Source organism: Prunus avium, chromosome 7, assembly GCF_965620075.1.
Source record: "Prunus avium chromosome 7, drPruAviu1.hap1.1, whole genome shotgun sequence".
NCBI lineage: Eukaryota > Viridiplantae > Streptophyta > Magnoliopsida > Rosales > Rosaceae > Prunus > Prunus avium.
In genome coordinates this window covers 22543340-22614776 of record NC_142290.1, presented here as the reverse complement: position 1 = coordinate 22614776, position 71437 = coordinate 22543340, and the positions used below count along the sequence as shown (strand labels likewise).

Sequence of the window (71437 nt, the reverse complement as noted above, 5' to 3'; positions counted from 1 at the left end):
TGCAGTAAATCATCCCAGTTCATAATGAACTTCTCTTCAATCAACTGAGCCTCAATTCTGGCTTCTAACGGCTTTAAATTCCTATAAAGATTCTTATGAAGTTTTACAAACTAACTCCTGTACAACCACTTGTCAGTGCACATACCATGTTCCCTCATAAAGTCAAATACCTCCATCACTCTCTCAAAGTAGCCACCATGAAGACAGTTCAGTAGCAAGTACTCATGTAGATCTCTGCTTACCACCAAATTTCCACTCTCCATATTCCTCTTAATGTTCCCCCACAAGATCGCATATAACAGATAGGTAAGTGTTTGCTCAGTGGGTTGAACTTTCATCTCTTGCATTCTTCTGTACATCTTCAATGCATCATCCATCATTTGGGCCTTGCAGAAAAAGTTGATGGAAGAATTGAACTGGTAAACAACAGAAGGGATTTCCTTCTTCTCATCCACTGAAAAATTCATAAAGTCTGAATGAGAGAGTTGACTGAAATACATTAATCTGTAACCATTATGATCAGTTTTCAATATTCACTTGTTCATAGAAGGCAATCTCTTTGAGACAGAGGGTATGCTTTATGTTCCAATTATGCAGTAATTAATAAAAATCAGCTAGTTTATCAATCAATATGTTCTCAGAAAGTTAAATGTTTCTGGGAACAGGCAAATTATTGTACGACTTAACAAGATTGAGCAAATTTCACATTACCAAATACCACAAGAAAGAAGCACGGGTGACCAAAAGTTTCGCAAAGCTATACGATTCTCAGTGAACAAAAGTTAGAAGTAATCCTTGACAAGCCAAAAGAAAAACCATTAGACCTCTAATTATGGCCTAAAATTTTGAGAGAAGAATTATTATTGGAAAGGGTAAATGATTGGCAATAATTCCTAAAAAAATGTCAAGATAAGAGCACAGCACAGGAAACAATTACAACATTTCCATAGGTCACGCTAAGAACACAATACGTACCTTGTCACAATGCAACAATCAAGTTATCCCTTGCAGTTGAAAAGGGACTATCCACCGCCAGGCTAGGAAAATATCGATAAACAGCCACCAACTCTAGGAAGCTGAAAAAGGAGGATGATTTGTTTTGTCAGAGTAAAGGGCCAAAATCATCATAAACAGACACATCCGGAGAAAAATATCAAAACAAATAGCTGATGATCCTTTGGAGCATGCAAGATCACCCCAGTAGATCAAACATCGGTGGCATCATCTTCATTTCAGTATCCTTGTCCATAACAATTCTATTTTCAGAATCCTCAGAGAATTACCCCAGAGGCCAGAGGGAGCCCATACTTTGCTCTCATCTTCACTATCAAATCATGATAAAATCCAGTTGCCTCGGAAAGGAATGTTTTAAACTGCAATCTTATTTTTGTAATCCGATCAGGCCGAGCAGGGCCCTTCACAGCCTGAGATAAGTTTGAACCTGCATCGATAAAAATATGAAACTATCAAGGAGAGGATGAAGAACATAAAAAAAAAAACGAAGAAACAAAGTTGTCCCACATCAATAAAAATCGCTCCTCCTTATAAGTGTGAGTCTACCACGCTAGTTTGTCCCATTGGAAAAGGAAAAAGATAGTTTTCCCTGTCCCTTCTGAACATGAAAAAGTATCCCTTCGAAAAGAAAAAAAATGGATGTCGTGAATCCATCTCGATAATTGGGAGGGCAAATTTGACAGAAATGAACAAAATTGCATGAGGGGGGGTCCCTTAAGGTTGTCAAATTGACTCCGGATTTCATGCCTCATGGATATCAAATCGAATCAAATGTAGGAAAGGAAAAGAGATGGATAAAAACCCCACCGGATCAAATGTGGAAAGGAAAAGAGATAAAATAGATATAAAAAGTCATCTTCTAATAAAATCCAAATCCGCAAAATTATAACTCACAAAAATACACTATAATATAACCATAACCTATTTGTGATATCTAAGAGTTTCCTGACTTTACATCTGCAACTAAAACAAAAATCATGACGGATATCCATTCAGAAAATTGAACACTCTTCATACGATTTTTATGCAGAAAATAGTGATAATCCATAGGCTAATGAATGATAAATACTCTGTTCAATCATAAAAATTGTAAGCTGTTATATTTATGAGTACCTTAATTCTGAGATATATTTGTGCATAGAAACTTGCTACTACAAATAAACAAACCATCATGATGATTATCATGTTACAATTCTACATATGAGGCTTTGACCAAGCTGATTTAGTTAACTTGACTATCCAATTATCACAATCTGAACTCAACTCTAAGTTGTAAGTTTGCAACTAGCAACCAGTACCTTGGGTGGGGGACTCATCATCACATTAGGGGTGATAATCAAATCAAATCATATCTTATGAATTGTAGACTAAGATTAAGATCTTCTAGTTTCTAAACCTGTACCAAACTTAGGAGGTCAAGGCACAGAAGGTAGACGACGAGGACCACTTTGACTTTGAGTGTAAACTGTAAAGTGCAGAAACATTCACTTGGTTGATATTCTTGCACTATCAACCTGAATTTAAAAATAAAATAAGTCCCTCCATCTTATCCATGACCTCCACTCATCTGCAAATATACATGGCTCAGAATCAAGGGGAAAAAAGTGCAGATATTGATTTAAGTTGCAAGAACAAAATTTAAAAAATCTACAGTATGCTCAATAATAGAAAACACTGCAACAATAACATTTTTAACTTAATTTGTCAGAGAAACGGAAGACAAAAAAGAACCAATTATGAATGCCCCATCTCATTCAAAAAACAATTACCACTATAGATCCTGAGCATCTTGCATTCTGATTTCATGAAAGATGAAAACAAACAATCAAAAGCATGCCGCCAAATCTTTATTACACTAAATTGACTTAATGCTGACATCAATATATTTGGAGCAGGAACATCTAAAAGACAGATAATTCGCAGAAGAGAACCAATTCCTCCCAAAATAAAGGGCATGCCCAGCACAAGAATAGACTTAAAGGGACTGTCCTAAATAGTCTAGCATGCCTTGCAATTGATTTTTTGAAAAAGTATTTAACTTCAATGATAGCAATGAGTTTGCCGCAATCATTGCAGTCATCCTTTGAAGTTCCGAAGAAAAAGGCAAATTGCCAAAAGGTAGATGGGATTCAAATGAGGTTGCTAATGTGCACGTAATTGATGGCTACCTAATTGTGCCTTATCATTACTATGGGTGAATAAAAAAACTGTTTTGTTTATTGTGACACACTAAATAGAAGAAATCATGGCCAGTGACAATCTCACATTGAATGGTAGCCAGATACTTTGGATTTCTTCTGTACAAAACTTTGCCTGCTTTCTGAAGAGATCATGTTTGTAGGAAATGTCAACAGAATTTCACAATTCTACATATCTCCAATAGTAAAACAATATTGTCAGTGAATTTTAATGAACTTTCTCAAACTGATACAAGTCCCTTGGTAACCTATTAAAGACAACAGGAAACTCACAACAACAACGAAAAATCAATATGAACATATTTCCAGAATTGAGCTTGATTTTGAAGCTGGGCCTCACTACTTCCTCTTGTAGGCTACTTTTTATAGTTCAGTCTTACCTTTGGCGTAAGTTTTATTATGAATCATAATCAACAAAGAACAACTAATCTCAGAAGATACTAGCAATCAAGAATATCCTATCTGTCTTCAATAAGTTTCTCACATTCGCCTCTCGTCTTCTATGGAAAACCAGCAGTCCACACAAACTTATGCCTCAAGATCTTTAACTCAATGAGCATTCAGAAACAAAAAAGAAACCACTGTGACTTACCTCACTTCACTTGATGTAACCAGTGCGCCCCAAATCATACAATTCAAAAGCATCTGCCATTCAAATGTATCCATTTTAGAGTGTGCATTTGAGTTGAAAAGCAACGCAGCAGAAGATTCTGTGCAAGACATGCTACTACTGCCAATTGAAAATCTAAAAATTCCAAACACATGGGAGATGGCCAAAGTAGGATTTACTATCATAGTATCATGACTATATTACTTACAAGTAATTTTGATTGCATCAGGGATTTTTGGGTGGAAAACACTCAATGTCTGCACAAACTCTGCAAACTCGATATATCCATTGTTGTTGTCATTGAAAAGATCAAATATCTACATAAGCATGGCAGAACAAAGAAAAAATTGAGGAATGAGATTCCTAATTAATGAAATTAAAGGAAATTTTCAGTCTAGACTTGCTCTATGCGGAGCTAGATCCAATATGTGGTTTTGCACATATAAATAAAAAAGATTAGGATGATAGCCACCAACCATGTAAACCACACACAATTATGCAGTTGTCAGGAGGAATTCTTTGAATTTCTTGCTTGGCTTGTTTGAGGGGTTGTGTTTATAAGCAAGAAGCTGCTAGGAAATGAAAAATCTATGAGCTGCAATATGCAATGAAGCAACCAACAAATTCATGTGAGACTCCTCATAGAGTCAAGGCTGTCTCTATGTTAGCCCAACCCAGTTTTTGTAACATCCTACCTCTGCCTTTGGTATCAAATAACACCAGCCAAGATAGGAAAAAGAGAAAGAACTTGACATATAATAGTTTCAGAGATTTTCTTGAATTGGTATGTAACTAGTGGGAGTTAAAAAATCACATTCTTTTGCAGATAAGCCATCCAGTGCTTTTCATTTTCTATGCTTACAATTCAAGTTCTGGCATTACTTTCACACAAGCAAGTCAGATAAAGTGATCTAGGTATAATTTATTTGAAAGGAAAATTATGACTAATGATCCTCTTTCTAGAGCATCAAGAGAATTACTACACAGATCAATTCATACACTTATTCAAGGTTAAAGTATTATACTAATCTATGACTCAACAAATAAAATGCCAAAGGGTATGGACTATACCATGAACGGAAGATTCATTCACAGTCCAGAACATAAGAATATGGACTTATAACAATTTAGCATAAAAATAAAGAAAGGAAACAAACAAATAGCAACTGGGGTTTCGTGAAAAACCTTGGCGAATTTGATGGGTCTGAGAGAGTGAGAGGAGATGCCAACGAAAGAGAGAGAAGTGAGCGAACTCGTCGTGGATAATTAATCACTTTTCTAATAGTGCCTTTTGAACTATCTGCTAATCGAGAATCTATGTTCATGAAAAATCATCATCTACTGTCAGATCATCATAAGGTATATAACCAATCTTCTTCATTCTTTCATGTAGATTGCAAAGTAAAGAATATATAAGTTCGGACTGATAATGAGACTTATCACCAACCACAAACACATGCACCTTATTTCCAACTTCTATCCAACTGCAACCAGGCTGCTTCTTCAACCCTTTCTCTTTCATTTTCATCCTTATCTTTGCAGCTTCTCTCCATTTCCCAGATGAAGCATATATGTTACACAACAACAAGTAAGTGCCTGCTTTCTCTGGCTCCTCCTCTAAAAGCTTCTCTGCAGCCAGCTTCCCAATATCCATGTTGCCATGAACATTACATCCAGCAAGAAGAGCCCCCCAAACAGATGCTGATATCTTAGTCCCCAGCTTCTCAAGGACATTAAAAGCTTCTTTGAGCCTCCCTGCCCGACCACAGAGATCAACCAAGCATGTGTAATGATCTTCTCTCACTTGTATTGACCCTTCTCTAAGAAGCTCATTAAAATACTTTAGCCCCTCCTCCACCAAACCAGCATGGCTGCATGCAGAAAGCAGCCCCACATAAGTAACATCATCAGGTTTGCACCCTAATTTCCGCATTTCATTAAACAAGTTAATTGCCTCAATACCACATCCATGATGTGCATAGGCTGCAATCATACCATTCCAGGAGACCATATCCCTATGGATTGTCAATCCATCTTCAAACTTCTTCCTAGCAGTGACTAACTCCCCACATTTTGAATACATGTTTATGAGTGCTGATACCAAGAATGCACATTCCTGATGGACTGTTTTACTTATCATCTGATGTATTTGTTGTCCCTCACTGAAACCAGCTAAGTTACTACAAGCACTTAGAACACTCACAAAAGTTCCCTGATTTGGTTTCACCCCATTATCCACCAGCATTTTTGAAAAAAACATCAATGCTTTTTCATTTTGCCCATCTTGTACATACCCTGTGATCATCGTAGTCCAAGAGATGACATTCTTTTGCGGCATTCGAATAAACAATTCCTGCGCCCGCTTTAAATCCCCATTCTGAATGAAACCAGTAATCATTGTATTCCATGATGGCATGTCCCTCCCTGGCATCCTCTCAAACAATTCAAGAGCCTCATCCAATCTCATATTCTGGGTGTAGCCTGTAATCATTGCATTCCACGAAACCACATTCCTTTTAGGCATCCTATCAAAAAATTCTCGAGCTTCATCAATCATGCCATTTCTTGAAAATCCTGCAACCATTGCTGTCCATGAAATAACATCCCTTTCCGGCATCAAATCAAAACGCATCCTTGCCTCTTCAATTCTGCCACAGTGTGCCAAAGCCGTTAAAACTGTATTCCAAGATACCACATTCTTCTCTGGCATCCTCTCAAACAACTCCAAAGCCATATCAACCTGACAATTCCGTGCATACCCATCAATCATGGTGTTCCAAGAAACCACATTCTTCACCGGCATCTGATAAAACAACCTCTCTGCTTCCTTAATTTGTTTCAGCCTTATATACCCACTGACCAACGCAGTCCAAGTGATCACATCCTTCTTAGCATCCACTCTGTCAAACAGCCTCCTAGCCTCCTCCATCATCCCACATCTGATATAACCCGTGATCACTGTTGTCCATGTGACAACGTCTTTGTCAGGCATTTCATCGAACACTTGGCGTGCTTCTCTAACTTTCCCATCTTTGCTAAGCCTGGTAATCAGCCAGTTGGATTGTGCCACATTAAAACTGGCACTAAAATCTCTATCAGGCGATGTGATTCTAGGTGTCATCGTGTAGTTCATGGAGTTGTATAGAAACTTGAGACTGCACAGCATGGGAAGAAGAGCCTGAGAGAAACCCATGAGAGGTAATCCAGCTCTGTTGCTAAGATGCATCATGGTAATTGGTAAACGTAACAGAGCTAACATTTGGAGCTATGTTTGGCTCGCCAGAATCAAATGGAAAACTTGCCTCAATTCTCATGCACACCGGTAACCATCAACTCAAAGTTTCAGACAGTTTCTGTATCTAACACCTTTTAGTGGGCAAGGCAACATTTGTTTTTTTGTTTCACTAGATTTTAAATAATTTGATAAAATGGTCCAGAATAAGTTGTGATGAATTTCATGTCCACTTCAAGACCGGCGACGTTAACGCTTTCAGCCGCCTGCTTCTCCTCCTCTGACGAGTCTCGCACTCGTCTTCAGCCCTGCCAAGTTATTAGAGCATTTCCAGCAATGCAGCCAAGGGGAGGGCTGGGGGGGGAAGCCCAAAATCATGTTTCCAGCAACAAAACCCAGCCCGGGCAAGCAGTGGGACCCAGCGAACTGGGCTGGCCCGAGCGCCAAAACTTGTTTTGGGATGACGTCAGCGGGGAGGGCTGGGGGGGACCAAGCCCAAAATCATGTTTCCAGCAACAAAACCCAGCCCGGACAAGCAGTGGGATCCAGCGAACTGGGCTGGCCCGAGCGCCAAAACTCGTTTTGGGATGACGTCAGCCATGGCACGTTAAAAAAAAATTGACGCGCCTCGCTACAGTCCCCCAACGGCTCTCTTCCACGTGGCTTGCGCTGGGCTCTCCGATCCAATTTTTTCCAGCAATCCAATGGCGATGATTTTTTGTGCAATAAAAAATTGAAAAAAAATCGAAATTTTTTTAAAAAAACACACACAAAAATACTGAATTTGTTTTCTATAAATACCAACAAATACTCTTCACTTTTAACACCAAATCCTCATACATTTTCTTCTCCTTCTACTCAATATTTTTTTTCACTTTCAAGTTGTATTTTTCTCTATTATATTATGGGTTCTTCTAATGAAACCGGAGGGCCATGGAGCGCGATGGAAGATGTTTTGTTGTGTGAGTGTTGGGTCCAAATTAGTCATTGTCCCGTAATGGGCAATGAGATGAAATTCTGTCATATGTGGAAAAAAATTCATCGGGAATTTTGTAAAAGAGCAATGGGTTCGACCCGTACGGAAATGACATTATCTAGTAGGTGGAAAATTCTTAATAAAGAGTTGGCGAAATGGAGAGATGCCTTGGCAAAAGCGATGAACAACCATAGAAGTGGGGAAAACCTTAGCAATGAGGTAAATAATTTGTAATTTTCGTTTTATTAATTTCTATGTCATATTAATTTTTATTTAAATGTTTCTTGCAATTTATATATTTTATTAATATTTCTTGTATTTCCAATATTTATTTAAATGTTTCTTGCAATATTTATATTTTGTTAATATTTATTGCATTTCTAATAAATTGTTAAAATTTCTTGCATTTCCAATTTTTTTTTATTTTTTTTTATACATGTTGCATTGACAATATTTTTTAAAGTTTGTTGCATTTCCATTATTTTTTTTATAGATTATGCAAGCACAAATGTGGTTTGGTGCTACTGGGCAAGGCAAAAAAAGCTTCAATCATACCCAATGTTGGGAGGCAGTGAAGAATTGAAAGAGATTCCAAATTATTCTAACGGGTCCAGAGGTGGTGTTGAACGAAACGCCACTCCATGAGACACCGACATCGGATTCACCTATGGATTCCCTGATGAGTCAAGACTCACCTATCGAAAGGGAGCCTAGGCCTATTGGGAGGAAAGCGGCGAAGGTGAAGAGAGGGAGTAATTCCACCAAGAATGCATCTAAATTTTTGGAGGACATTTCAAAGCACCAAGCCATGAGGATTGAAATGGATATGATATGGCAATTCAACTAGAATATGCAAAAGAAAGGGAGTATATACGCAAAGAAAAGGAGTATGTACGCCAAGAAAACATTGAAAAAAAGGATCGGGAAACCATGGCCATGAATACAAGCCATATGTCCCCTGAATCAAAACAATTTTGGAAGCTAGAACGAAGGGATGTTATGAGACGAAAGCTTTTTTGTGACGATGGACCTAGCAACACGGATTGGTTAAATGATCAAAACCATTAAGTTAGTTTGCTTGCCTTTCATTTCTTAGTTTGCTTGCCTTTCATTTCATTGTATTTTTTTTTGTTTAATAAATTAGTGGTAATTCATGTATTTTGTTTTCTTAGTTGTATTGATTTTCTTTTAGTGAATAAAGAAAATATTCAACAAAATTCCTTTTTATTCAAAACATTCCATACATAAAAAACAAACCACAACCAAAGCATACAAAATAAAAAAAACCACAACCAAACCATTAAAAAAACAAAGCATAACTAAAAATACAACATCAACATAATAAATTAAAAAAATGTCTTCACTTCACTTCATTCACCTTCATTGCCTTTCACCGCCCATAAGTGCTCCATCAAGTCAACTTGACGTTGTTCATGAATATACGACGATTGCATCTCCTTGTAGCGATCAATCATACGGGGCATGAAACTACCATCTCGAATCAACGGTTCATGTTGCACTGGTTCTCCATTTGGCCCCATGGGTTTTTCATAAACTCGTGTCAAGGCCGTGTTCATGGGATCTGCCTCATACACTTCATCAGCTAGATAATCATACTCATCCTCCACAATCATGTTGTGGAGGATGATACAAGTAATCATTATGCTCCTAAGCACCTCTTCGTCAAATAGACGCGCCGCACCCCTAATAATAGCCCACCGCGCTTGGAGGATACCAAAGCACCTCTCCACATCTTTTCTGTAACCCTCTTGATAGGTAGCAAATAATTTTTGCTTATGGGATCGAGGATGTGGAATTGATTTGACAAATGTAGTCCACCTTGGGTAGATGCCGTCAGCTAGATAATACCCATTTTGGTAGACGGTATGGTTGATTTCATAGGTGACATTTGAGGCTTCACCACTCAATACATCATTAAACACCGGGGATTGACCCAGGACGTTCAAATCGTTTTGAGATCCGGCAACTCCGAAGAAGGCATGCCAAACCCATGTATCGAATCCAGCAATTGCTTCAAGGATGATTGATTTCTGCCCTTTCATGTTTCTGTAATCCCCTTGCCAAGCAATTGGACAATTTTTCCATTGCCAGTGCATGCAGTCAATGCTGCCAGTCATTCCAGGAAATCCTCGAATCTCAGCTTTTTGTAGAAGCCGTTGCAGGTCCCTGGGCGTAGGTCTGCGCAGGTAGTCCCTGGTGTACAGAGTTTCCAATGCATCACAGAATCGCACCAAGGCCTCCAAAATAGTGGACTTCCCCATATGGACAACCTCATCGACCTGATCAGCAGATGACCTATACGCTAACATTCGTATCACTGCTGTGAACTTTTGCTCGGGAAGAAGTCCCAAATTTCCAGTAGCATTTTTCTTTTGAACAAAGTATTCATCATAATTGCAAATATCATGCATGATTTTATTGAACAAATGGGGTTGCATTCTATATCTTGCTCGAAAATGAACATCAGAGTACAGAGATTGTGGGATAAAATAATCTTCTAGAAGATTCTTACCCCGAGAATGTCTATGTCTGTCCACATTCGGGCGACGGCCTTCATGTGAGCCACGGCGGCTCTGGTTTTCTTCCTCAAGCAAAGCCACTGCTATGCCAAGTTGCTCATCTAGTTCTCTATGCACCCTCTTGCTTGCAGCTCTTCTACGCATTCTTTCTCTAGTTTCTCGCTCTTGTCTCTCCAAAACCTCTTCCATGTCTGCCATTGAGAATGGAGATTGAAATCTAAAATATGAGAAATGGAAATGTAGAGAAGATATGAAAATCTGAGAAATGGAAATGTAGAGAAGATATGGTGTGGGAGGTATGAGGAGAGCCTCTGGTTTTATAGAATAATTTAGGCAGATAGAGATGACACGTGGCGCAATTTTAGAGGGTGAAAATCTTATCTGAAATTTGAAATTTGACATTTATCTGAAATTTGAATTTTGAAATGTATCTGAAATTTGAAATTTGAAATTTATCTGAAATTTGAATTTTGAAATATATCTGAAATTTGAAATTCGAAATTTATCTTAAATTTATCTGAAATGTGAAACCGAAAATCTTATCTGATATGAATAGTATTGACACGTAGGAACCCAAAAATCTTACCCGAAAATATTATCCAAAATAATTGTTTAAGTAAAAAAAGTTGTGAAAAAAACAAAAAAATGAATAGTAGTTGCCATGACAAGGGTTTGATTGCTGGAAACACACATAGCTAAAAAAGGTAAGGGCAGCCACTATTCATGTGAATAGTGTCAGCCCTAGCGCCCCCCCCCCCCCAAGGGTTTGACTGCTGGAAATGCTGAGTGATAGGGGAGACGAGTACAGAGAGAGAATCGGCAGAGAGACAGAGAGAGGATGGGTGTTTGGCGTTGCGTTGGGTAAGGGAAGAGTTGTTCTTTTCTTAACCTTTTTTTTTTGGGGGCTGATGTTCATTTCTTAACTCTATGTTTCTGTTTTTTATATTTTATTATTATTATTCATCAATATCTATATATATAAAGCAAAAGGCAGAGAATAGTGAAACATTTAAAATACCAGAAAATGCCCTTGATTAATTCAAACATTAAGAATTGAAATTATTAATTAAATGAGGATAATATGGTAAATTCACAATTACAAAATTAAAAATAAAAACAAAATCAGATAATGGATCCTACTTTTATGGAAAATAACTACCCATTTTTTCTTTTCTTAATTCTAAAAACAAAAACAAAAACAAAAAATCCAATTGGCACACGCGTGAGCGTGTGGCAAGGGGCTAGTTACTATTAATTATTAGTTTTTTAGGGATCTTTGATTTAAAATCAATAGGAAATTTATTATTGTGGTAAATGATAAGAGATTTTCTATTTAAACTCCCCACTTCTCTTTGTTCACCCAAATACTTAAATCATTAAGCTGTAAGTTTTATTATTGTGTAAAAAGACAAAAATGGTCATTCAACTTAATACTTAACCCTAGTACATCTATACACACACCTCACACAGCCCACAACTCTTCATATTAAGTTTTAGAAAAATACAAACTCTTCTACATCCTATTGCCAGATTACTCATCTTTTAAAGATGTAGAACACTGATAAGCCTACCTCTTTAAAATTTGCGTGGGAGCTGATGGAAAGGCTTGTTGATTGTTTGGTTGTAATGATCTTATTCTCTTCCCTTTGTTGATTGTTTGGTTGTTGATTGCTTCTTTTTTTCGGCACTCTTGGTTGTTGATTGCTTCGTTGTTTTGATTTTTGATTTAAAATTTATACATGATGTTTTGTGGGGTTTGAATAGAAAATCTATTTTATTTATTTATTTTTTTTCAGCTCAGGGTGTATTTAAGGGTAGTTTGGGAAGATAGTGGGATTTTCTTAGAAATTGTGAAAATTTAAATTAAAAGTTGGGGTGAACTTAGAACATGGGGTGAACAAAGAGAAGTGTGGGGTTTAAATAGAAAATCTCAATAATAATCCAAGATAAAGTCAAGGGAGATTTTATTGGAATCCCATTATTTGCTCTTTACACCCCATACTAATTTTAAATATGAATAACTTATTTTATCCTTCTACATAATTACCATTAAGAACAAAAAAAAAAATTTAATAAAAATTAATTTTGCTCATTACACCCCACATATGTTCCTGCAACCCTAGTTAGACTTTTTTCTCAAACCATCATGTTCTTATAACCCTAACGAGGTTTATATGCTTATATTGGTGAAAAAATATCTTATATTTATTCATGATGGGTGAGATTGAAGTTAGAGAGGCTTCGAATGAGGTATGAGTTTATTTTTTGATGTTTTTCAAGTTTGATGGTCGCTGGTTGAGTTCAGCACACAAGTACCGAACGTGATAGGTACATTCGGTGGGATGCCACCGAAACATTGCACCTATTTCGGTTGTGTTTGACTAGCAGTTAACTTAGGCCCCGTTTGGGATTGCTTTTTTCCTCCAAAAACCTGCTTCACTTTAAAGTTAAGCAATTTAAGGTGTTTGATAAAAATAAAATATCCCGATTATTTTAAAAGCAGTGGTCTTTTAATAGCAACTTTTAAAAGTAGGCTTTGAGTTGCTTTTCAAACTGCTTTCAAAAGAAGCAGAGATGAACCTTTAATGAATTTTTGTACTTCCTAAAATACCATCATTCATTTTAAAAAATGACACCACCTCCACTTCCACATCCAACTCCACCACCTCCACCACCACATTCACCACCTCTACAACCACCGCCACCACCACCACCACATCCTTCTCCTCATCCTCCTCATCCTCTGCCACCACCACCACAACCACCACCACCTCCACCACGCTGACATCACCACCACCAACTACACCTCCACAACCACCATCCCCACCACCACCACCACCACAGCCACCAGCTCCACCTTCAACACCACCATCACCTTTACCTCTATCTCTTTCACCCCCACGCCCACCACCACCACCACCACCACCACCACCACCACCACCACTATCACCACATGATTTGCACATAACACTTTCAACATCATGTATATTTTAGTCATTATTCACAGTTACAACCGTTTTATATTAAAATTTACCAAACGGTTTTGACACTGTTTTTTGTACTAACAGCACTTTAAAAATATTATTTACCAAACATGGAGCTACTTTACTCTACAGCTAATTATTTTTAAAGCACAGCAGAAGCAACTTTTTTTAAAAGTGACAGCAATTCCAAACTGGGCCTTAAGATGCGGTGGAGATCCACCGTAACATGAAACGGTGTTCAGTGATGTATTACCGAATTTTTACATACAATTCAGTGGCAACAAACCAAAATATATTTATTTTTTCAATAACTTATTGTCGACCACAAATTTAATGCAAGCTATTTTGACCTTTTACAAGACCCGACCCAAATTCTACTTTAGAATTTGCGCCGAACCCTGTGCGTGTTAACACCTTGCAGGTGCCGAGCACACCTGACCAAATTGCCCCTTCTAATGAAACCCAAAGTTTCTTTAGACTTTGACTTCTGCAGAAAATTCGGCAGAGTCTCCCCTGTAAATTGCTCGTTTCCCAAATTTTTCACCTATACAACAAGCAATTTAAATATCCACAATCACTCAGCATGCACAAGTTAACCCTCAAGTAGTTTACAAACTAGGCCTCTGGCCTTCAACAATTCAAAACAGAACCACCAGCGGCTCTTAAGTCAAATGAGATTTAAGGAAGCAAATAATGAACTCGAATTCAATTATGCATGCCCACCATAATTAACATAAAATAACTTCTTAATTTCCATCGTATGATGTTTAACAACCCAACACAATCACAAGTACTTTAAGCACTCGGCCCCCAAATCATACAACAATCCAAAACGGGTTTTAAAATTGTCTTGATTGTCATATGGTGCAAATATTTAATGTTGACCCTCATGTGGGTAATTATCTTCATACAGCTGGATATGAAAAGTGGGCTCGTGCGTACTTTAATGGGAAGCGGTACAACTTAATGACAACAAATATTGCTAAATGTCTCAATTCAATCACCAGAGATGCCCGTAAGTTGCCTATCACCAATTTTATGGAGTATTTATGTAAGACCCGTGTCTTGGGGAAACAATAACGGTGAGCAATCCCACATCGCTCGGGGAGGGAAAGGTGAAGTGCTTAAATGTGTGGGCACTTCTCTTCCTAGCACGAGGCCTTTTGGGAGCTCACTGGCTTCAGAGTCAAGGGAACTCTGAAGTTAAGTGAGTTGGGGGCTAGAGCAATCCCAAGATGGGTGACCCACTGGGAAGTTGCTCGTGAGCTCCCAGAAACAAAACCGTGAGGGCCAGAGAAGGGGGGCCCAAAGCGGACAATATCGTGCTAGGGGAGTCGGGTCGTGACAAATGGTATCAGAGCTGGACCCCGACTGGAAGTGTGCCAGTGAGGAAGCTGGGCCCCAAGGGGGGTGGATTGTAAGACCCGTGTCTTGGGGAAACAAGAACGGTGAGCAATCACACATCGCTCGGGGAGGGAAAGGTGAAGTGCTTAAATGTGTGGGCACTTCTCTTCCTAGCACGAGGCCTTTTGGGAGCTCACTGGCTTCGGAGTCATGGGAACTCCGAAGTTAAGCGAGTTGGGGGCTAGAGCAATCCCAGGATGGGTGACCCACTGGGAAGTTGCTCGTGAGCTCCCAGAAACAAAATCGTGAGGGCCAGAGAAGGGGGGCCCAAAGCGGACAATATCGTGCTAGGGGAGTCGGGTCGTGACAATTTAGAAATGAATATACTTCAAAATTGGTTTCATAAGCGTCGAACTGAGGCAGCCAAAATGGATTCACATTTGACGGAATAGGTTGACAAGTTGGTGCAAGAAAATAACCAAAAAGGATTATCATTGCAGCTATTTTGAATTCATTACCTTTTTTTTCGTTGTTGCAAGTATTTAATTTTAAAGAAATAAAACATACTGGTTTCTTGAATATATATGTTTCTCCTATTGAGGCATACTCATTTCATGTATACGATGAAAGTTGTGTTGAAGTTGAAAATTTATAGGGGAAGTGTTGCACATGCCGAGAATTTGATCTTGACCAACTACTATGTGCACATGCTTGTGCTGCATGTAGGCATCGACAAATTTCGTGTTACCCAATGTGTTCAAAATATTATACTACAAACTCATTGGTAATTGCGTATGCAGAACCCATATGGCCAGTTGGGGATCAAACAGATTGGGTGGTGTCTGATGATGTACAATATATAATTGTGCTACCACCAATTACATGAAGAAGGCACGATAGACGTAAGGAAAACAGAATCCCATCATGAGGAGAAGAACCATCAACTTGTAAGTGTTCAAGATGTGGTTTAACTGGTCGTTATCGACAAACTTGCAAGAATCCAATTGCACTTCATCCTCCCTCATAGACGGAGTGGTGCAATATTTTTCTCTTTAACTTTATGAATTGTAATGAAAGGATATTTAATTATATTTTTTTTAATGTAGATTGTTTTATTGAATTTTTTGTTCTACAGACAACCTCTAAATTTGTGACAATTTTTGAAGAATTAAAGTTGTGTGAAATAAAAAAAATTTGGGTGAGAGGAGGAAATTATGCTTGTGCATTGATTCAATCATTTTCTAAATTTTTGGTTCTAAATACTTTTTTTTTTTTGCCAAATAAATACATACATTTTCTTTGGAGACAAATGGGAGAGAGAAGAAGAAGAAAAGAGATATGCAGACGGGAGAAGAAGAAAAGAGAGAGAGAGAGAGATGGAGATGGAGATGGAGAGAAGAAGAGAGGGAGTGATGCTGGAGACAAACGAAAGAAGGAAAAACGAAATGAAAAAGAAATAGAGAGGTGATTGGAAAAGTGTTTGGAGGAAATATTCCAAAGTTTTATTTAATAATGTTTCTTTTTAAGGTTTATGTGGGTTTTAAATTTGAGGGCATTTGTGTCTATTTAGGTGAATTTTCTGCTATATTTGAAATTTTTTACAAAAACTGACATTTTTGAAATTAAGGGTCAAGTTTTGGCTATTTTTGATCAATTCTCTTAAAAGGTGTCAATATTTGTGATGTGGATGATTAGAAGTTAGAGGTGGTTTGCGGAGTACACAACCATCTTATTTCAGAATATCTTCAAAGTCATTCATTTGTTAGGTGACTTTCTGAAAAGGAGAATGCCTTGTTGGTGGACATGTCTAAGAGTTTGGTGAAACCTAGAGATATTTTGGTCACCTAGAAGAATATAAATGCAATGAATATTTCAACTATGAAGACAATATACAATGCTAGGATCCGAAATAGAATCAAAGAATTTGCTGGGAGAACACAAATGCAACAATTACTTACTAAATTATCCGAACACAATTATATTGAGTGGCATAGGACATCTAGTGATATTGTAACTGACTTGTTTTGGACACACCCTATTAATATTGATATTTTGCATGCATTTCCACATGTACTTATCATGGATTGCGTCTATAAGACTAATATGTATCGTTTCCCACTATTGCAAATTGTGGGGGTGACATATACTAATATGACATTCTCTGTTACATATGTGTATATGAATACTAAAAAGGAAGACAATTACACATGGGCTTTGACTGCATTGAGGAGTTTGTTGGATGATAATTGTCTTCCTGGTGTTATTGTCACTGATCAAGAGTTAGCACTCATGAATTCTATTACGTCTATATTTCGGAAAGCACGACATTTATTATGTAGATGACATATTAACAAAGAAGTGTTGACAAACTGCAGTAAGTTATTTAGAACCCTTAAACAATTGAAGCAACAATGCAATGATTTGCGACCCTCAAACAATGGTAAACCACACCGAAAGTAACATCTACTTTCGTAAAAACCAGGTTCAAATTCGGTGGACTACCACTAAAACAATGCAATGATTTCGGTGGTAACCCACCGAAAATAACATCTATTTTCGGAAAACCAGGTTCGAACCATACACCCATAAAGTTGAAATCAAACCTTGGCTTTTCAAAATTGAAATCAAACCTAGACCTAATCAACACTTAGAAACATAAATATAAAAATCAAAATGAAAATCAAACCTTAGCTTTTTGGAAGATTTTGAAGCTTGGCCTTAGCATTGGTAGAACCACTGCGAAAGGCTGCAGCAGGCTATAGCCTAGGGTGATTTTTGGGAAAAAAACTAATCAAACTTATATATTTGCTTTGTTTTAAATATACCCGAGTATGTATTAACCTATCAGAGTTCAAAAAAGTCAAATTCTCTATGAATTTAGTTGCATGGCAGCTGTTTGACCCAATGATAGTTACAGGGTCAAGGTGAAGATGAGCAAAGAGTTTTTTGTATATCTGTCTAAGGAGAGGAAATGATACTTTAAAAGTAAATTTGCCAATAATGAATCGTCGAGCCTCCCCCCTTACCTTCCTCTTCTTTCTCTATTTATAGGAAAAAGAAGGAAGGGTCAATTCACAAGCTGGCCATCTCGGCTCTACGCCTAGCTATTTGCGTCACGTCAGACCTATAGAGGATGAGCGGCCTGGATTTGCTGCTAGGGGCGGGGATGTACAAAAGTAGCCTTTTTGCATAAACGGTGCCAGTCCCATCTGGAAAGGAGGGGGAGGTCTACGCGGCCAACACTTGGCTTATGAGGGGACAGGGCGCGTTTTAAGGCCACTTCCAGTAGCCCCCTAGGGCTCGGGCTGGGGGGGGGGGGGGTAAGAGCCCAAAATCAAGTTCCAGCAACAAAGGTTGGCCCTGGCAATTCGTGGGGTCCACGAGCCTGGGCTGGACCGAAGGCAGGAGGAGCCTGAGTGCTGGCCCGAGTGCTGGTGCCACGTGGCGACTTCTGGGCTGTCAGATTCATTTTTGTCCTTCAATCCAACGGCAGAAAATTTTTCTACAAAAAAAATATGAAAAAAATTCAAAAAAAATTCAATTTAAAAAAAAAAAAAAAAAAACCCAAAATCTTATCTAAAAATCTTATCCGAAAATATTGTCCAAATTAATTGTTTAGGCAAACAAATTTGTTAAAAAAACAAAAAAGTGAATAGCATTTGCCCTTTGCCATGGCAATTGCTGGAAGTGCATTTTACTTTTTGTAAGGGCAGACACTATTCACATGAATAGTGCTTGCCCTAGTCCCCTACTTGCCATGGCAAGGGTTTCACTGTTGGAAGTGCCCTAAGAGGTGAGGCGGGTCAGTAGTCAGAGAGAGTCTTGTCACTGACATGGAGTTCTGCAGGCGTCCTATGAAGCCCGTTTGTCAAGATTCTATTGGGCCGATGGGCTCGGTAAGTGCCGAGCGTCAACAAGTCCCCCAACTCTCTAGGCAAGTTTCTTTGGGTGGGGAGTTGTCCAGTGTTCGTGCCCAATAGAATGCGCCTCTGTTGATATGCTCGGTCATGTGTTTGGGGCCAAGTGTTGGGCGGTCGGTCTGGTCAAGTTATCTCAGGCCGACTGCTTAGGTCAGTCCCCCAACTCCCCAGGGAAGGGGTGCCTTGCCTCGGGAATGCGAACAGTGTGGACAGGTGTCAAGTGCTCCGGAGGCGTGCCATTTATTGCTGGTGAAGTGATGGGATGTTTGGGGAAGATGGAAGGGGTGAGACGTTTTGGGTCGCGTCGATTGATGGAAACGAAGGGGTTGTGCCATGTGTCGCGATCTGAATGAGGGTGGCAGGGAGATCGAATGGTGAGGAGCGAATGTGCTGGACTATATATATCGCGAGTTGGGGAGTTTCGCCATTTTCGCCCATTTGAAGATTTCGAATTTTTTGCGGTGTTCTCCTGGTTATGGAGTGGAGAAGCTGAGTTGGTGCGTGCGAGGGAGGAACCAAGGACATGAGCTGTGCGACGAGGTCATTTGAGTCAGGAAAGAGACCCTTGTTCCCTGCTTTTTGTACTTCTATAGTGAGGGAAAGTGAACACGGGAAACGAAAAAATGGCGTCTGGAGAGGGAAGCGAGAGTGGGTCCAGTAGGAGTAGCATAAATTTTAGGGTCTTGGACGATGCTTGGCATCGGCTGGGTGATAGGCCAGGGAGAGGTGTGGGGGTAGGGGCTTGGGCGACGCCCTCGGAGGTCGAAGTGCCGAGCTCATCGGACAAGGCTAAGGGGAAAGCCGAGGTGGAGGGGGTAGGGGAGACAGGGCGGGGGTTGGAAGTGTCAATGAGGGAGGATTTGGAGGGGCATCCAGACTTTGAGGCAGCTGAGGCCGAGGCAGAGGTGGAGAGGGCTGAGGAGGCCGAGGATCCTGATCGTCCCAGAATAGATTTGGATGGGGTGCCTTTGGCGGTCAACAATGTGCCGGGTTCAGGAGAGCCGACGTGTTCGTATAGGCAAGGGTTGCATGTGCATCCATACTTCCATGAGGAGGGGGAGTGGTCGGCGGATGGGGTTTTGAGCCGTATGACGCATGACGCATGACCTTTTGGAGAGGATTCAGCGGGAATACAATGTCCCGAAAGATGTTATTTTCACTTTACTGCAGGAGGACGACAGCCCGAGCCGAATGCCGAGGGGTTGGGTGACTTTGTATTGGGAGATGTTTAAAAATGGGTTGCGGTTACCTCTGCACCCCTTTGTGCAGAGGTGGATGGCTTTCCTCGGTGTTGCTCCACATCAGATGAACCCCAATCTGCTGAGGCCGGTTTTTTCAATGTTCGTGCTGTGGAAGAGGCACCATAACATTGAATCGAGCACAAACATCCTGAGGTGTTGCTTTGGGTTGAGGACGAGCCCGAAACAGGCGGGTTTCTTATACTTACAGGCGTTGCAGAGAAAGTTGTTGGAGAACAACCCGACCTTCCAGAAGTCGTGGAAGGATCACTGATTCTTTACTACTGGGCTTTGGGAGGTGGCCTTAGGGGTTGAGAGACCGAGGGCACTGGTGGCGAGGCGTTTTAAGGAGAAAGGTGGGGTGTTGTGATTTCGTAGCAGTTGGTCCTGCTGGTTTTTTTTTTTTTTTTTAGGGGGGGGCGCTAGGGCTCTGCCCTGCCTTGGCCCTTTGTTTGTACTGACGTGCCTTGCTTCATGTTTTGGTGACAGTGGATTGGGAAGACGGCGAGCTAATAGAGGACGAGGAGGGGCAGCTTGAGGTGATCTGAGCGCTATAGCCTAGGGATCGCGACGCGACTGAGCTTCTGTATGCTAGTTCGTTGAGAGAGTCCAGGCTTTTAGATCCGGTTCCAGAAGGTATTGTGCTCAGAATTTGGTATGTTGTGTTGTACTTTTGACCTGCCAATTGTTAACGGTTGTGCTGTGCAACAATGGGGATTGACAGGAATGATCCGAGGGCCCGACAATTGTTGGAGAAGCTGTTGACGAAAAGGGTTGGAGCCTCAGGCTCGGGGCAAGGAGGTAGGTGCCGCCCATCTGAGCGCGGAATGAGGGTGGGGTATTCGCGGCCCCAGTGGCGCGAGCTGAAGCCCGATCTCCGCCTCGTCAACGTGGTCAGGATAGGGGAAAGAGGCCGATGGGCGAGGGGGAAGACCCGACGGCTGCAAAGAGGGCGCGGGCAGAGGAGAGGGAGGGAGGGGGCGGTGATGCCGTCGCCATCTATTCACCCTGACCGTCTGAAGGACTTCTTGGATACCAGCGGATTAGTGCTATCGGGAGAGATGTGCTTGGAGGGTTTGGCAGGGAACAAGAGCACTTATGCGACGTCGACGACGATGGCGTTTGAGCAGAGCATAAGGGTAAGTCATCCGACTTGATATCTAATGTTTTTGATTTCTCGGTGTCTGATGAGGTTGTCGGTGTTGTTGTAGGCTTTGTTTTCTCATTATGGTGTGGTCAGGTTCGTCATGATCCATCGGGAAAAAGACGTGGCCAGGGTGGCTGAGCTGAGGAGGGTTTGGGAAGAGGCGGGGAAGTGGGATGCTGATGTCAAGGCGGTGGTGGATCGTGCGAAACGGGCGGCGGAGGAGAGCGACAAGAAGAGGGTCGAGGCCATGCGGGCTCTCGGGTCGGCCCAGGTCCAAAAGGCGGACCTAGCCAAGGAGGTAGAGAGGTTGAAGGCAGAGGGCGCTCGTTTGAAAGATGAGAACGTTCGGTTGCAGAAGGCGGTGGAGAACGCTTGTCAGCCACAGGTTGAGGACGTGAAGCAGTACCTGGAGTTGGCCGAGGGGTCGGGTCTGGTGGGCGAGATCCAGCTCTCAGGTGTACTAGACCTGCTGGAGAAGATTCAAAAGCACTTTTTCGGACTTTGAGTTTGGCCTGGAGGACCTGATGGAGGAGGAGGAAGGGGCCGAGCCGGGGGACGCGGGTCGAGACCAGGTGGAGGAGGTCCCGGTAGGCGAGGCCATTGTAACGATTGAGGTTGTGGTTCATAAGCCTGCTGTAAAAGTGCTTTTACACTACATAAAAGCACTTTTGATATTTTGTTGAGTGTTTGGCTGACACAGTAAAAACGCTTTTAAAAGTACTTAAAAAAAATTTAAAGAATCCCAAAATATTATAATAAACATAGGAAATAAAAATTCACAGGATCCCAAAATAAAAACACGACTTAAAAAAGTATAAACTTCACTAAGTATAATTTTTAATCATTCTTTGAAAATAAAAAAGGAATTAACTAGACATAAGAAGATTTGCAATTCTCTCGCGTTCGTCAGCCATCTTACGAACCAGAGTAAAAACTTCTAAGCTGCTTCATGACAGGGAAATGTGGTAATGTCATCGCTTCCAGTAAAGGAAGGTGTAACTTCTATGAGGAATTCCAAAAGGCGCAAGTATCCCATCCTGTGGTATGTTGATTTACTATAATGCTTCATTCTAGGATTTTAAGTTAAGTTTTCAAGTTATGTTCAAATTTAGCCCATTATGATTCCAGCAAATTTTTTTGGGTTTTACTTTCTGTTTGATTGTTTATGACCCATATCCGATATTGCATGTTGTAATTTATATTCTGCAGGAAATTTATAATTTTATTTTTATCTCAGTCTTCTATGAATTGCAGGTTTGGAAGCATTAGGGAACAAATCAGTTAGGTGATGGTGCTTTGGAGCGAATTCGCATGGATGTACAGACAGGGGAGGGACTAATTGATACGGACTTTGTATTAGCAGGTGGCGTTGATGGCTCTTTAAGGTAGAGAAAAAGATAGAGAAAACAAAGAGAGAGGGTATTTTGGCATTTTAAAAAATTAAATATGGATATTTTCGGCATTTTAAAAGTTTCATTAAAGTGAGCCAAGTGCTTCCCGTGTTTTTGTCCTGCAGCGCTTTTAAGAAGAAGCACCTCTCAAGTGCTTCTTCCAAAACCACTCCAAGTGCTTTTGGATCTCACCCAAAGCGCTTTTGCAATTTTTGCCAAACACCATTTTTAAGAGATAGAAACGCTTTCACCCATTTAGAAGCGCTTTTCGCTGCTCCAAAAGCACTCCCAAACGAGCCCTTGGAGTGATTTTGGAAGAAGCACTTGAGAGGTGCTTCTTCTTAAAAGCACTGCAGGACAAAAACACGGGAAGCACTTGGCTTCCTTTAATGAAACTTTTAAAATGCCGAAAATACCCATATTTAATAGTTTTTTAATACCAAAATACCCTTTTTTTTTTTTTCCCTCTCTTTGTCTCCTATTAAAACCAAAACTACCCGCTAAATATCAGACGCCAAAACACCCAAACCTTAAGCTTTTATTCCATCTCTCTCACACAATTTGCTCTGGTCGGCAACGAAGCTTCAGCCTGAGCCCTCAGCAACACCCTTCTTCTTCTTCTACCTTCACATCCACAAAGTCACAGCACACCAACTCTTTAGATTTTTTGGACTTCATATTTTAGGGGTATTCCAGATCGTGGTGGACTTTTCATCTGTCATATTTCTGCTTCTTCTGAATGAGAGGTAAATCATTGATTCTTGTTAACTTGTTTTTGCTTAAATTTTCTTTTACTTTAGAGGAATGCTAGGCGATAACTGGCCTTTTTTAATCATGCGCGTTGGGCGACGGCCAATTTGGCATTGATGTGCTATGAAAATAATCGCTGTCAGATTTGCTGTGAGAGAAATCAACTGTAAGAGAAAGCAGTTTGGCGTTTGATAAACTTTTTGTTAAAAATGTTGTTGGTATTGATTCCCGCATAAACAGAAAATGATTGCCACATAATCATTAAACCTAGCGTCTCTTCGAAACTGATGAATGCATAATTAGAAAATGAAAGCACCTCATTAGTTGCTTTCCCTTATAGCTTTCTCTCACAACAACTTTTAACAATAAGTGATTTTATCATAGTTTACCAAACGGGCCGAGCTTCCCAAATTTTTTTAAAAATCATTTATCACTCCAAATAAGCAATGCCAAACGGGCACTTATAAATTTTCAATTTTCATTTATTTTTATAATTGTATATTTCTAGATACACATTTTTCATGATGCGATTTACAAAGTCTTTTTTTCACTATTGTGTTTTGCTAGATTCCGTCTCAACAGTTTTTTTTTATAGAGCTACTAAGGAAAAAACAGTAAACTGCCATTTTGCCCTATAAGTTATCATCCAATTGAGAATTAACTCCCAAATTATTTTTTCCTGAGGATACGAGCTATTTAGAAATGGTCAATCTCTCTCAACTCTTAAATTTTCGAACTTCATCCAATTTTCTGTAAAAAATAGGTTTAAAAAACAGAACAAAATACAATTTTTTAAAAAAGAAACAAAATTGGTTCCGTCCCCGGCATCTACCAGCTTTCCCTCTCCAATCTCCCTGCGTTGGCCCGCCAGATTTACATCGGCTCTCTCTCTCTCATCATCTCCGATCACTGGCCTCTCTCTCTCTCTGTGTCATCTCAGCGAAGTCAAAAGGTCTCAAAACAACATTCTTCCCCAGTTCCCTTCTCTCTGTGTCATCTCAGCCTAGTCGAACAGCAAGTACTTCTCACTCTCTCTCCCTGATTGCAAAAGCAGCTTAACCATGGCGGTAAAGCACCTGATCACGAGATGCCCTCTCACTCCCGCATTTTCCTCTTTCTTTTTTTGTTGCCAATTTGAGAATTTATGGTGTTTTTACTTCAGGACTCGTCAGGGACGACGCTGATGGATCTGATAACGGCGGACCCATCCACAGCGTCGGCCTCCGCCTCCACAACGACGTCGTCTTCGGCGTCGACTCAGCCGGCTCAGTCTTCTGGTTATGCAGCTTCGCCGCCAAAAAGCAGCTCCGGTGGTCTTCCGACGGCTTTGGGGAAGCCAGCTGGAGAGAAAAGGTCGAAGAGGGCTGCGCTGATGCAGATCCAAAACGACACCATCTCTGCCGCTAGAGCTGCGTTGAATCCCGTACGCACCAACATCAACATCTTGCCTCAGAAGCACAAGCAGAAGCAGAAGAAGGTCCAAACACGAAACCTCTTCTTCGCTTATCCTTTTTCTTCATATGTTCTAGAATTGTCTCTCAGTTCTCATCTGTTTAGCATTTGGTGTTAATTGCAATTGCAGCCTGTTTCATATGCACAACTTGCGAGGAGCATTCACGAATTAGCTGCTGCATCCGATCAGGTAACCATTGCCCACCTATTTTTGTAGATTTTTCTTTCTTTTTTATTTATTTGAAAATTCAAGTTTTGTTTGTTTTCCATTTTTCTTCATTGTGAATAGAAAAGTTCCCAGAAGCAGTTAGTGAATCACGTCTTTCCCAAGCTTGCGGTGTACAATTCTGTTGACCCTTCGGTTGCACCTTCCCTTCTCATGGTATATTTCTATTATTCACATGTTATTTGCATATAATGTCCTTCATATGATATTCAATTGCGTTTGCAATTGTTCTTTTAACTATTCTATCTTGTCCAAGTTCCGATATATGCACGTATTTAGCTTATTGCTGGGATGCAGTTACACATAATTCAATGTGATTATATGAAAATCTGTAAATTGTTCGTTTGCTTTGTTTTTTCCCTTCCCCTAGTTCCACATTATGCCATGCTCTTTTTTTAATGACAATGCGATGCCTCTAGTCACAAGTGCCAAAGTAGATATGAGATATGTCCTTCTATCCACCTTCTGTTGTGCACTTGGCATAGACATAAAATATTTAGCACATCAGTTCAATAGCCCCACATTGTTAGGCCAGTTCCATATGTCTGAAAGGACCTTAACTATCATGTAAGGTTTATGAGGTGGTACTGGGAGGACAACATGTCCCCTATAGCTAAAGTTAGGCACATGGAACTTGATGGACTGGGTTGGAGTTTACTGAAGAATGGAAAATATGAATTCACAATTTATTACCATGAGTCCTGCATATCTCTTAACAACAATTTTTTTTTGAAAAACCAATATGCACAATCGGTTAACAATAAATCCACCAAAAAATCAATATACATTGAATTTAATAACTGATAAATCAATTGTATGGTTTAAAGCAATGTTTTTTTATAAGTGTTCATTCGTGATGCAGCTCAATCAGCAGTGTGAGGATAGGAGTGTTCTGCGATATGTCTATTATTACTTGGCCAGAATTTTATCAGATACTGGCGCACAAGGTGTAAGCACTGGTGGTGGGATCCCAACTCCAAACTGGGATGCTTTAGCTGACATCGATGCTGTTGGAGGGGTGACTAGAGCTGATGTTGTACCAAGAATAGTAAATCAGCTAACAACAGAGGCATCAAATGCTGAAGCAGAATGTAGAGTATTTTTTTAGATTTTGCGTGTATTTTAATAATGTTTTGTGTGTCTTTTTATCACTGCATCTCATGGTTGCCCCATTGTTGCATTGTTGGTGTAGTTTATAGTGGAATGTTGTCTATCATGAGAACTCACTGCACAAAGTTCTGTATTCCAACACATACTTGTGGGATTTGGGAAGAGAATTCGGGAACATATTCTTAAACAGGGAAAAAGTAATTGCATTATTTCTTAATATGTCCTTGTTGTTAAAATTGGCCATGGGTGTGTTTTAAAAGTGGATATATAGGTTTTTTTTATTAATGTTAATTTTTTTTTTTTTGAAGTTCATGCCCGAAGACTGCAAGCTTTAAAGGCTCTTACATATGCTCCTTCAACCAATTCTGAAATATTGTCCAAATTGTACGAAATTGTGTTTGGCATTCTTGATAAGGTATCACTTTCGGTTCTTTCATATAAACTCATTTGTTTCTTGCCATAGGGGTATTATGTATGTCTGAATCATCTGTAGAACTTTGTTCTTGATAGTAAAAGACTAATTTTGGTGTCGAGTAACATTGGCCAGCCAACCATATATAGCCAAACAAAAGGATCAGATGTCAGAGGGAACTCTAAGCTTTATGAAGTTCTGTTGTTATGGCGACTAACATATTTGCCTGTCTTTATGCCTTTGGCAAATCCAAATTTCTTAATGTTGTTGTGGGCATTGAACATCTTGTATGGTTTGACTAGTGGATTTGGATATCAAAAGAAGATTGTTAGGGCTTGTATTTTTGTTTATTGTAAGCAAACAGTTCTGGTCATGAATGCCTGTGGATGTTGCAGATCGATACGGCTTGAGATTGAATTTAACTTCTATTAATACCATATATTGTTCAGTACACATACAACATTTGGCTTCAGAGAATATTCAAGATATTGATCTTTTTTCTCTCTCTCTTGGAATAAGTATCAGACAGATAATGGCTATCTGTAATGCTGTTTTTTTGTTCTTGGTTTCATGAAGATATTCTTCTTACTTTTTAATCTTTTAAATCCTTGTGTTTATATGTATATTAATTTTTAGGTTGCTGATGGCTCACAAAAACGCAAGAAAGGTGTGTTTGGGACTAAAGGTGGCGATAAGGAGGTAAAGTACATCTCCTCAAGTTTTCTTGTTATTAATTTTTCTACTGAAAGGCTTGGAGTTGTATTTCATGGTGGGTTCCTCTACTTGTGTGGCATTAGTGTTTTTTTTTAATTCTTATGAGCTAGAGTACACAAACACACCTCATTGCCAACACTTACTAGTGGGTCACAAAGTTTTTCGTAAATTTTCTGTTTAGTTATGTACATGGTTTTAAAAATCGGCAAAGGAGCTTTTGTCTGTGGAAGGTAGATTCTGGATGTCGTTCTAATTGCAAATGCTGTGGTGGAGGAAGTGAGGAAGAAGAAGAAAGATGGGCTGGTGTTTAAGATAGACTTTGTGAAGCCCTATGATCATGTGGATTGGTACTTTTTGGATTTTGTTTCGGAAGATAAAGGGCTTTGGGGAAGTCTGGAGAAAGTGAATGTTTGAAATAGTTATGAACAGACCTAGGGATAAATTTGGCCCTGCAAGGGGTCTGAGACGAGGAGATCCACTCTTACCTTTCGTATTCGCTTTGGTAGTAGATGAGCTAAGCAAAATGGTGGATAGAGCAGTGAAGTGCAGCTTTAAAGAGTTTTTCAGTAGAAGAGTAGTGGCAAAATCTCATCTGCAATTTGTGGACGACAACATAATTTTTCTTTCAGGGGAAGATCTCTCAGGACTGAAAATTAATAGAGCTAAGTGCTCAATTGTGGGGATCAACACCTAAGATGGGAGAGGTGGCCAATGAAAGATTTGGGATGCTGCTGGGTGGGAACCCAAAGATCTTCTGGGATCAGGTGGTGGAATAGCTGGAGAGGAGATTAGAGGGTTGGAAGAAAGCTTTTGTGTCAGGGCTTCAGGCTAACCCTAATCCAATCAGTCCTGAGCAGCTTGCCAAGTTATTACCTCTCTGTCTTGCCAAGTTTCCCAAGAAAATTCTTCTATTATGCACCTGCATTTTTATTGTTCCTTAGCTTATGGTCAATGAATTTCTCCAACTATGCTGATAACTTATATGTTTAATTTTTTTTCAACTTCAGTTCATCATCAGGACTAACTTGCAATATGCCGCCCTAAGTGCTTTGAGGAGACTTCCGTTGGATCCAGGAAACCCGGCATTTCTATATCGTGCTGTTCAAGGGTATGTTTTCCTTCATTCTGGTAGTCAACATTTGATTGCATAAAGTTGTTGCTTGGAACATTTCTCTGTATCAATTTCCTTATATAGTTGCATGTGGCACATACACCATTTCCATTTGGTTTTTTTTTTTGGTCATATATGTATTTTCACTATGCATGAGTTGAAGTTTTGGTGGAAGAACTCTGTTTCAATCCAACGGTTTTATCTTTTTCATTTATGATTTCTGTTTTCCTCATGTCCTCTTTTATGCTTTCAATCTGTTTTTACTTATCCCTCAACTTGCAACACTGATTTTATTTTCTTAGCTACTTCATGATTACTGGGGTATTTTTAGAAATTTGGCCCTTGTATTGTGAAATTGATTCTCCAAGTCTAACAAGTTTGTGTTTCCCTTCAGAATTTCATTTGCTGATCCTATTGCTGTAAGGCATGCCTTGGAAATTCTATCTGAGCTATCTACAAAAGACCCTTATGCAGTTGCAATGGCCTTAGGTGATTTGATTATTTTAACCTTTCAAATATTTCGCATTCCTATTGTGCTATTTAATTATGAGACTAATTAGTTTTTATGCTTCTAATGCTTTACAATGTTTTACCTTTATGCAGGGAAACATGCAGAGCCTGGAGGTATTCTTCCCAATTTTTGTTGTCTTATTCTGTTATTGTTTTTTAAGAAGGGTTCTTTGTTCAATGTGGCATGTACTGATATTTACATAAACAAAAAGTTTTATATTTCTAATTATGATGCCCAAATTGAGAGCAAAATTTCTTAAATCTTAGGCTGTGTTCCTAGTTCAAATGACAGGGTTGTATATGGTTGACTTACATTGTTCAAACAACAGGCTGTGTTCCATTGCTCATCTGATTTCTTGACTTATTGCTAACATTTCATATATCATCTGGTCAATGGCTGCTGCAATTTGCATAATTTTCTGCATAACCATAGCTAAGTGAAAGAAATTCCCAAAGGTACCTACCTAGCTGTTTTTTTTAAATATTTTTTTTATACCCGGAAATCCAACAATCCGCAAAGAGGACACAGCTTTGAAACTGGGGCCCCTGGTTGAACCCTACAATCTTTGGGAGGATAGGTGCCTTTGGGGGTTTTGAACCTCAGACCACAAGGGAGCAAACCATAGGCTTGAGCATTTCAAGTAACCCCTCGTTGGTAGTTACCTACCTAGCTATTTGCTAGCGTTTCCTGCCTCCCAAAGGTTGTAGGGTTCAGTTGGGGGCCCCATTTTCAAATTGTGTCCGCAATGCAGATTGGTGGATTTCTGGGTGTAAAAAAAAAGAAAGAAATCTGGATTTGTGTAATTAATTGGAAAAATAGAAGTTGATTGATTAACACTGGGTCTAATTTGTACCCTTTTTGCTTAATTAAGTTTTGTTTCGTATTCCGGAAAAGAAAAAGACAACGGGATCTAATTATTACAATGGAAAAAGAGCCTTTAGTTTGGGACAGGGCTTTCTAGCCAATCCTTTTAATTGGAGGTTTGTTAATATAGGTGACTAGAACGTTTCAAAATATTTATATCTCTGATGTTTATACTTTACACTTTAATAAATTGTTTATCCTGTTGTACTTGTATGAAAATGAAGAAATAAAAGACTTGTTATGTTCCGAGATATGTTCTTACAATGAATTTTGTGAGATTTCTGGTCGTATCTGGTTTGATGCCATTTTAGGTTGCTCATTTATCTAGAAAGGTTTTTTTTATAAATATTTTTTATTTTTATAAACATTAGTTTATTATCCTAATATGCTTAATCAATTATTCTTACTTCATTTTTTAGTACCTTACTTTGTTCTATATATCAGGGGCTTTGCAGGATGTCCTCCATTTACATGATGTTCTTGCTAGAGTCGCTCTAGCAAGGTTGTGCTATACAATTTCTAGAGCACGAGCCTTGGATGGTATCTATATATGATGAATTCTTCACTTTTCTTTCTTTATTTAATGTATTTGTTTCCCTTTAAGTTGTATGATTTATGTTTGTTGTTTCTTGAAAATGTTATGTCTATAGAGAGAGCTGATATTCGATCTCAGTTCAATTCTGTGCTTTATCAACTCCTCCTGGATCCCAGCGAAAGAGTCTGTTTTGAGGCAATCTTATGTATATTGGGGAAACACGATAGTGCAGAGAGGTGTCTCTTAAACCTTACTTTTATATTTCAATTTCATCCCTTTTTCCATATCACAAGGTTATAATTGGATGGTAGATTGTTGCATAACTGGTGTTGTACCCACCTACTTATTCACCCTGATATAATATTTTTTTTCCTTAAATTGATTTATTTCTAATTTTATTTCTTTACCTTTTTATAATGTAGGACCGAAGAGCGAGCTGCTGGATGGTACCGATTAACTAGGGAGATTCTCAAGTTGCCAGAAGCACCTTCTGTTAAGGATTCCTCCAAAGATAAAGCTCAGAAGACAAGGCGTCCACAACCCCTTATTAAACTTGTAATGAGAAGGTTTAAGGATCTCTCTCTCTCTTTCTCTCTCTCTCTCTCTCTCTGTGTGTGTCTCTCTCCCTGTCTGTCTGTTTGTCTATCTTTCTAGCTCTCTTGTTTTGATATCAAAAGCATCTGAAATAACGTTGAGAGGTCGAGCATCTTTTCATATGTAGGAGTCTGTTGAACTTAAAAGTTTGTCAATGACTCTCTTTTTGAACTGATTTAAATCATATTCTATTGATTCCATGTGTCCTGGTTTATTCAGGTTGGAGAGTTCTTTCCGTAGTTTCTCTAGGCCAGTACTCCATGCAGCAGCAAGAGTTGTGCAAGAGATGGGGAAAAGTCGGGCTGCTGCATTTTCTCTAGGCATACAGGATATTGATGAAACAGTGCATGTCAATACATTTTCTGAGACTCTCGATTCACAGGATTTGGATAGTACTGAAACCTCACATCCCGAAAGTAATTATTCTACCTTTTTTTTTGTTTTTTAATCTTTTGACATGATCTCTTGTAACCTTTTAGTTACTGCTCCATGTCTTCCATAGAATCTTTCATGTAATGGTTTAGAAGATCCTTGATCATATTCTGATGATTTCGATTCTAGGCTGCCAAAAAAATTGAATGGCCTTCTGAGATATGTATGTGGTGTTTAGTTGATTAATGTAGCTATGCAGGTTAGTCACTGGAAATGTTTGATTAATTGGGTAATAGGTACCATAGAAGCATAGGGCATCATTAAAGTGCTTGTAAAATTGTCATTAATTGATAAAGAGTATGCTATGAATTTTACAACTTGTCCCCTATATTGCACTGCTACTTTTTATCAGTGAGAGTACGTTTCCTGTCAAGAAAAAAAGTAGGCTGCGAGTTCTGCAGTAAATGCACAGGACTTCTATTCATCCTACCTGTATCATTTTTTCTTATTTTAAATTTTATTGATTCTGAGTTTGATATAAAAAAGAAGACCCTAATTGTTTAGTGAGTTGAAAGGTTGTTTTATATGGAAAAGCAATAAGTGAGAGTAGTGAAACCAGTACAGTGGATTTTATTGTTTGCTTTCATTTTTTAATAGTGATGTGCTTTTATATATTTTCAAAGGAGTGAAAGTAGTACAGTGGATTGTGATCTTATTCTGTTCCTTGTTTTCCCTTCCCACCACATTTTCTTTTACACATAGGTATCCGAAGAACTTCTTCTTTATCTACTGGAGTAGGTGGCAAGGATACAATTGCTAGTTTGTTAGCTTCATTGATGGAAGTTGTGCGGACAACTGTGGCGTGTGAGTGTGTTTATGTTCGATCAATGGTAATTAAGGCACTGATCTGGATGCAAAGTCCCCATGATTCGTTTGATCAACTAGAATCTATTATTGCATCAGAGCTTTCTGATCCAGCTTGGCCAGCCACACTATTGAATGATATTTTACTCACATTGCATGCTCGTTTTAAGGTATGTGTGGACCAAAAAGTAACTCATGGTGTGGCATTTGTTTGGAAGTGCATATGTGTAGAAATCTTTATATATATATACCAACTTGTATTAATGAACTTCAAATACAGTACAAAGATGCGGTCGAAGCTATCCACCGACTAACAATAGAAATACAAAAACTAAACCACCATCCACAAACCAGAACAATTTCGCACATCCAATGACAGCTAATGAGGAATCCCTAAAGAACAAATCCAAACACGAAAAGATCAAACTAACCAAATCCTAGGTAACTGCTTCTCCCCAATCAGACCGTAATAGAAGGTATATTACTAAAATCATGTGAAACTGAAGCCCTGCATGACCAAATTCTGACTTTAATTTATTGTACGCATTTGTATTTTTACATGAGCAATTTTAACTAACTTCACCATCTTATTTCCTGCTGCTTATAACATAAAGTATTCATTACTATGGAAAATTGATTATGTACTGATATGTCAGAATTCAATGAATAATCAGGGGAATGGATGCTATTTTTGATTTTATAATATAAAGTATCTTTTACATAAAAAAAAAAATTGTAATAATTAACAAGGACCCGAATTAAAGTCTCGGACGAATTGCGACCTGAAATACCGTACCATGTCTACGCCCAACTAATCTGTACCACAGAAACTAGTGAGCCTCATACCCGTTCCCATTCCATGTATTGTATCGTTCCCGGTACCAGGTAACATTGATATGTCAAAGGGTAAGGCGATTGAAATCTGCAATTGCATTGTTCAATTGAAGAATAAATTGAATGGTAGAATAGTGCTAAAGGACAATAATGAATCAATATTGGAGGAAAGGAAAAAACATGACCTGCCAGTGATGACATTATCAAAGTATTGAAGCCAGTTGAAATTGTAGGTTGTCAACTGTCAGTTGGATTTCACATTTTAGAGTATATTTTGTTCTATTAGGCATTGAGTATAGAAGTAGTGGAGCACTAGTAATTGGATGGGAGGTTGGGAGCGGGAATTAACCATACCCTGTCTAACTTATCTTTCTGGTAGTGAAATCAACGGTGCACAAGGATATCTAAACTAACTCTATTCCCAAAATTCCAATATAAGGGTTTTCTTTAATTTCTTTAGTGGGGAACTTGCCATTTATTAAGTCTAAATAAGCTTTAAATATGTCTTATTAGGCGACCCCAGATATGGCTGTCACTCTTCTTCAAATCGCCAGGATCTTTGCAACTAAAGCTCCTGGGAAGATTGATGCTGATGTATTACAACTACTGTGGAAGGTAATTTCCTTCAATCCTCACTACAGGCAGTTCTTATCTACTTAAAATGTAATTCTGTATGTCTTTTCCACTGTATATTTTCCTTGCATTTCTTTTAGTAAAGTCTGTGTTTAGTGTAGAATAATTTATTTCTGTATGTTTTCCCACTGCTGCTTTGTGCATAGTTAGTCAATTATCATGATATGTTTTCCTTACTTTTTTTCTTTTTCACTTTGTTTTATTGTTACTTTTATAGGCTTGGGTCAGTTATGATGATATGGTAACATTGTCCCACCAAAATGAGCTAGAGGATATAGGATACCAGTGCAGTTATGAAATATGTAAAGCATGTATCTTACAGTTCTAACATTAGAATACTGCAACTTTAACAATGATGCCTTAGGGAAAGTGCGGATCATGTACTCCTACATTGCCCACTAACATTAAATTTGTGGTTGTACTTGTTAAGAGAGTGAGTTGGGTTATTCCAGCACACGGTCACAATATAAGGACCTTTATTTTTCTTATATTTATTTGCATTAGAAGTCGGCTGTGTGTTATTTTCAATTAGGTTACCCTGTATTGTTTCTTTGTAGTGTTTTTTTTTCCGGGTAGTTTACCAGATTTTGCAGGTGTTAAGTTGGACTTCTGGTGCACCCCCACCCTTCGTACATATTTGTTCTTAATAAAATTTATGTTTCTTCTAAACTTTATGTTTCAAGTGCTGCTCTGTTTGTTGTAGTTTGTACTTTATGATTGAATCCTTGTCCACCATTTAGAACGTTTGATTTGTGTTAATAAAAGTTCCTTTCTTGTCTAAAGAAGAAAAAAAACTGACTTGGAACTGAAACTTTGTGATGTGTTTTTCATATCGTTAACCTGAATGTGATGATTTCTTTCTTCATTTTTATGGTGAAATTATATTAGTGATTGTTTCAATTCGATTGGTTATTACAACTGTTCCAATTCCAGACATGTCTCGTTGGAGCTGGTCCTGATGGGAAACACACTGCATTAGAAGCGGTTACCATAGTTCTTGATTTACCGCCACCACAGCCTGGGTCAATGTTGGGCCTTACATCAGTGGACAGGGTATCTGCATCTGATCCAAAGTCAGCTTTGGCATTGCAGAGATTAGTACAAGCAGCAGTAAGCATCTTTTTAATCAGCAGATGCTTTATTTGTTCCTCTTCCAATTTATCCATCAAGTAACTGAATTTTTATTTATTTATTGCTGAATAAATGTACTTTTAGGTATGGTTTCTTGGAGAGAATGCAAACTATGCTGCTTCTGAGTATGCCTGGGAATCCGCAACCCCTCCTGGTACTGCATTGATGATGCTAGATACAGATAAAATGGTTGCTGCTGCCAGCTCTCGGAATCCTACTCTAGCTGGTGCACTGACTAGGCTGCAAAGATGCGCATTTAGTGGCAGCTGGGAGGTATTAGCTTCCACCTCAGTATCAGCCATTTATCATTTCAACACAAGTTTATTGCCTCTATCTTAGAACGATAAAAAGGTTAATTAAGTACTAGTTTTAGCCACCCTGCCTTTACTAGCGTAGGTCTCCCAATGTTAAGGGTTGTAATGATCTATTGAGGGATGATTTCTAAAGCATTGGGACAATGGTAATGGTAGTTAGAACATTGTTATACCTTTCCTGTTGGTGGTTCTAGGACTATGAAGCTCCAATTATCCAATTTTGCATAGAATCTTTTTTCTTCCTTATACCATATTTTTGGTTCTTTCACACTTGTTTTTCTGTACAAACAAATTTGTTGACATGTGGACTCACCCTCTACTTATTTGGGAAAGGGCAATGGCTTTTCGCCCAGCGACTATGGGAATCTATACACATGAACACACAAATTTGTTAACTGTGAACTCACCCTCTACTTGTTTGTTCCTCTTATATGTTGTTCGTTCCATTGGGTTCTCCAGGTTCGTATTATTGCTGCTCAAGCTCTTACAACTATGGCAATAAGGTCTGGTGAACCTTTTAGGCTACAGATCTATGAATTTTTACACACGTTAGCACAAGGGGGAGTGCAGTCTCAGTTTTCTGAGATGCATCTCAGTAATGGGGAAGATCAAGGAGCTAGTGGCACAGGCCTTGGAGTTCTAATAAATCCCATGATAGAGGTTCTTGATGAAATGTATAGAGCACAAGATGATTTGATCAAGTAAGTGATACAAAATTTTCTTGAAATGTGTCATATATTTTTTAGTTATTCACGTTAGTTTGCTTTGTGGACAGGGAAATACGCAACCATGACAATGCTAATAAGGAATGGACAGATGAAGAACTTAAGAAACTATACGGAACTCATGAAAGGTTGCTTGATCTTGTTTCGCTGTTCTGTTACGTCCCAAGAGCAAAGTATCTGCCTTTGGGGCCAATAAGGTACAAATTCGTTTACACTGCCATAGCCTAGGTGTTGTATTTGAGAGAATAAGAGGTGTGATTTTTTTGGTGTGTGTAAAAATTTGTTATGAAATGTGGAGGTGCAATTTTCCAGTTCCTTTAGCAAATGTCTGCCTTTTGTAAGAATGCTTTACTCAGATATGGTTGACTTTAGTTTCTGCCTCTCTGTTATATAGGTAGAAGCAGAATTCCTCAAATGTGTTATCTATTTACTAAGCACAATGTTAATTTTATAATGTCTTTCATTTTTCTGCACAATTTCAATGCACATTTATTGAGCATTTGTTCTTCCCATTTCTCCCATGCCCTTTCTTCTCGTGTCTAACTGACATGCCAAATAACCGAGGTTGAAAATTGCGATGTCGGTGGAAATAATTGTGGTCCAAATTTCGGAGCAAATATTGGTGGAAATATCAGAAAAAATAAAACTAATTATCAATATTTTTATGAGGTGAATACAGAAGAAAGTTTAGTATGATCCTTCTAACCATTTGAAGGATGTCCCGTTTATTATGAGCATGATTCAAGAGTAAGGGGGTAATTTACAACTAATTTCTGCCTACAAATCATATTAATGAAGGATTGACTATGTCAATATCTTTGGTCTAAAATATTATGAGATGATTCATACATACTAGAACTCTATTTCCAGTTGAACAGCAAGTGAGATTTCTTGTTAACATGGGTTTTACCTTTTTTTTCTTCCTCTGCATTTCTTATTTAGTTCCCCTTCATAATCTTATGACAGTGCAAAACTGATCGACATCTACCGCACACGGCACAATATTAGTGCATCAACCGGTCTGAATGATCCAGCTGTTGCTACTGGAATTTCTGATCTTATTTATGAATCTAAACCAGCAGCTGAAGAGTCTGATATGCTTGATGATGACCTTGTAAATGCTTGGGCAGCAAACCTTGGTGATGATGGACTGCTAGGAAATAATGCACCGGCAATGAGCAGGGTAACAAGTTTAATTGATTTAACATTAAAGCTTAACTTTTGGTTTGTTTATAGAAGTATGAATCTAAAAACAGAACACTATCAACCTGAAATTATTTTAAAATACATTTAGTCCTGACTGATATTTAGACATTTATCACCTCTTATGTTTCTATACAAAAGCTGAATTTGAAAATTAACAGTAATTATATAATTCCGATTGAGAGATCTATAAACATATTACTTTAAGTTCTTTCCCATGTTGTATCTTATAATCTAACTTTTAGGAGTTTGAGTGAGGGAATTTGTAGAATTTTCTGAATTTATGTCTTTTATTGTACTCGGAGACTTATAACTTTGGGCTATTCAGGGATCTGGGCCATTTCTTGCAAGTCCTTTTTTGTTTGATTGCTAGACAATCAGGCTTTATCACCTTTTCTAGATAGTCCTTTTTTGTCTATACACACATGCTGAATTTGACAATTAACAGTATTTGTAATTCAGATTTGAGAGATTATAAGTTTCTACCCTTGTTTATCATATAATCCAAAGTTTATGTTTTCTGGTAGTTGCACTCATCTTTAAACCCATAATTCAGCTGGACTTGTGATGCAGGATGCGTAGGACCTAAATTTATTAGTTTCCTAGATTCTCTAGTTTTCCAAATTCTAGTAGGATTTCTACTTTTCCAGATTTCTAGTTTTAAGTTTCCTATTTTATTTGGGTTAGGATTTCTGTTTAAGCAAGGGATTTTTATCCTATTATTTGTAGGTTTTAGTTTGCAATAAATACCCCCATGTAGCTCTTTAAAATTCAGATTTGGATATTGAGTAAACCTTCTCTTAAAACTATGTGATTTCTGTCCTTTGCGGTTCTCTGATTTCGGTCCTTTCTTTCGTCCCCTTGATCTATATTTTCGTCTCCTCGACCTCCAATATTCTTCTCTATTCTATCGTTTAAGTGTTTAATCTAATACCTGTGGGCTGTACTACATCAACTTGTTTGTGAACATGTCTTGTAAGTACCCGACAACTAAGTGAATGATCCTTTATTTTCTTTAAATCTGTAAATGAGAAGGCATCTATCATTAAATAATCACAACTTTAGTATATTATTGAATTATTTAAACCTAAAGATATGAAGTTTTTAAATAATTTTGTAATGTAGGAGCTTTTGGTACGTTAATAATGGAAAGAATAATATGCGTAGGAATTCTAACCGACATAGTTTAGGACATCTAAGACATTGATCATGAGGCATAGAAAGACTCAACGACATAAGCCTCCAAAACAATAGGCCTGAAATCCACGTCTAAATTGCATTAATTACACAAAAGGTGCAAAGACTAGATTATGTGGTGCTTGGATGAGCTTATTCATGGTACTTAAGCTTAGCTTCTCAATCACATACTAATTGGTGAATGGATGTAACTGTTTAATGGAAACACACAATTTATCCTTTTTTCTGCTGAAAATATAGACAGTCATCTAGTCTTTAGTTAGATATTATATTGTTACATGGTTGGGGCAGGTACCTTCTGCTTTGATCCCCGACACAGGCTGGCTGTTTGTTCTATAGTTCAAAGAATGGCTTCCTCAATTTGTTTCCAGTCTTGATTTCTTGTAATAATTTTACTTATTGATTTAAGAAAGTAGATTTTGGACTATTGTTGTTAAATTTTGTATTTAACTTGTTTGCACCATTCATTTGCTACTCTTGATCCATTTCAAATGGATGATTATTTCACCTCTACTTCCTGTTAGGTTAATGAATTTCTTGCTGGTGCTGGAACCGATGCTCCTGATGTTGATGAAGAAAACATAATCTCTAGGCCTTCAGTTAGTTATGATGATCTGTGGGCAAAGACACTTTTAGAGACTTCTGAGCTAGAGGTATGTGTTCCTGACTGAGCATTCATGTTTACATTGAGAAGGTTGTCACTAATTTTATTCATTTGGATTGTAGGAAGATGATGGGAGGTCATCTGGGACATCTTCCCCAGAATCAACGGGATCAGTTGAAACTTCCATATCATCCCACTTTGGTGGAATGAACTACCCTTCACTTTTCAGTTCACGGCCAGTAAGAGATGCATTGATCAATTTCAATTTTTTTTTTTGGGGGTTTCTTTTAATAAACTTATGTTTTTACAGTATTTTAAACAGCTACAAATCTTTGCCCAGGTTCTAGTACTAAGACTGCGTAATTAGGCTCTAGAACTTTAATACAGTGCCTAGTTCTTAGGTTTTAACAATATGAACACTAGGATCCAGATACTGAAGATGACCACGTTAAGGTTCATCAGTAATTTTGTACCATGAATATATGCTAAATATGTTATTCTTTTTCTAATATTCTGTTACAGTCCTTGGCATATGCACACCATGAAGTTGGTGCAACCATGACTTGATGGAAATATAGTACTTATGTCTTTAAGATTTAATTTTTGAATCAGACTGGTGGGATATAACATTGGAATTTTTCATTTCTCAAATTTACCCTCTTCCACATAAACTGCCGATGAAGTTCATTTTCGAGCAATTCTTGATAATATACATGAAATAATCTAAACAGTTGTTTTTGCCTTGGAAAGTAATCGAGGGAAAGAGAAATGGATAAGGGAGATAGGGAAATGTAGGAGAGAGACAAAAGGAAGGGGAGGGCCTGCACAGTTAACAAAGAGTCTGTACCAATTAACTTTTTGTCTTTTCTATTTTTGTTGGAATGTGTCAAGTTCTATTAAAAGTTATTTGTTCTATTGTTTGCTTAAGGCTCAAGACTACCGCTGGATTAAATCCAACCTCTGTTGACCATCACCTTCCCTAGCTGGAGAACAAGACTCTAAGCCCCTGCTCTTCTAGCCGGCGACCCTTTATTGTCTGCACGTGTTGATATAAAATTTTATGAGGAAAATGAGAAAACAATTTATAGTTTCATGGACCACAGGTTCTACGCATAGGATTAAATGATAGTTGGAGCTAATGAAGACGTGACTTAGGGTCTAAATGTGAGGCATATATGGAACCCTAGATACGAGGGGAGAAATGTGTCCATGGACTTTCGATTATGGGATTTGGTTGAAGCTGTATAATGTTATAATCTGTGCAAAAATGTGCTTTTAGTTTTTCAAGAACAAAAAAAATATATGAAAGAAAGAAACACCCTGTGTTAGATCTTAAAAGAGCTAAGATCAAAGCATTTTCTTTACCTGTACTAACTCACTGCCTGATTGATGCCCCGAATATTACTGAGGATTATAGATTTTTACTTGGCATACACTTTGTCATCTGCTATATAGGATTGAATTGTTTGATGAATTAATTATTTGCAACAGGAGAGGTCTGGAGGAAACAGATATACCAATCCATCTACGGGGGGTCCCTCATTCAGTGAGGGTTTAGGATCTCCAGTTAGTGCTCATTGCCTCTCATCTAGCTAGGTTTTAGTCTTATGATTCTATCAGAATTTTAATTCTTCTAATTTGTTTCCAGATTAGAGAAGAGCCTCCGCCATACTCGTCACCTGTCAGACAAAGATTTGAATCATTTGATAATCCCTTAGCTGGGCGTGGATCCCAGAGTTTTGAATCTCAAGATGACGAACGCATTTCTTCTGGAAATCCTCAACATGGAACGGCACTTTATGACTTCACGGCTGGTGGAGATGATGAGGTAAGTCTAACTCCTAGCAATTTAATGTGGACTTAAAAGTTTTTTTTTAAAATGATCCAAGGGTGTCTCACGCCTAAGTTGAGCAGGTATTTGTATTTTAAATGATAAGAAGTTTACTGGATAGAGTGTCTTGCCTTTTGCTGTGTGTGAACTATTGCTGTCTTGTCTCAGTCAGACTTGTCTGGCAGTTTCAGTTGAAACATGGAGGTGATTAATATGGTTTTCTGTCCGTGCAGTTAAATTTAACCGCGGGTGAAGATGTTGAAATCGAGTATGAAGTGGATGGCTGGTTTTATGTAAGTATATAGAGAGAATAGGACTGAATAAACACAAAAAGAAAGAGGAAAATTCTTATTCCTGCATTTTAGTCCTCCAATATCTATGAAGCAAGAATCAACCAATTAGTGTATTTTTGGATAACCTTATTTTCTTATTGTTGATGACACGTTTTTGTCCCATGAGAGGAATTTATATTTTTCATCTTGACCTCTTTTTCCCCTTTGAATGGTCATTCTCTTGCGTCCTTGCTGATGAGGCAGCATATTTATTCACGTCAGTTGCTAATGCAAGGCATTTTCACTCTTTTTACAGGTGAAGAAGAAACGCCCTGGGAGGGATGGAAAAATGGCCGGGCTGGTCCCAGTCCTCTATGTTAATCAGTCATGAATTGCAGATTGTACAAGAAAGTTTTGATCCTCTATTCTACGTTCTGCAGTGTCTTATACGGTTATCTGGTTTCTTAAAGTATCAGAGCTGCTCCAATATTTAAAGCTTTCAGTTCTCATATTGGCCGTAGGCTTGTCTATATGACTTCGAAGTTTCAATCCCTACTTTGGTGCTACATTCCAGAAGCTCCAAGTAGGTCAATATTTTAAGAGCTGCGGGAGTTCCTGAAGAATCAACCAGTGTGTGTATTAGTCATTCGTTTACAATTCTTGTTTGTATTATATTATGTTTGTTTTCCTTCTTTCACTTGTGGTTTTGATGTCGCAGCTCCTCGAAATCTAGCTAGTATTAGATCGAATGTACGGGCAACATTTTGTTTGTTTTGGCTGATTATTTGCCCGTGTATAGTGTTTTTAATCTTCACAACTTCTCATGAAACCTGAGGCTTTGCAAGGACACATCGGTATCATGGACACTCGGAAGAAATTTCTCTGCTCTGAAACATGTTATGTTGTTACTCATGCTTTCAATCTGTCTTGGAATTAATCAAATTTAATTTTGTTCAAGTATATATGTTTGATAAATTTATATCAGAAATATATTTACTAAAAAGGATAATTAAAGTACAAAGTTGGAATATAAAAATAAAAAAATCGAATTTATCCGTCACATTGACTAGATTAACCATTTGGTGTTTCACAATTGGCCTGGAAAACTGACTTCGCCAAGGTTCAAACTTCCAATGGAGTTTCAGTAAAACCGGAAGTTACTAGAGGTAGTGGAACAATTTTTATTCAGTAATCCTATGCGCAAGGGTAATTTCACAATTTGAAATTGAAAAAGAGAAAAAGAAAAATAAGTAACCGGAAGTCAAATTAAGGGAAATTTACACAAACACCACATGATAAATTTTTTTACACCTAATCACCCAAACTGAGCTGGTATGCCATGTGGCAGCTAAGCATTGGGCTCCTTACAATGCCCAAAACGGGAATGCCACGTGGCGCAGCCGAGGCGGTATTTGTTGTTTTTTTTCTTCAAAAAATTCCCGCTCGTTCGAAATTTTCATTTCCATTTGAAATCTGTGGAGAGACAGAGAAAGGGAGCAAATTAGAAAAAGCAAATAGCGTAGAGAAGTTCTCAGTCTCTGTGTTATGGCTCCTTCCTTTGTGTTTCCCCAAAGCCTGAGAGCCTTAGAAGAAGAACACGAAGACAACCGCCTCTACGCTCGGAACCCGCTCGACATCGCTTCTCTTCGTCCCTCCGAACTCGAAGAGTTCGTCAAAGGTATCTCCCTCTCTCACTCTCTCTCACGCAGTTTCACTAAATCTACCACATTTTCCAATTCTAACATCCGTTTGGTTGCTGAGAAAATTCACCTTCCAAGTTCCAAATTGTACTGTTGCACTAGTCCTGCTTTTTAAAGAAATTGATGTGCATAAGAAGTGGATCCCTCTCCTATAATTTTCTGGTTCAGTTAATTCTGAATTTTTAGCATTTGGTCACCTCAAGTGTCAAGTCAACCAAGTAGATGCTGATTTTATTGTTAAGGAAACCCTAGAAAAACGTAAAGTGTGGTGGGGATTAGTAAGAAAAGCAGAAACATTTGAAATTCAAGCTGAATTCAAGAACATTGAACCAACGAGAATGGATTTGGCTGAATTTTGTGTTTATTAGCTGAATTATTTATTCTAACAAATACATTTTTTTCCTGGGTTTTAAGCAAGAATCATTGTAAGTATTGGCTTCCTGGAGTTGGAAATTCACATTTTTTTGGCTATATGGAAAATTGATGTATCTGCTTGCAAAACCATTGTATGCATGGCTTCTTTTTTCTTTTCTTTTTAATTCTAATAGGGAAGCAGGACTGAGTGCGCGTATTCTGATCCCAAATATAAGAGGACAAACAGTCAACTGTATTATCTGATTTAAAATGAAATACTCTAATTACAAGAACAACTAAGTATGAGGATATTAAAAATTTTGCAGTTTTTGAATTTGTCTTCCTTTGTGGCACCAACAGGCATATCCTTTGATCTCTCTGATAAGGAGCTATTTTGTATTGAAGAGCAAGATGTGTTTGATCGTGTGTATTCATTGATTCGGGGTTACAATAATCTACCCCCATCTTGTAAGGTTAATCTTCTAGAGAGTCTTCGGTCCAATCTCAGTGTTCTCCTCCCAAATGTTGATTCACTATCACGGGTTTCTCAAGGTCAGGATGATGTCACTCCAGTGCTGGATCGGGTTGCGTCACATCGTAATGCTTTTAAAATCTACACATTCTTCCTCCTTACTGTTGTTCTCACTGAGGAGTCCAACATCACTTCCAACAACAATGTGAAGGTGTTTTCTTTTTCCCACATATCTCTTTATCTCGCTCTCTATTTGTTTCTACTACTTTAACACGGTATATGTTGTGTGCAAGCATGCACACATAAATTTAAATGTTATAAACATGTATATATTGAGTGTGATATTGCCAGTTTTTGTACCAAGATGTTGAAGCCTTTTGCTTGGATTTAGGTCACAGCAAGTACCAGGAAGAAGCATCCTAAGAACACATGGAATTGGGAGCCACAAAGAGGCCGCATACTTAACTTGATTGCTAATTCATTAGAGATCAAGCTTGCCTTGCTCTTTGGTTCATCAGGCTTGGAAGAAAATTTTATTTCGTTCATTGCCAAGTAAGTTGGATAACTACTACAATTCAATCAGATTTAGTCTTATATAGGTTAACTACAAATTGATTTTTTTTTCTTCCTGATTTGGGGTTTTGTAGAAATGCATTTTCTCTGTTTGAGAATGCTGCACTTTTAAAAGACACCGACACAAAAGATGCTTTGTGTCGTATAATTGGGGCTTGTGCCACAAAATACCAGTACATGGCACAATCATGTGCATCGATCATGCATCTAGTTCACAAATATGATTTTGTTGTTACCCACATTGCTGATGCGGTTGCTGGGGCAGAGAAGAAGTATGCAGATGGAAGTCTAGCCAGTTCTCTTATCAGAGAAATAGGGAGGACGAATCCAAAAGACTACATCAAGGATACTGTTGGGGCTGAAAATGTTGGTCGGTTTTTGGTGGAACTTTCTGATCGACTACCTAAACTGGTGTCTACTAACATTGGCCTCATTGTCCCACATTTTGGTGGGGAATCTTATAAGATAAGGAATGCTCTTGTTGGGGTCTTGGGAAAGCTTGTTGCAAAGGCTTTTCAGGATGTTGAAGGTGAAGTGAGTTCTAAATCTGTTCGTCTTCGAACCAAGCATGCCATGTTGGAAATTTTGCTTGAGCGGTGTCGAGATGTTTCAGCTTATACAAGGAGTCGAGTTCTTCAGGTTTGGGCTGAACTATGTGAAGAGCATTCTGTTTCAATTGGCTTGTGGAATGAGCTTGCAGAAGTTGCTTCTGGGAGGTTGGAGGATAAGAGTGCAATGGTTAGAAAATCTGCACTAAATTTGCTTATTATGATGTTACAGCATAACCCATTTGGTCCACAACTTCGAATAGCTTCGTTTGAAGCAACCTTACAACAGTACAAGAACAAGCTGAAAGAGCTTGAACCAGATATATCTTCAGAAAGTGAAAAGAACAGGTTACCATCTGATGATTGTACTACTGGAGATAGCGAGGTTGATGATGCAAATGCAGAGGTGACTAAGGAGCAGCAGGACAGTTTGCCTGATAGTTGCTTGCCTAATATGGAACAAAATATAGTGCAGAAAGATGGCTCTGTGCCAGATGTAGGGAACTTAGAGCAGACTAGGGCCTTGGTAGCATCACTTGAGGCTGGATTAAGGTTTTCAAAGTGTATATCTGCCACAATACCAACACTTGTTCAATTGATGGCATCATCTTCTGCGACTGATGTTGAGAACACGATACATTTGCTAATGAGGTGCAAGCAGTTTCAAATTGATGCCTCAGAAGCATGTCTCCGTAAGATGCTGCCATTGGTATGTTTTTATTTTAACTCAAGCTCTAGAACTAGAAATAATGATGCAATGTTTTATTTGGGTCAATAGTTTTCCTATTTGTTCAATCTCGATTAACAAACTCTAGATTTGATTGTTGGCTGGTTCATGAGATGTATAGGATCCTAAATGTGTCTCGGCTTTGTAGGTATTTTCTCAGGACAAATCCATCTATGAAGCTGTGGAAAATGCTTTCATTACAATTTACATAAAGAAAAGCCCAGTAGAAACAGCCAAGAATCTTATGAATCTAGCCACAGAATCAAATATTGGAGACCTAGCTGCTCTTGAGTTTATAGTTGGTGCCTTGGTGTCTAAAGGTGATATATCCACTGGTGCGGTATGTCCTTTTCGGTTCTCACAGTCTTCCTTAAGTTAGTTGAAAGCTTCTATTTATGTGATAATTATTTTTTTATTTTGCATGAAAAGATACACATGTTCTTGTGTTTTCAGCTTGCCAAAATTGACTCTACTACGGGTCTAAAAAGATCAGTTTAGGCAAGTAGAAGCCAAGCCAAGTATTTTCAAGTAAATTATAAAATTGTTTTGGTGGCATGCTTGTAATACCTGGGTTAATATAAAATGTCAAGTAAGCCAAATATTAAATATGTAAAACTTTATGACTTGGTTGACATTTTAAATAAAGTGATTTTAATAAAGAAAAAAGGGTTTTCCATTCCCCCTTACCAAGTGGGTTCTTATAAAAACTTTGTAGTATGCTTGCTATCATGTGCAGCTACACTTTCCCTGCATGTTTTAGTATAAACAAGCAAGTATATACATACACATAAAATGGAATCCGATTGTGATTTCGACAGTTAGTACAGATAAGGAAAAAAAGATTCATACCAAAAGGCAACCTCAGTATCGATTTTAGAATATGAGTCTATGTTATTTTTTCACATGTTTCAGTGGTGCTTCTCAGTCAACTCAGTTGTAAAATCTTTCATACCAATTTTTAAAACCCAAAAATTTCTTCTCAGTGTTGAAATCTCTTATTCTGTCTCCCCATTATTTAAAGAGCCAACTTTCTTACTAGGTGTTTGTTTTTGCAGATATCAGCATTGTGGGATTTCTTTTGCTTCAACGTAAGTGGAACTACTGCAGAGCAAAGTCGTGGTGCGTTGTCTGTCCTTTGCATGGCAGCAAAATCATCCAGTATAGTTCTTGGCTCTCATTTACAGGACATTATTGATATTGGGTTTGGTCGTTGGGCTAAGATGGAACCTTTACTTGCTAGGACAGCATGCATTGCTCTCCAGAGATTGTCTGAAGAAGATAGGAAAAAGTTGTTGTCTAGTAATGGAAGCCGGGTTTTTAGTATTTTAGAGAGCTTAGTTACTGGGTTTTGGCTTCCAGAAAACATATGGTATGCTGCTGCTGACAAAGCCATAGCTGCTATATATGCAATTCATCCAACTCCGGAAACTTTAGCTTCCAATCTAGTGAAGAAATCCCTAAGTTCTGTATTTGAATTTAGTGGAGGTGAGGAGTTGCAGAGTGAAATCACCAGTGGTAGTGCTGGCATACTTACCACGGTTCAGGTTGCAAAACTTAGTAGATATCTCTTTGTCATAAGTCATATTGCCATGAACCAACTGGTGTACATTGAATCCTGCCTTCGGAAAGTTCAGAAACAGAAAATTGGGAAAGAGAAGACAGATACTGATCAGCACGGTAACGGTACCCCTAAGGTGAGATTCGTTTTGATTAGATTCATCAATGAAATAGGGTACTGTTATTAGCAACTATTCAGTATTCTTTTCCAAATTGATCGGTGCTATAACATATATTGTACATTTAAATGTTTTTCTTCTTTGGTGCCGTCCTACAGGAAAATGGTATCAATGCTGAGCTTGGACTTGCTGCTTCTGAAGATGCACTACTTGACACACTCTCTGAAAAAGCAGAAAAGGAAATAGTTTGTGGGGGTTCCACTGACAAGAATTTGATAGGACATTGTTCACAATTCTTGTCAAAACTTTGTAGAAATTTTAACTTGATGCAAAAGGTGATTCCCCTGCTTTTCTTTGCTTTTCCACAACACTTGAATTTATGATCAAATTCTTTATAATTCAGTCATTAGCCTCATTCCTACCCAAAAAGATAAAAAGAGGATTGGCTACTAGTGTACGTGGATATGAAAATTTCTTTTGTTTCCTACGACATTTGAATTATGATAATGAATTCATCCTTTAATGTTTAGTCAATATAAGACAAATACCTTTCTGGAGGTGATTGAACATATAAGATCATATTTATTAATTTTTATTTTTAATTCCAAAAACTTTGGATGGATATCCTGTATGTAGTTACAATATAGTATGTGTATATCTATTATTATTATTATTATTATTATTAAAATTTAAACAGTTCAAAGTGCACTTCTTCTGTATAGTTTGTATGTTCCTAGTTAAATCTATTTTTCTTTTTCATTTAAAACTAATTCAATAGATTGATTAACTGCCATATCCTTTCAGTACCCAGAACTACAAGTGTCTGCAATGCTTGCTTTATGTCGGTTTATGATTATCGATGCAAGTTTCTGGTGAGATCTCTCTCTCTGTATGTACGTTGGTGGGCATGGATGTATTTAGAACATTCAAACATGGTCTCTGACTTTTAAGTGTAATTTCCAGTGATGCAAATCTTCAGCTTCTCTTCACAGTCGTGGAGAGTGCGCCATCAGAAATTGTTCGTTCTAATTGCACTATTAGTCTTGGAGACTTGGCAGTTCGGTTCCCTAATCTGTTAGAACCATGGACAGAGAATATGTATTCCAGGTTACAGGATCCTTCAGCTTCTGTTAGGAAGAATGCTGTTTTGGTGCTTTCACACCTTATACTAAATGACATGATGAAGGTTTGAGAGGCTTGGCAATACTGCTTCTTCTTTTTACTTTGCTATGATAGGTGGCCTCTAATTTTGGCTATTTCTTGATCAGGTTAAAGGCTACATAAATGAAATGGCTGTACGATTAGAAGATGAAGATGAGAGGATTTCAAATCTGGCAAAACTGTTTTTTAATGAGTTATCTAAGAAAGGTAAACTTTGATATGCATCCAGTTACTCTCTTTTGACACTATCATTTATCTTTTGTTCTTGTGGAATTTCCTTCTAGATAAAGAGTAAAGTTTTTCCACCCCAATTTTTGCTACAGGTAGCAATCCTATATATAATCTGCTTCCAGATATACTTGGAAAGTTATCGAACCAGAATCTGAAGAGAGAGTCTTTTTGCAACATCATGCAGTTCTTGATTGGTTCCATCAAGAAGGTACAATTTATTTCAGTTTGGTTCCTTTAGCAATTATTTGTTTCCTATTAAGGTATTATGTTATTTGGGTATTTCTCCAGGACAAGCAAATGGAAGCTCTTGTTGAAAAGCTTTGCAATAGGTTTAGCGGAGTTACAGGTATTCCTTCCCCTTTTTTTGAAAAAATATTATGATTTGGTAGTTCTTTTTGTGTTGCCAATTTTGAAGTTATGGCAGTCATACAATTTAGGGTGCAAAATGATAATGACCTTTATTTGGGTTAAGCATATGCTATAGTGTATAGCATTATTTGATCATCACAAGTTTTCAGATTGACCTTGTTGACTGTTCCTGGTGAGAGTGATTTGTGAAACCTGGTTTTTTCGATTTTCCCTTTGAGTGGTTTGTTTTGTTTAAAAGAGGTGTGCGTACTTAAGTATGAACTTCATCAGCTATGTGTGATGCTTATTCCCCTTCTATTTGTGGGCTGCGGGGCCTTCTAGAAAGTTGGAGGGAAAATAAACTGTAGTATGTTAATTATCCATGTCTGTTTGAGTCTTATTTCCACATGATAAAGCTAATTCATGATATTCCAAGACCAGAAGGCTGTTATGCTGTATTCCCTAGTTTAGTTGATGCAGCTTGTTATATGTAACATCATGCCTAGGATATGGAAGCTACTAACACCCACATCTGTAATTATTGTTTTCTGAAATGTCGAGCAACATTTTTTTTTTCGTGTTTTTCTTCAACAATTGAAGTTTGTTCCTAATGCTGTCTTAGGAAATTGAGTTATTGTTGATGTTTTCCATTACTTAAATTTCTCACTATAGGTAGTTTTTTCGGTTTTGGGCCACTCTATTGCTGCAGATATCAGACAATGGGAATATATTTCTTATTGCCTCTCTCAGCTGGCATTCACTGAAAAGGGAATGAAAAAGCTCATAGAGTCATTCAAGACATATGAACACGTCCTATCGGAGGATTCTGTGATGGACCACTTTAGAAACATAATAAACAAGGTATTGAATCGTCTCCTCTTATAGAATTATCAAATCTTCAGTTCTCTTTTTCTTACAATTGTTCTGAAACAGGGCAAGAAGTTTGCAAAACCAGAAGTTAAAATGTGCATTGAGGAGTTTGAGGATAAGCTGAACAAGTTACACTTGGAAAAGAAGGAACAAGAAGTGACAGCAAGAAATGCCCAAATTCATCAACAAAAGATCAGCAGCATGGAAGGTTTTGTGGTTACTAGCAGTGCTGGTGATGCTGGTTCAGAATCCGATATTTCTGAAGGTTAGTGCAATCAATTTATGCTTAATGAAGTTACTGTGATAACCAATGGAATTGGAATATATGCTTGGTGTTGATTATGCTTTGGTGCTCTAATAAGGAATTATGATAATTTCTGAAGAAGGTTCTGATTCTGAGGAACCAACATGATAGTTGGTCCTTCAGACTTCACAGTTTATCCAGGTGTTCAAGATTTTAGGATTGTTATATTCTTTGATGGATGTCATTGCTGTGGCATGCTGAACTGAAAGCAGTGGATGTCATACTAAAAAATTTGTTCCATGCATATTTTATGCTTCTGAATTTCTGTGGTTAGGGTCTAACCTTGGGTATTTGGTATAGAAATAGATGGGGAAGTCGTTGATCCTTCTATCGAAGGGATGACCAAGTCTGTGGATGACATGTCAAAATCTAGACTTGTTGAGTCAGAAGAATGTTCCGGTACTTCTAGTGAGTTGACAGAATCAGAACCAGGGGATATTGAAGTTCAATCGCCAAATGTTAACATAAGAGGTAGTTTAAGTAAGCACCGTAGCTTTTTCTTAACGCAGTTGTGTTGTACATTTGTGCTAAACTGATGATATGACAGGGGCCCCAAAATCCAAAGCCAAGAAAAGCAACGCGAAAGATAAGAGAGGTCATATTTCTGCATCCACAAGAAGTAGTATCAGGACAAAGCAAAGGTATGAGTTTTTTGTGTTTGCTCTGTCGTTGCATGTGGTTGATGATGTATTCTCAAAAGCACATATTCATTTTAGTAAATCAAAGCAGCTTTCTTGAAGATTGATGTTAAGTTTTTCTATATAAAACACGCACACACACACATATTTATATTAATAATTTTATAGTCAAGATGTATGCATACAAGGATAGGGAATATAAATTGTGAAATTCATCAAATAAGCCATGACTGAAGGATATATTCTCTTTACACCCATAGCTTTCAGTTTAAAGAATGAGTGTTTAATTAGTGATATGACATAATGCATAGAATTGCTGGCACGGCTAGCTTGCTACTATTCAAATTGATTGGTTCAAAGCTTGGCAACTAATAGTGGGGATAGTTAAAACATTTTGACGGATTCTTTGTTTGCATTCAAGTAATAGTGAGAAAAACACTTTTACAGGGTTATCTTGGGTAACCATATAATAATGAAGAAAATGATCGGCAAAAACGCTTTTTTGAAAGTTAAAAAAAAAACAGAAGGGACATTTAACATAACTTTATCATTTTGCAGGTAGAGTTGTACAGAGTGGGTTTGGATGAATCATTCTTCTGAGCAGAAGCAAGAATCTCTTTTGCAGTTGAGTTGCTTGAAGTGTATGTAATGTTTAGGGTAATATTTTGGCTACTTTAGCGCAAACACAAACATTACCAAAAAGAAAGAAACAAGATAACCAAATTTGTGTAAGCTAACAGCTATCTGGAGAGAGATGATCTTTTGTACAACCAAGCTAGCTCTGCTTGATTCTTGTATAGACGAGTGAAGGCTGTTATTGAGTTATATAATTCACTACTAGTCTTATTTGAGATCTCAGTCTACCACAAAATAACTTGATTCATAAGTATCCCCTTTGGGATTTTGGTACCAGGCAGCATGAACATTTGCTGCTTATATGATACAAAAAATCCTGTCAACAAAAAGATCAGAACTGGATGATATTTTCAAATGCGGCATTTGAGAAACTTAAAACAAAATGGAGGATGAAAATTGGAATTGTTTAAATTTTAGACAAAGAAGTTGAAGTTGCTAATGAATTAATTTTTGTGCATTTATTCAACAACCGAAAAGCTTGGTTTATATTTTTGATGGCGGTTTGTGCCTAATAAATCACGGCCAAGAATTGACCGAGGGAGCCCTTTTTCTCGACCCTAACACTTGCTCGTGAGGCTAAAACGCAGCGTTTCGCCAAGATGTCTGGCCTTCCTAAAAAAGCAAAGGAAAAGTTGTGAAGGCATGATCATCTCGGCCTTGATTATAGGCCGAGGTTGAAGCCGAACAAAATCACGGCCGAAGGCACTAAGGTCAGATCATCAAGTGGCAGCAGGGTCCCACGCTTCATTTAATGAAGCAATGCCTCTGTTTATGGTAGCAAACTCACTGACCACGAATAAGCATTTAATGCACGAGGGAAGGTGAGAAGTGATTGAAGTCAGGATTTGGTAACAGGAATCAGAGTGATTAGACGCAGACATTCTCACAAGAATTCTTGCAGTTTGAGAGATTGGGTCACCAACTATCAGAAACAATAAATGCGTCTCCACGATCAGGGCAGCGGCCGAGATTCACCGGGATTTATGGGGTCACACCACCATACTTCACGATCCCAAATGTCGATTGGACTACCGACTTGCTCTAATCAGGCTCCACCATGCAGATTTTTAGCCTCGACTACTCCTCCAAGAACTCTTTCTATAAATACAAGGCTCAAGCTACATTCACAGGGTTCAAACACCAAACAAAAGCCTCCCACGGAGCAAATTATATTTTTCTGTAGTGCACTTTCAATATCTTTACTTGCTTTCCTAGGAGTAGTGTTAGTTTGTAAGGAAAATCCATTCATCAATATATCATACGACCCTTGATTTTCAAGGCGCCGGAGCACCATCTCTGTTACTCATTCATTCACCCCATATATCATACGACCGCTGCTCACTGAGCAGCGTGCCGGAGCACCGCCCAAAACCCACCATCAGCACCACCCCTAAACGGCCTTGTAGCTCAGGCCGTGAACCTTGCAGCCGAGATCAGTTCCTCTCTTGGCTACAATCGTTTGATTAGAAAACGAGTTCAAACAGGCACACCACTTGACCATTCTATCCACATCAACATCTCGACGCACGATAGACCGTGCTGGCACGCCCGCGCACAACCGCACCGCATCCAAAAGCAGGAAGCCACGTGTTAACGCACATCCCCTCGGCCCGGAACCCCAGGCCGTGAGATCTGCGCAGCCGACAATGGCTAAAAGCACTTTCACCTATGGTGCCATGGCAAAGGGCAAGGGCAACTAAGCTGCTTGCCTAGCAATATTTTTTTGGGAGATTTACTATTATACTCAATAGAGGGGCCCAAATTATTAAAAAAAAAAAACCCCATATGAAATGGACTTTAAAAACACACCCAAAGCAAGTTGAGTGTTTGAAAAGCCTTTCGCATAGAACGCGCTTGGGTTTTTCTAGGGATTTCACGATCTTTTGGCTTCTCGCTGTGCTGTGACCGTTCCACCGTCCATGGTGGCGGATGGATCTGAGTTTGTGTTCGCTGCTGGTGGTGGCTCGAAGGAGGGTCTGGTTGCTGAAGAGAAGCGTGCTCGTACCCGAGAGATGTTGGATGTTGGTGGATTGGATTCTGATGTGCTTCCTCCTTCCTTGCCCCCAATTTCAATGAGCTTCAAAGATAAAGTCTCTGGTGATTTTGGGATGGCTGAGGATAAGTTTGATATCAGTGATGATGATGTTGTAATCAAGCATGGGGCTATTCCATCCATTGAGTTTTCTGAAAGGGTTAAGGATTGCTTGTACAGGCCTTGGAGGACTGCTGTGATTATTAAGCTAATGGGTCGGCCTCTTTCGTATACTTTCTTGCGTGATCGCTTGCTTCAACGCTGGGAGTTGAAGGGTCCAATGAGTTTAGTTGATCTGGAAAACAATGATTTCATTGTCAAATTTCTTCTTGAGGAAGATAAGAGGTATGTGCTCACTGGCGGTCCCTGGCAAATTGCTGGGCTATATATTGTGACTCAAAATTGGAAACCTGGGTTTAATGCTAAAGAAGAGAGGGTTACTCACATGACAGCTTGGGTTCGAATCAATGGGTTGAATGTGGAGTTTTTTCGTACTGATGTTATGACGAAAATTGGAAATCTCATTGGTACTACCGTAAAGGTGGATGCGCATACTATGGGTCAAGCTCGAGGTAAGTTTGCTAGGCTGTGCATTGAGCTTGATTTATCGAAGCCTCTTATCCCCTTTATTGAAGTTGAGGGACGTACTTATGGGGTTGTTTATGAGGGGATTCAGCTAGTCTGCTTTGAATGTGGTTGTTTTGGTCATGGTAGAGATTCTTGCCCTGTTATTGTGGAGGCTAAGCAAAAGCAGGCTGCTGAGGAAGAAGCTTTTGAGAATATGGAGGGTACTCCTCCCGCTCCAAATGAGGATGTTGTTGTGGACCCTGCTAATTTGGCTGCTGAGACTCCAGCTAAGATGCATGGTCAATGGATGCTAATGAAACCAAAAAACTTCAGAAAGAAGGTTCCACATGAACAAGGGCAGTTGTTCTCTTCTCCCAAGAAGTCTGATAAGGCTAGTGGTGTGAAGATGGCCAATAGCCAGTCTGGCTCCAGATTTAATATTTTGAGGGATGATGATGGTATGGATGATGAGGATGCGGGTTTCATTCCTAGTTCTTTTGGTTCCAAGAAGGCTCTTAAACCGGTTGCTCAAGCTCCTGAGCGTGCCTCCCCCATGTCTAAGTCTTCTGGGAAACAAGCTGGCACAACGCGTAATGCTTCTACTTGGGTTTTTAAGAAGCCTATGAGAGATATCACTAACTCAGCAGATTCTGGAATTGCTGTTAAGCCTGATTTTGGTGCTCGAAGGATTGGGAAGAATAGGGTCGGGAGTGCTTTTAATAGCTCTAAAGGGCTGAATGCTGTGGGAATGCAAGTTCGTGGGGCTTCTGTGCAGGATGATGTTCTTGGGAAGTTTTCTTTCAATATGGAAGGGCCTTTCTTTTCTGAGTCTTCCCTTGGGAAAGGTGGGCTGCTACATGGTCATGAACCCCCTGACATTGGTCAAAAAGTGCTCAATGAAGCTTTCTCTTCTGGTGTAAGTTTAACTTCTGATGATATGGACCACCATGGTGACTTTGTTGCTCAAGGTGATACAGAGTTTGGTAGTGATACAGCTATGGTCGTTGATCAAGCTGCCTCCACTAGTGGTGAGGCGGAGCTTCTGCAGAATTAGGTTTATCCTAAGTTCTTCCATTTCCTCCTTATTTCTAATGATTATTGTCTCATGGAATGTTAGGGGTGCTGGTAAGGAAAGTTGTGCTCGAACTATCAGAGATTTAAAAAAGGCTTATGCTATTGATATTTTAGCTATTCTTGAGCCTAGAATTGGTGGTTCTAGAGCTTTGCAAATTGCTAAGAGTTTGGGTTTTTCTAATTATCATATTGTAGATGCCACTGGTTTTTCTGGGGGTGTTTGGTTGTTATGGAATGACAACTCTATCTCTATTCAAGTCATTGCTCATTCTAGTCAATCGATTACTGCTCTAGTGCAATTGGGGACTAATTGGTGGTTGCTCACTGTGGTGTATGCTAACCCCTGTCCAGGTATTTGTGAGTCTCTTTGGGCTTATTTTGATGGTCTTGCTCAGGCCTTTAAGCTGCCTTGGCTGATTTTAGGGGACTTTAATGACACTGTTTGTGCTGATGAAAAGTCTGGTGGCAACTTTGATTCGGGTGGACAGAATTTTATTGATTGGATTGACCGTAATCAGCTCATTGATTTAGGTTTCTCTGGAGCCAAGTTTACGTGGTGTAATAAAAGGAATGCGGAGGGTATCATTTGGAAAAGGCTTGATAGGGGTTTGAGCAATATTGCATGGAGACTTTTGTTTCCCGAGGCCCATCTTTCCCACTTGCCTAGGGTGAATTCAGATCACTGTCCTATCATGGTTAAATTGTCTTCAACTCATCTTCCTAATAAAGATTGTGTGCCTTTTCGGTTTCAAGCCATGTGGTTCACCCACCCTGAGTTTTTTTGAGTTTATTACTAATCTTTGGCAGTCTAATAATGGTAATGCGGTTCTTAAATCTGCTGGGCTTGTGTCCCCTCTTGTTTCTTGGAATAGGCAGGTTTTTGGTTGTCTCTTTCAAAAGAAACGAAGACTTTTGGCTAGATTGGCAGGCATTCAAAGGAAGTTATGTTTGAATTATAACTCTTATCTCCATGAGCTTGAGAATGAGTTATCTATTGAGTATAATTTGGTCCTTGAGCAGGAAGAGTTGTTTTGGTTGCAGAAGTCTAGAAATACTTGGTTGAAGGATGGGGATAGAAACACTCGCTTTTTCACTTGTCTACTGTCATAAGAAGGAGGAGGAATAAGCTTGAAGGTCTGAATAATGAGGCTGGAAATTGGGTCACTGATAAGATTGGAATGAAGATGATTATTGTCAATTATTTCCAAGGGTTGTTTGGTGATTCTATTTTGGTTGATGATTCTAGGTTGCTCCCTCATCTTTTTCCAAGGTTGGCTGATACTGATTTAGAAGGTTTAAGCTGTGAGGTTACTGATGATGAAGTTAAAAATAGTCTGTTTGCTATTGGGGGATTAAAAACTCCTGGTTCTGATGGGTTTCCTGCCCTCTTTTATTAGAAATATTGGGGGATGTGCTCTGCTGATATTATTACTTTGGTAAAGGATTGTTTTTTAACTGCTTCTCTTCTTGAGAATATTAATGAGACGTTGATTGCTTTGGTGCCTAAAGTTGAGAGACCTATTTCCATGACTCAGCTTCGCCCCATTAGTCTTTGCAACACTCTCTATAAGGTTATTTCTAAGATTCTTATTGCCAGGCTTCGGCCTTGTATGGCTAGTTTGGTTAGTCCTAATCAAGTGAGCTTTGTCCCAGGGAGACAAATTGTTGATAATATTGTTGTGGCTCAAGAAATGCTGCACAAGTTTAAAATTTCTAAAGGGAGGAAGGGTTTTATTGCTTGGAAAATTGATTTATTCAAAGCTTATGATCGGTTAAGTTGGGGTTTCATTAGAGAAGTGCTTTGGGAGGTTGGGATTCATGGTAGAATTCTTGAGCTTTTGATGCAGTGTATTACCTCTGTGCGATATAAGGCGATTCTCAATGGTGAGTTAACTGATACTCTCTTTCCTAAGTGTGGCATTCGGCAAGGGGACCCCTTTCCCCCTATCTCTTTGTTTTGTGTATGGAGAAGCTTTCGCATAGTATTCAGCAGTCTGTGGAGGACAAGGCTTGGAAGCCTATGCAGATCTGCCAAAGTGGCCTTTTTATCTCTCATCTCTTTTTTGCTGATGATTTGATTCTCTTTGGGAAAGCTTCAGTCAATCAGGCTATTGTTATGAAGAATTGTTTAGATGGTTTTTATCAGCTCTCTGGTTAGAAGGTGAGTTTTGAGAAATCTATGATCTATGTTTCTCCAAATACTTCTTCTGAGTTGGCTCATTCTATTGCAACTATATGTGGTTCCCCTCTCACCACTTGTCTTGGTAAGTATCTTGGTGTTCCTCTTATTCATACACGAGTCACTAAAGCTACGTACCAAGAGATTATTGATAAAGTCCAAAGGAGGTTATCTTCTTGGAAAAGCCATACTCTCTCTATGGCTGGTCGTTTGACCCTTTTGCAGTCTGTCACTTCTGCTATTCCTATTTATTCCATGCAATCTGCTAAATTGCCTGTTTCTGTCTGTAAGAAACTTGATTAGTTAAATAGAAATTTTTTATGGGGGCATACTAATGATCAAGCGAAGGTTCACTTGGTTAATTGGGACACTGCTTGTAAGCCTAAATTTGCTGGTGGTTTGGGTATTAAGAATTCTGCTTGGATGAATCAAGCTCTTCTTGCTAAAACTGGTTGGCGATTACTGCAACGTGAGCAAGGTCTTTGGGCTCAAGTGTTTAATGCTAAGTATTTAAGGCATTGCGATATCCTTGCTGCTAAAGATCTTCAGTTCCAGAGTAGCTCCAATGTTTGGAGGGGTATTTTATATGGTGCTCAAGTTCTCTCTGTAGGTATTAAATGGCGTGTAGGGTCTGGGGATGATATCTTGTTCTGGACTGATAGATGGCTTAGTTGTGGCCCTTTGCAGCAATTTGCTCTAATTGATTTATCTGAGGACATGCTTCAATTAAATGTTAGTGACTTTTTGGAGGATGGGGTTTGGGATTTCAATTGCTTAGTGGAATGCCTGCCTATGAATACTGTCAACTTGATTCTTAGTACTCATGCTGGGTACAATGGTAGTGGGGAGGATAAATGCATCTGGCAATCCACCTCTAATGGCCAATTTTCTGTAAAAACTGCTTATAGTACCTTTTATCTGGATGAGGGTAATGCTAATTGGAAATGGGATTTTATTTGGAAGCTTCATGTTCTGCCGAAGGTTAAGACCTTCCTCTGGGTTCTATGTCATAAAAAGTTACTTACGAACGCTCAAAGATTGAAGAGAAAGCTCACTAATGTTGTTGTTTGTCCTAGATGTGATTGTCCTTTGGAATCTTGTGCGCATCTCTTTAAGGATTGTACTGCCACTCTTGCTATTTGGAATAGACTTGGGTTTGGGGGAGTGGAATCTGGTCAGTTGATGGATGATTATGACTACTGGCTTTTGGAAAACTTGAAATCGAAGAGGTTTGTTATCCATGGCCTGCCCTGGTATTTGGTTTTTGCTATCTTTCTTTGGTTTATTTGGAAATGGAGATGTAAAGTGGTCTTTGATCAGAATTTTCTTTAACCTGCTGAACCTCATCTGTTGATTTATCAATTTGCTTTGGAGTGGTTTTCAGCTTGTAATCCAAAGGCTTTCCTCCCTGAGCGTAGTGTTGTTCATCTCCATTGGATGGCCCCTCTTCCTGGTGTTTGTAAAATCAACACTGATGGTAGTAGAATCAATTCCTCTGGTCTTATTGGGGCTAGGGGTCTGTTAAGAGATTCTTGTGGGAATTGGATCAAGGGTTTCTCTGTGAATCTAGGTTATGGTTCCATCATTGAGGTTGAGTTATGGGGGCTTTTTTGGGGGCTTAATATGGCTTGGGATGCTGGTTTTCGCATGGTGGAGATTGAGTGTGATGCTTCTTTTGCTGTGGCTTTGTTAGAAAGTCCTACTGTGTCAACACACCCTCTCTTTAGTATTATCAGTTGTTGCAAAATGAAGATTCATGAGGATTGGTGATGCTCTATGAAGCATATTTTTTGTGAACAAAACTGTGTTGCAGATGCTTTGGCTGCGAAGAGTTATGATTTTGGTCTGGGCCTCCATGTGTTTGAGGAGGCTCCGGCCTTTCTTAGTCCCATGTTAGGTGATGATGTTCGTGGTCTTGCTACACCTCGTCTAGTTTCAGTTTAGTTTCTTTTGGTCTGGGGCTCTAGCCCCCCTCTGTACCAAAAAAAAAAAACACACCCAAAGCCTATTTACAACATAACAAAGAGGTTTTTAACTTCTTATATATATTATAAAAGTGCCATCAATTTCTTAAAACAAGCCCAACACCAAAATCTTATAAAAATACCCAAAAAACTCAATAGGGCATCGAAGTAATTTAATAATCAAAATTAAATTCAATAGGGCACGTTGTCATTTTTTGGTTTTTTTTGGGTTTGTTTATAAAAATTAAATGGTGTAAGGTTTATCTATATTAGTTCTTAGAATGGGTATATGACTAAATATCTATATATTTTTTTTATTTCCACCTATTGTCATGGCAACCCAAGGGCAATTACTACTCACATGGGATTAATTTTATTTTTATGTATAAGATTAATAATAATAAAAAATTGCTAGGTATGTATAAAAAAAGATTTTGAATTTTTTGGTAATTTTTCATTTTTATTTTTTATGTTTTTTAAAAAAATTTATTTGTTGACATCATCGCCCTCATGCAACAGCTCGGGCTGTTCTTGCCTTCAAGCCTGCCCAATCTTTGTGGAGCCCACCATCTGCCCAGGCTGGATTTGTGCAATGGAATGGGTTTCTTCAACCTGGGAGGGCCTTTTGCCCATACTGAACTCTGAGGTGGAAGTGCCCTAAGTGGGAGGTTTTTCTTTACTAGGTAGTATTCAGTTGAAAGGCTTTCCGATGTTGGCTTAGTTTTTCCCCTCTTCTATAAGTTTCGTGCCTTTTGTTTTTGGCTTGGAATAAAGTTCAATGTTGACCAAAAAACAATTCAACAAGCCAATTCACCATGCCCTAAATTTTTGGGCCTGAGTCGAGCCTTGTTAAGGTTTTTTTTTTTTTTTTTTTTTTTTTTCCGGGCTGGGCAGAAGTTTGAAAGGGATCAGCTCAAGTCCGCCTATTTGGTCAGGCCTAAGTGGACTTTTCAGGGCGGGCCGACCATTTCCTTTTTTTTTTTTGCTTGCTAAACTGTCATCTTGCCCCCTTAACTATGTCATAATTGTCAATTTGACCCCCAATATAATTTTTTAGTAAATTAAGGATACAAACTATATAAAAATAGCCAATCTCCCCTTACCATCAATTTTTCCACTTTCCATCCATAATAAGGGCAAATTCGTAATTTTAAGGAAAATTTAAATTATATACTGTTAAGATATTAAATAATTATCTTTAAAAATTAAAAATTAGAAAAAGAGAAAATCAAAAAACACAACCTCATTGGTAGGGCTCGTCAATGGGCCGGGCCGGGCTAGCTCGGCCCAAATTTAATGGGCTTGGATCGGGCCGGGCCAGGCTTTAAAGAAGAGAGAGAAAATATCGGGCCAGACCGGGTCGGGTTTTTTTAGAAAATTCAAAGCCCAAGCCCATCTCATAGGTTGGGCTTGAAAAAGCCCATCGGGCCGAGCCGGGCTAAGCCCAACGGGCCGGGCCGAAATGGGCCTAAAAAATAATAAGTGTAAAAAAAAATTATTATTTTTATAAGGATGGTATGAATAAATATGCAAATGTTTGGTGATGTGTTAAAGAAAAGTATGATTATATTTGGTGGTATGATTATGTTTGGTGATATAATATGTTGTTCGTCTTATTATATATATATATATATATATATATATATATATATATATAATTGTTGTATTAATAAATGACACAAATTAATGTGCTAATCATCCAATTAAAAACTAGGAATGAGTAGAATTCAATAGAAACACAATTTTTCAAACAAGTAACACACACACACACACACACACACACACACACAAATGAAAAAGGGGGATTTGCCATTCAAGTGATGTAATCCTAATCCTAAACCCTTATTTATACATAATTATATATGTATGCGGGCCTAATGGGCCGGGCTTTTGTGGGCGGGCTGGGTCGGGCTTTCATGGGCTTAATCGGGCCGGGCCGGGCTTCAAACACCCAAGCCCAAGCGGGCCGGGCCCTCTCAAAGCCCATAACGGGCCGGGCCAGGCTTTTTTTCGATGGACCGGGCGAGCCCCCATAAGCCCATGAGCCCGCGGGCCAAATGATGAGGCCTACTCATTGGCCACCCCGACAATAAGTCCACCCTGCCCATCCACACCGAAGACATTCGCGCTAGCTCTGTCGATGTGCCACCTCCTCTTTGTCTCTTCCATTTCTCTTTCTCTCTCCTCACCTCCTCACGTCCTCCCATTTTTAGATTCAACGCAGCATAGCGACACATACGCAAGATCAGATGCCTCTGGCAACATATTATTCAAAACTAAAGAGCTATTGGGATGAACTGAGTTCCTACATTGATACAGAAGTTTGCTCATGTGGAGCAAAGAAGTCGTTGGCCTAGCACAAGGAGCAACAACGCTTGATGCAATTTTTGATGGGATTAAATGAATTCTATGCAGCGATCTGAGGGCAGATTCTCCTTATGGAGCCCTTGCCATTAGTTCGAAGGGCATATTCCCTACTTTCACTGGAAGAGAAACAACATGAAATCACCATTACCCATGCAAATACAGAAAGCATGGCCATGTTGAGTATCTAGAATAAGAAAGGGGGTTCTTCTAAACCCGCTTATCAATGTCGTTCACAACAAGGACATAATTCACAACGAGGACATAACTCACAACCTCGTTCTTCTTTTCGAGGGAGCCAAAAAGAGACTCGACGTTACACTCACTACAATGGAGATACTTACACGGTTGATACTTGCTATTATCTCAAAGGGTTCCCTCCATGTTGAGAATCCAAGATTATCCTTTAGTTTAGGGATTGTATAATAGAATAGGAATGTTATATTATTTGATTTCCTGTATATATTCTTTCCTAGCCAGTTAGCTTACTTGTAGGAGAAACCTCCGAAATGTATTATATAAACATACATCAACGATGAATGAGAATTCATTCTGGTCAAATATCTTTTCATACCAATTTTACATGGTATCAGAGCATAGGAAACTCTAGCTCTTGGCCCTAGACGCACCTATCAAATAGTCATCTATCAACCCTAATTTTCATCCTTTCCTTGCCGCTGCCACCATGACCAAAGACCAAGAATCCGCTACATCAGGAAGCAAAAACAATGCTTCCGATCCCTTTTTCATTCACCATTCCGATCATCCTGGAATGGTTCTCGTTTCCAAAATCCTTAATGGAAACAATTATGCGACATGGTGCCGCTCTATGCGCATCTCCCTAAGCGCGAAGAACAAATTAGGGTTAGTGAATGGGACAATCAAAGCCCCTTCGAAGAAAACTAATCCTGAGAGTTTTGAGGTTTGGCAGCGTTGCAACGACATGGTTTTATCTTTGCTGCTCAATTCGATAGAACCAGATATTGCAGAAGGCGTGTTATACTCCTCCACCACACAAGAGATTTCGGAGGACCTTAAAGAACGTTTTTCCCAACTTAACACTCCTCGTATTTTCGAGATACAACGCACCATAGCTTCCCTCTCACAGGAGCAGAGGTCCTTTGCTGTTTATTATACCAAGATGAAGAGTCTGTGGGACAAGTTGTCTTCTTACAGTGACGTCCCAGCTTGTTCTTGCGGTGCCATGAAGAAGCATGTCGAATAGGAGGAACGAAACTCGTTGATGCAGTTCCTTATGGGGCTTAATGAGTCCTACAATGCCATTCGAGGCCAGATACTTCTTATGCAGCCTCTCCCTAAGGTTCGCAAGGCTTATTCTTTGATCACCCAAGAAGAAAAGCAGCTTGACTTAGGTTCCAGCCAAGCAATCGCCAAACCAGCAGCTATGGCAGTTTGAAACAATCAGCGTTCAAATTCTTCTGGCCGTTCAAACTCTTATGGGCGCAAACCTCTTCACTGCAGCCATTGCGATCAGGATCATCATACAGTGGACAAGCGCTACAAGCTACATGGCTATCCCCCTGGACACATGCTTCACAAATCTGGGAAAGGCAAAGGGAAAAGGTAGCAGCAGTTCTGCCAATAATGTGGCATCCAATGGTCCATCCTTGCAGGAGATTCATACAGCTATGCCATCTTTATCCGAGGATCAATGTAAGAAAATTCTTGCAATGATGAGTGACAACACTGATCCATCTCACGTTGTACCACAAGCCAATACCGCCTCAGCTTCTTCAAGTATTTCCGAATTGTTACCCAATTTACATTGGATAATTGATAGTGGAGCAACTCATCATATTACATCGGATTCGAAATTCCTTACCAAGAGGATGAATACTTCCTCTATGTTGCCAGTCACTATGCCTAGTGGAGAAACAACACCAATTACATCTATTGGGACTCTTCCTTTGAACTCATATTTTTATTTACGAGATGTGTTATGTGTGCCTACATTTAAAGTTAACCTAATGTCCGTAAGTCAACTTACGAAAGGATTACAGTGCTCAGTAATTTTCTTTCCCACTTGGTGTATTTTACAGGATTTGAAGACGAGGATGACGATTGGTTTGGGTAAGGAGCGTGATGGACTCTACTACCTTGTGGCGTTGGCGTCTGACAGAACACCATCCACCACCCGACCTTCCTGTCACCTGGTTACAACTCCTGGAGATTTATGGCATCGTCGTTTAGGGCATATTTCATCCTCTCGTTTAAAATTTTTAGCAAAACATTTGAATTTTTGATTTTCTTTCCATAATGTTTGTGATGCTTTCCATTTTTCTAAATAAACTCGCCTTCCTTTTGGCATTAGTTCAATTTCAACTTCAAGACATTTTTCCCTTATTCATTGTGATATTTGGGGACCTCACAAAGTTCCTTCCCTTTCTGGGGCTCGTTATTTTTTAACTATAGTGGATGATTATTCTCGCTTTACTTGGGTTTTCCTTATGCATCATAAGCATGAAACACAAGGGATTCTAAAGTCTTTTTTTTTTTCTCCATGGTTCAGACCCAATTCACTGCTACAATCCAAGCAATTAGGGTAGACAATGGGGGTGAATTTTCTTCATTGCGAGATTTTTTTTTAAAGAACAAGGCACCATTTATCAACATTCTTGCATCTACACACCATTCCGTCAAGTCATTCAATATTGTGCATATATGTAAACTTGTTGAGAAACCTGTTGAATTCCTTCCACATGAGTTGAGAGCATTAGAAACAGAGCTCAGGTATTTTCAAAATGATATACATCGCCTTCCTTGCTTTAAGGAAACCACTACTCTTCCTCAGTTATGTTAATAATTGGTGTAAACAACTTTGGCAGAAAACTATATTTTCCTTGACATATTGATTCGGTTGGTGTTGACTCTTCTTGTTTCTACAATAACAACAGAACGAGCTTTCTCATGCATGAGAATTATTAAGAATCGACTTCGAAGCACTTAGCTGATGAATTTCTTGCTGACTGTATGATCCTTCACATTGAAAGAGAGTTTGCCAATAATATTGATAATGCATCGATAATTGAGGAATTTAAGAGTTCCAAGCCTCACAAGGTTAAATTTTATATTTAAATAATGTTGTTTTGTATTGCATTACATTTACTTTTGGTTTTAATTTTAGATTTTGTATTTGTTGAACTTTTATTTATGGATAGAGATGCATTTGAGGGTAAGGCTCATTATGTCCCTCCTGACTAGATGTATCTTTTTATGTTTATTAATGAAATTCACTCGTACCGTCAAGTTTAGTATGTAAGTTTTGCCAAACCGGCTTTTGAATCCTGGAACCGCCATTGTCAAAAACCAAAGACTTAAAATTGAAATGAAAATTCATGACTTACAGACAGCGCAGACAAAATAAAGCAGACGGAGGAGCGTTGGGGCTGGGGGGCCCGCTAATTCTTCTCCACTCATTTCTCTTCTCTGATCTTCTTCAGATTTTTCTCTGTGAGAAGTTGAGAACTGAGAAAGATCACGACCTGTTTTTGGTCCGAAACTGAAATGGGTTGGATCATATCGAACTCGGCCAGAACCCAATACTTTATATTACAAATGTTGGGCCACAACCGACCCAGTTTTGGCCCAATTAGCAGAAAAAGCGTATATTTTGAGACTTTGAATTAGAATGCAGAGAATTGGAGGAGAGCTGAAAATGGCGAAGAAAGGAAGCTGAGAGTCGAACGCTGCTATTATTTTCTAGGCATAGGTAATTTCTACTTCTTCTTCTTTCTATTGTTGTTGAAGGTTGTAAAGAAGTTGTTTTGTGTTTAAGCTGTATTTATGAATTTGATGTGTAGGTGGAGCTGAAAGACTAATTGTTGATGTGGCTATTGAACTTGTATCCCATGAAGTTCACCATGACAAAAATCGATGCTTTGAGGAGACCGTTTCTGGTGTGTGCTTTCTCTGTTTCAATTTTATGTTTGATATTATGGATTCATGGTATCTGTGTAAAATAGGAATGGGGTTTGCTTGAGGTTGGATTGTGTATGTTACAAAACATCGAACAAGAGTAACTCTGTTTTTTCTTTTTCATATGTAAGTTTGGTTGAAAGTTGAATAAAAGATTTACATGATGATCCATTTTACAATAAAATGAGGAAAATGACAATTTCAAGTCGTCTTGGTGTGTGTACTCTGAGAGAAACAGGATTAGAAACACAGACATGCTATAGGAATTTCATCAAACAGGGTTTTACATAGATAATGGATGCTACACCGTGGGATTGGAAGATGGTTTATACATAGTAAGAACAAACATATCAAATTTTTTTTCTTTCCTTTTCCTTTTTTCTTAGTTTCGTGGTGATCAACCATCATTTAAAATCAGTGCATTGTTTGATGTTTTAATGTCATTCGGTTTCCCAGTATCTTTCCTGTTACTGTATATGGTGCTTTCCTACCCCTACGTGTATTCTATTGTCTTCATGCTTTGTGTGCATTTCTGCGGTGCCTTTTTGTTGCTCTCTGTGTGCTGGTCCTGTGGCCATCATTTGATGTAATACTAGCAGATCAGGTTTCTGTTGTCATCCCAATGCTAAAGCTTAAGAAGACAACAAAGGTATTTGCACCTATTTGGTATAATAGTTGTTTAATATGTTACATCTTTATGTCTAGGTTTTGTTTTATTGTCATTTTCCAGATTTATTGCTAGCTCAACACACACACACACACACTATTTTGAGGAGGATATATATGAAACCTTTAGACTTCATAGAAGAAATGACAACTGGTCTGATTCCATACCTTTTTAGAGTTCTTTTGCAGTGATCATACTACTATTTCTCACTGATTTAAAAAAATAAAATAAAATAAGTATGGCTGCAGGAATGGCAGATAAGATTCTTATTCACAGCATCTATGTTTGCAAAGACATTTAAGAATCTTAACGCATGAGGAATTCAGTCAACTGTTCTTTACTCAGCTGTTAATGTGAATCAGTTGATGAACCCACCTTTTGCTTTATATATGGATAGATAATAGATAATAAACCTCCATAATAATATAATAAATAACATTAAACAGATTAAATATATCATAGGAAAGATTAAAATAATAAATAACATTAAAATAAGCTTGTAGAAATTTTTTTGTCAAAAGCCAGTAGAAAGTTTAAGACGCAGTATAAATACTAACGTTGTGGCTTCTAATCACAAATTCAGGGGCAGCGTGTTGGATAAGGTCAGTCAAGAGGATGGGGAAGGAGAGGGGTTCGAATCCCACTCTTCGCGACAGCGGTTTTTGCATTTTTCAATATCTTTTTCAGTTCCATATCACGCATTTGAACGGTTTATATCTATTTCTTCTCTTTTCTCTCTCCCCCAGTTTTCTTCTTCCTCTTGTCGTGGGGTGATTTTTTTCTTCTCTCTTCTGATTAGTTTCTTCAGTCAGGTCATGGTGATGGGAGGTTGACCTGGGATAGCAGGATTCTTGGATTGAATTTCGCTCTCTTCAGTCAGGTCATGGGGGAGAAAATACTAGACAGGGGAATGATATTTTGTTTGGCTTATTGCTGGGTCTGGGTGCGAACCTGGTTGCCTTTTTATTTGAATATGATTACACTTTCAGGGTCGTATTTGATTGGATTAATCGTATCTTTGCTTTACATGAATTCCAAATGTCATGTAGTGCACATATTTGCAGAAAGCAGAAGACTGTTTAATGAAACCACTATGATGGGGCAATGCTCTCTTATTTCTCATCGATTAATCATCCTCCTAATCAATTGAACAATCTAAACAAAACCCAGAAAGCAATTATATGTATAATTTTTTCTCTGAGTGCTTGTGCTTGTGCATGTGCTTGGCTTAGTAACTTAAATACAGGAACAATGGCGAATACAACCCAATTCACTTCATCATTAGTTCATTCATTCCATTCCAAACAAACCCAAATCAAGAGCGATTAGTGGCAGACATGCCCATATATCTCAGGGCACGTCACTCTCAAGCAAGGTCAGTGAAAAATAACACCATATATCTTCCAAAAATTTCCATGAAAAATTAATCAGCATATATCACGGCAACAACTTTTAGTACTTCGTGTGAAGGCCTCAAATTAACTAGGTCAAGTCCTCTCCTGGTGGCCCCCTCTTAAGTGGTTGTTGTGGAAATATATCTTCGACGTATAGAGGGGTTTCAATATTAATAATTTGCATAGTGTGGTTGTTGTTTACTGACTTCTCAATTTACAGTGGTTGTTATTTTGACAAGGTTCCTTGGCAAGGTTCCAAGGAACAGGTTTTTTTTCAATGAAACAAGCCTCATAGTTTAGCAAATCGGTAGTTGGATTACCGCATTAGTCTAAACATTTTCAGATATGAAATCTTTTCTTAATGTACAATTAGGTCATATTGGGATTCTTATGTGTTCGCAGGGGTGGCCCTGAGGGTGTGCAATATATGTAGAGTGTTGCTATTTTTACCCACCTGTTCTATTTTTCAACTCACTTTATTTTAAAAAATTTAAAGACAAATTTATCCCTCTGTAAAATGACTTCTAAAACCCTAAAAATAAAACAAATTTTAAATAAATAAATAAATATTTTCGTTTAACTCTCCATATTCTTTCCATCTTCCAGACCTCAACAAATTCAGGGAGCACTGATCTACCAATCCCAATCCTTTGAAAAGTTTAAAAAAAAAATCAAATCGAATTCTCAACTCCACCTTTAATATTGTGTCAAGGTTGGTGGGTGTTGATAATAGAGGCCAAATTGTCCTTTAATTTTATTCCATTTTAAAGATTTTTTAGTCTGGTTAACCCACATGTGGGTCCTTATTCCATATAACATCACTTCAATTAAAATCCATTGTAGTCTTGTTGATCGTGTGTTGTTGTGGTGGTGGTGTCGCGGTCATGAAGCCACCAGTACTGCTAAGGGGTTGATGTGAATATTAATATGGTAGGGTAAGGTCGTGATGTTGAAAACACATGAAGAAGATGAAGAATGTTTTTTTTTTGGGTTAAAATTTTTATGTTTTTAACTTGGAGTTGATGGTGTTTGGTTGAATTAATAATTAAAGGGTATTTTAGGAATAATGGAAAAGTAGGATTTTATTTTTTCAAATTTACATAGTGGCTGAGAAGATAAAATGGGTGAGAAAATAGGACAGGTGGGTGGAAATAGTAGCAGTCTATATGTATAACAAATGTTATATATATACAGAGTGAGCAAATTGTTGACACAAAGACGTTTCTAGTTGTGTTGGTTTGTAGGGCCTCAACTTCTATTCAGGGCTCGACTTCAAAACCTGCTTGTGTTAAAGGCTTGTCCGATGTCAACACCAACATTCAATATCCCATCTACTTTCACAACCACAAACTGAAATAATAAATCCCTGATCACAAAGAATTAGTCAGTAATTATGCTCAGATATTCATTTTCGCAAAAATATTGCATCCAACTAAGTCAACCAAAATAATTGCATCAAATTAATGATGGTCCTGGAATATTGATACAAAATTAATTAGGTGTTAAAAAGTATTTAATATCTGAATATGATCTATGATGACAAAGACTCATCGTCATAATCATGGTGATTATTCAAAAGTTGTAACATCTCTGACCCAATTTAATCGATTTAATCCAATTTAATTCTTTTGTGAAATTTCAATTTTGTCCTTGGAAATAGGGGTACTTTGGTCACTTTAAGAAAAAAAACATTCATTGTATGGCATTAAGAAAAAAAACATTCATTGTGTTCGCCATTCAGAGGGTTGTATGGGGTTAGAAAAGCTTCATATATATAAGCCACAGATACACCCGTGGCCAATCAGGTTAACTTCATATCACATCTTGCTCAACAGCTGAAAAGAAATGCACTTCTCTCCCAATGCCTATCTGTCCGTTTTGATGGGATAATCAACAATGCAGGATGAACGTTGGAGGCAATGGCAGCTCATAAACCTGTTATTGCGTGCAATAGTGGGGCCCCTGTAGATTAACATGTGTGGCACGGTCACCCTCAGGCCATGTGTGGCATGCATGCCGTCTTTCCAATAAAAACTATCAATGGGATCGACAACAAATTTGAGTACTTTTAACTCGTTGCGGCCTTTAAATTAGACCCAATGAACTTCTCTTTGACATACGTGTACAGTGATGTTTGCATCGTTTTCAAGCATGGTTGCTCTTATATATATATACCTAATTTGCACTGAGCAACGGCACAACAAGAAAAACAAGAAAAACAACTTTGAACTTGGACTTTGAGTTTGAATTCAACAAGGATTCTGTTTATCTTCTTTCTTTATTTTTTGTGAAAAAAAAAGGGGAAACGTTCAGGGCAATAACTTTGAGTACTTTGTGAAGGCCAAGTCCTCTCAATAATTTGCATTTTGTGGTTGCTGTTTGCCGACTTCTCAATTTGCAGAGATGTTTGCATCCTTTTCAAGCATGTTTGCTCTTATATATATAAATATACATGCGAGCAACGGCACATACACAAAGCAACATGCTAGTGCAAGCTTATAACCTAATGGCTCATGCCTTACTTCTCTTCCTCTTATTCCCTTACATTATATCCACAAATATTCATGCCTGTAAACAAACTGAACGTAGCTCCCTTCTGTCCTTTGCCTCCACTCTCTCTTCTCCTCCTCTAAATTGGACATCCATTGATTGTTGTCGTTGGAAGGGCATCACTTGTGATCAAGATGGTTGGGTCACCCGTTTGCTCTTGCCTTCCAAAGGGCTTAAAGGAGGCATCTCTCCCTCTTCACTTGCAAATCTCACACATCTCACCCACTTGAACCTTTCCCACAATTCACTTCTTGGTTCACTTGAAACTCAGTTCTTCTTGCATTTGAATCAACTTGAGATCCTCGATTTGAGCTATAACCGTCTTTCTGGAGAGCTACCACTTTCTCTACCATCCAGCAATATCCGAACAGTCGATTTGTCCAGCAATCACTTCTTTGGTGCAATTCCATCTTCATTCTTCCAACAAGCTAGCAACTTGACTAGTTTCAATGTTAGCAACAATACCTTCACAGGGTATGTCCCATCCTCTATTTGTCTCCATTCTTCTCCCTCCCTTAGGCTATTGGATTTTTCTTCCAATGTATTCAGTGGCAACCTTGCTCCTGGGCTAGGGAAGTGTTCCAAACTGCAAGTTTTTCGAGCCAGTCACAATAACCTCTCAGGATTACTTCCAAAAGATATCTATAATGCTACCAAACTTGAAGAAATTGCGTTACCTCTCAATTCACTACATGGAGCCATTAGTGATAAAATTGTCAACCTCACCAACCTTGCCATCCTTGACCTCTCCTTTAATCATTTTGGCGGCAAGCTTCCTCTCAATTTGGGGAAGCTCTCCAAGTTGAAGTTTGTGACCTTTGATTTCAACAATTTTGAAGGTGATTTGCCCCCATCTTTGATGAATTGCACAAACCTTGTAGAACTGCGTCTGGGAAACAACAACTTGAGAGGAGATATCTCCATGCTTGATTTCTCAGGACTGAGTCAACTTACTAAACTTGACCTAAGGATCAATAACTTCACTGGTACGATTCCAGTAAGCCTTTACTCATGTAGGTCCCTAAAAGCCATTCGATTGACTTGGAATAATCTAGAGGGACAAATACAAGCTGAGATTCTTTCATTGAAATCCTTGTCCTTCCTCTCGCTTGGTTACAACCAATTCACCAACCTCATAGGGGCAATGAAGATATTGATGAATGCTCTTAATTAGAACTTTAAAATGTGTAAACTTTGATATCAATGGCCTCAGTATGGTGCTGGAAGTAGTATACCTTAGTTTTATGACATGGCAATTTGCAAGGGACTATAAGGCATGGAGTTGAAATATATATTTTAATGATTTGCCAGTTATCTCTTAATGTCTAAATGGTGGTCAAGGTCATCCGTTAGGAAGGAGTCTGTTTTTGTTTGCTTGCAGAAGTTTGTGTTTGATGGCGTGATTGAATATTTATTTAGTTTGTAAAATAGCGAAAAAGCGGTGAGTAGCAAGTGCAGAGATGGTAATGGCAGAAATCTCAGGAGGACGTTGAGGAGGATGATCTGCTTTAAATTTATTTTATTATCTCCAACGTCAAACATGTTCTTTTTAGCATCTCTAAAATTGGTTTATTTCTCTCTTTGATGATCTCGAATTGAAAAACCCAAGTTCACCTTAA

The 71437-nt window shown here is 38.6% G+C and overlaps 4 protein-coding genes and 2 pseudogenes across 17 annotated transcripts in view; 5 read left to right on the top strand and 1 right to left on the bottom strand.

Moving 5' to 3' along the window:
• The window catches only part of LOC110768473 (Pentatricopeptide repeat (PPR) superfamily protein), an 8067-nt gene extending 660 nt beyond the window's left edge, over positions 1-7407 (bottom strand). The window contains exons 1-6 of one of the 14 annotated variants that reach the window (XM_088244299.1): positions 5008-7407; positions 4299-4394; positions 4031-4139; positions 3805-3857; positions 976-2581; positions 1-454 (exon numbers count right to left, since the gene is read on the bottom strand). The exon at positions 1-454 is cut by the window's left edge and continues 660 nt beyond it. In XM_088244299.1, the coding sequence (XP_088100425.1) occupies positions 5144-7081 (1938 nt within the window). In that variant the 5' untranslated portion in view covers positions 7082-7407 and the 3' untranslated portion in view covers positions 1-454; positions 976-2581; positions 3805-3857; ... (1 more) ...; positions 4299-4394; positions 5008-5143. The remainder of the gene's footprint in view (positions 455-975; positions 2582-3804; positions 3858-4030; positions 4140-4298; positions 4395-5007) is intronic. The other 13 variants (XM_088244298.1, XM_088244301.1, XM_021972210.2 and 10 more) reach the window with 13 other exon arrangements.
• Positions 7408-24023: 16616 nt separating this feature from the next.
• Positions 24024-41813, top strand: LOC110768463 (SH3 domain-containing protein). The gene is made up of 27 exons (XM_021972195.2): positions 24024-24411; positions 24507-24821; positions 24927-24986; positions 25086-25178; positions 25885-26113; positions 26441-26547; positions 27181-27243; positions 28266-28366; positions 28764-28858; positions 28973-28993; positions 30189-30284; positions 30395-30515; positions 30702-30845; positions 31093-31289; positions 32008-32279; positions 33457-33558; positions 34510-34686; positions 34792-34980; positions 35481-35722; positions 35797-35943; positions 36713-36929; positions 38671-38799; positions 38873-38989; positions 40242-40316; positions 40399-40578; positions 40815-40874; positions 41170-41813. Exons 1-27 carry the CDS (start codon positions 24406-24408, stop codon positions 41242-41244), a joined length of 3630 nt encoding a protein of 1209 aa, XP_021827887.1. The 5' UTR covers positions 24024-24405; the 3' UTR covers positions 41245-41813.
• Positions 41814-42324: 511 nt separating this feature from the next.
• Positions 42325-51306, top strand: LOC110768475 (binding protein). Its single transcript, XM_021972217.2, has 17 exons — positions 42325-42531; positions 43268-43590; positions 43771-43931; positions 44027-45209; positions 45376-45567; positions 46283-46921; positions 47062-47238; positions 47708-47775; positions 47867-48089; positions 48172-48271; positions 48388-48503; positions 48584-48641; positions 49353-49504; positions 49577-49778; positions 50118-50288; positions 50365-50458; positions 51014-51306. Exons 1-17 carry the CDS (start codon positions 42399-42401, stop codon positions 51015-51017), a joined length of 3996 nt encoding a protein of 1331 aa, XP_021827909.2. The 5' UTR covers positions 42325-42398; the 3' UTR covers positions 51018-51306.
• Positions 51307-61672: 10366 nt separating this feature from the next.
• Positions 61673-63491, top strand: LOC110747391 (uncharacterized; annotated as a pseudogene).
• Positions 63492-64947: 1456 nt separating this feature from the next.
• On the top strand, positions 64948-67004 carry LOC110773619 (uncharacterized; annotated as a pseudogene).
• Positions 67005-69726: 2722 nt separating this feature from the next.
• On the top strand, positions 69727-70992 carry LOC110762834 (receptor-like protein 2). The gene has a single exon (XM_021965530.2). It carries the CDS (start codon positions 69751-69753, stop codon positions 70990-70992), a length of 1242 nt encoding a protein of 413 aa, XP_021821222.2. The 5' UTR covers positions 69727-69750.
• The last annotated feature ends 445 nt before the right edge of the window (positions 70993-71437 follow it).

Bases quoted from the DNA above. Each gene is read 5' to 3' on its own strand.
- LOC110768463 (XM_021972195.2), top strand. The intron at 30,516-30,701 runs GTGTCTCTTAAA...TTTATAATGTAG, and splicing joins AAACACGATAGTGCAGAGAG to GACCGAAGAGCGAGCTGCTG. The intron at 32,280-33,456 runs GTATGTGTGGAC...ATGTCTTATTAG, and splicing joins CATTGCATGCTCGTTTTAAG to GCGACCCCAGATATGGCTGT.
- LOC110768475 (XM_021972217.2), top strand. From the start codon at position 42,399: ATGGCTCCTTCCTTTGTGTTTCCCCAAAGCCTGAGAGCCTTAGAAGAA. The intron at 47,776-47,866 runs GTGAGATCTCTC...TGTAATTTCCAG, and splicing joins ATTATCGATGCAAGTTTCTG to TGATGCAAATCTTCAGCTTC. The intron at 50,289-50,364 runs GTAGTTTAAGTA...ATGATATGACAG, and splicing joins GCCAAATGTTAACATAAGAG to GGGCCCCAAAATCCAAAGCC.
- LOC110762834 (XM_021965530.2), top strand. From the start codon at position 69,751: ATGCTAGTGCAAGCTTATAACCTAATGGCTCATGCCTTACTTCTCTTC.